This window comes from Glycine max, chromosome 11 (assembly GCF_000004515.6).
Source record: "Glycine max cultivar Williams 82 chromosome 11, Glycine_max_v4.0, whole genome shotgun sequence".
Taxonomy (NCBI): domain Eukaryota; kingdom Viridiplantae; phylum Streptophyta; class Magnoliopsida; order Fabales; family Fabaceae; genus Glycine; species Glycine max.
The window spans coordinates 37,545,515-37,598,639 of NC_038247.2; the positions used below are offsets into that span (position 1 = coordinate 37,545,515).

The 53,125-nt window shown below is 31.2% G+C and overlaps 5 protein-coding genes across 7 annotated transcripts; 4 read left to right on the forward strand and 1 right to left on the reverse strand.

The window, feature by feature from the left end:
* Positions 1-3,905: 3,905 nt before the first annotated feature.
* On the forward strand, positions 3,906-6,318 carry LOC100499715 (uncharacterized). Of its 3 annotated transcripts, NM_001248062.2 has the most exons (6): positions 3,906-3,921; positions 4,034-4,071; positions 4,205-4,424; positions 4,788-4,953; positions 5,331-5,536; positions 6,089-6,267. In NM_001248062.2, exons 2-6 carry the CDS (start codon positions 4,067-4,069, stop codon positions 6,140-6,142), a joined length of 651 nt encoding a protein of 216 aa, NP_001234991.1. In that variant the 5' UTR covers positions 3,906-3,921; positions 4,034-4,066; the 3' UTR covers positions 6,143-6,267. The 3 variants fall into 3 exon arrangements, with proteins under 3 accessions (NP_001234991.1, XP_014618962.1, XP_040862314.1); XM_014763476.2 differs by having other exon boundaries at positions 3,907-4,071; positions 6,089-6,318; XM_041006380.1 differs by having other exon boundaries at positions 3,907-3,921; positions 4,034-4,424; positions 6,089-6,318.
* Positions 6,319-8,693: 2,375 nt separating this feature from the next.
* LOC100802224 (clathrin heavy chain 1) lies at positions 8,694-20,827 on the forward strand. Its single transcript, XM_003538424.5, has 29 exons — positions 8,694-9,006; positions 9,358-9,562; positions 10,795-10,883; positions 10,980-11,058; positions 11,185-11,312; positions 11,695-11,793; positions 11,882-11,990; positions 12,631-12,710; positions 12,785-13,012; positions 13,098-13,163; positions 13,912-14,028; positions 14,221-14,418; positions 14,537-14,653; positions 14,852-14,911; positions 15,114-15,200; positions 15,420-15,638; positions 15,731-15,793; positions 15,880-15,984; positions 16,066-16,178; positions 16,295-16,547; positions 16,645-16,781; positions 16,862-17,140; positions 17,224-18,226; positions 18,481-18,966; positions 19,062-19,232; positions 19,315-19,500; positions 19,877-19,999; positions 20,117-20,227; positions 20,364-20,827. Exons 1-29 carry the CDS (start codon positions 8,962-8,964, stop codon positions 20,508-20,510), a joined length of 5,103 nt encoding a protein of 1,700 aa, XP_003538472.1. The 5' UTR covers positions 8,694-8,961; the 3' UTR covers positions 20,511-20,827.
* An 885-nt stretch (positions 20,828-21,712) lies between these two features.
* On the forward strand, positions 21,713-24,502 carry LOC100802755 (uncharacterized). The gene is made up of 2 exons (XM_003538425.4): positions 21,713-21,895; positions 23,487-24,502. The coding sequence occupies exons 1-2, from the start codon at positions 21,854-21,856 to the stop codon at positions 24,204-24,206; spliced, it is 762 nt and encodes a 253-aa protein (XP_003538473.1). The 5' UTR covers positions 21,713-21,853; the 3' UTR covers positions 24,207-24,502.
* Positions 24,503-28,363: 3,861 nt separating this feature from the next.
* On the forward strand, positions 28,364-29,695 carry LOC100305722 (uncharacterized). Its single transcript, NM_001248857.2, is given in 2 exon segments — positions 28,364-28,684; positions 29,204-29,695. Coding segments are annotated over 2 exon segments (798 nt in total). The 5' UTR covers positions 28,364-28,366; the 3' UTR covers positions 29,684-29,695.
* Positions 29,696-39,493: 9,798 nt separating this feature from the next.
* On the reverse strand, positions 39,494-40,807 carry LOC100803278 (RING-H2 finger protein ATL66). Its single transcript, XM_003538426.5, has one exon. It carries the CDS (start codon positions 40,182-40,184, stop codon positions 39,657-39,659), a length of 528 nt encoding a protein of 175 aa, XP_003538474.1. The 5' UTR covers positions 40,185-40,807; the 3' UTR covers positions 39,494-39,656.
* Positions 40,808-53,125: the final 12,318 nt, after the last annotated feature.

The following is a 53,125-nucleotide window of genomic DNA, read 5'->3' on the forward strand; positions in this document are numbered from 1 at the left end:
TGTCCCCTCTTCATATTAAGTAATGCTCCTCAAACCTTTATTACTTTCTTCCTCTTCATTTATTTATGAAAAAAAGTAATTCTATGGTCAAAAACTATACAATTGCTTTTTGTAATACCAATAAGCGTGTCTAATTTTATTTCGCACTTTGCTTTTTCATCACCTTTCATGCATATGTGGATTATTTCACTTTGCTGTCCCCAACCTAAGTTGTGCACCATCACTTTTTTGGCTCTGCTATTGGTCATCAAATTTGTACGTTAGATCTTAGGTAGTTAGGTTGGTGACCCACTACTACTACCATGGTTGCAAAAGTTTATAGTTTATTATTGTGTGCAACTTATGGATACAGAATTTTAACACTTAATAATTTTCCCATACTTGACTTTGTAGGAGTGAGGCTTGGAACAATGGCATAAAATGTGCTAAGGAGACCTACCAATTCTTAATATGCCAACAACATTACAAGTTGACACAGATCGTCGGCTTTTTGTGGTTGCCAACAATGTGACACAATCAATGAAGGTGGTGCTAGTCAACTTCCTTAACATCACAACCTTATCTGAATTCAGAAAAGATGTACATACCTCTATTTACACCATACATCAAGACAAAATGTTAACTCTAGAATAAGTTGACCCTACAACTTATGCAGATTGTATCCATTGATGTCTATTGGGTTACCTGATAGATGAAACAAATTTCTTTACACACATATCATTTCTCAATCTTGACGAACAAAGTATAAATATTTTTCACAAATTTTTTTTTTCTCTTTACTTCATCAATTTTCTTTTTACATTGATATACATTTTTCTCTTTTTACTTCAAAACATTTATTCTTTTCACTTCATTGTCTTAGCTTTAGTTAGTTTTGTCTCATGCCCTTGTAAGTTGTAAATTTTCATGAGACATTTCTTTTAGCTTTCTATTCTTGTAGATTGAGATCTAGGACTTGGGCCTTGCTTTTCAGTTTTACACCCCCGCCCCCTTTTGTTTCCTCTTGGTGTTTCTTTGTTAAGCCAATTTGGCTTGAGGTTGGAAGCACAACAAACAAATGAATTTTACAATGAATCCTTGAAGAGAAAATAAAGCAACTATACATTGTATGTGATTGGACTCTGGTACGTCAATATTTTTTATATAAATGTTTCATCTGTTTTATGATTCAAGTAAAGATATTTACATATTATGGTATCACACGAAAATAAAAATTGGAATATATCCAGCTAAACCACTCAAATAATATATGTCATCAATTCATCTTTTGAGGTATAAATTGTATCATTCTAAATTTAGTGTTATTCGGATCATAGCTACAACCTCTTATTTTGATCCGCTAAGAGTGTCTTTAATAAGTCATTCTAATAGCTTACAAATTACTTTCACTAGCTTATAAACTAGTTTGATTAATAGACTTTTTGGTTCAAAGGAGGGAAAAGATGAGAGAGATTTTAATGGAAAGAATGCGATGGGAAGAGGGGATATTTTGATTAGATATGATGTTTGGTTAAAAGGAAGAAAAGGTAGGAGAAGTAAACTTTTTCTTCTTTGGATCATAATGGGAGGGGAGGAATTTTAAAAATTAATTAGCTTTATACCTTATAATTTTTGGTTTCAAAATATAAGTAAGGTTATTTTAGTCAATACATTGAAAATGTTTTAAATCTCCTTCCCAGTTTCCTCTCCTCTAAATCCCCAAAGTTGCTTATAATGGATGACGTAACCTTTTGTGCAATTGCATTCACGTGATTGTTGTATCTACATGTGGTTGTGTATGAAAACGATAAACCCTACGTAGAAAGCTACTTAAGAGTTTAGACTAAAGGATGGCTCCTTAGCAAAAGGTGGTGGAACTACCTATAGTTTATGAAAATGTTTATATAAAAGATTTTCAAAGGAAAAAAGGAAATGTTTTCATGAAAGGGATTTGCTATAAAATAAAAGATACCACCTTAGAAATGATGGGGAAGAACCTCTTCGAGTTTGATCATGTCAAAATCCAATCATTCGGACCGAATGGGGGTATAAATATGAGGCCAAGCAAGAAGGATGTTTTTCACGACGAAAGTTTGATGAAATATATTAGAAAAGTCAATACAAGCCAAACAGAAAATAAAAATGAACTTCAAAAGAAGCTAAATAAATATAAGAACGTAACGTAATTAAAATATGATAAATATGTAAATAATTATTGTGTATTTTACTAATTATTATATGTTTTGAACTTAAAAATACTTGTATAATGATTTCTTAAAAATATAGCGTATCAAATGTGTTAACAGATGTTATAGTTTTTTTTTAAAAAAATTTAATGTGTGAATAGGTAAATATCTAATTCAACTAATTATTTGTTGATTGAATTAATAATTTAATAAGTGAATTTATAACCTAAATGATCACTCAGAAATTTCTTAAGTTATATGTTATTTCATTTAAGTCCTAACTGTACTTCCACTCCTCTTCTTGCTATTGTCATTAGTATTCACTTAGATATCATAACTGTGGAAGCAAAATGATCGTTGTGTAATTTTTTATTGTATATTAGATTATTAGGTTTATAATGTTGTTTTGTTATGTTATATATTTGAATGACTCGAGTTTATGTTTTTATTTTTAATGCTACGTTTGGATGATTTAAGAGTAAAATATTAATTTATTTATAGTAAATTTTTTAATTAATATTTTGTATTCATTGGTTGAATTTATAACAAGTAAAGTATGGATAAGATGTGCAATAATGAATATATAAATGCCTAATGGGAGAGATGAAGATTAAAGTTATTATATACATAAATATAAAATTGGAAATGAATATTTGTTTTAAATGGAGTATGAAGATCATACCCTATCCAGTATCTACTACCATCCCTAAACTCGACAAGGCACCTACACTACAATATAAATATAGTAAGGCTTCGAGTAACAGAACCTGCGACATATAATAAGCCATAAAAGGCTTCAACCCAAAGACCCTACGTTACGAGAAAAGAAGAAAACATTTGTTGAAGTGAACCACAACAACGCAATGGATATTATGTCAGAACTAAGGGACATGTTGTTGCCTAACAAAAAGGGTGTCCTCGTTGCTTCTCCTGCAGAAGACAAATAAGATTTTAAGGACTAAGTAATGCACTAGTGCTACAGCTCTGGTCATGAATTTTCGTTTGTGCCCTTATCCAGGATTATTTCATAATTCTGGATTTGGTAATCCGAAAACAACTTGTACTACAGATTACTTTATCCAAAATTATGTTTTCATAATATCGAAGAAGGTATTTCGTAAGGGTGAATTTTACTGTTGTATATTTCAGATTTGTTATTCCATAATGCTTTTGACATTGTTTCAGATTGTTTTTTCTTAAGCAAAAAAAAAGAGTATTCCAGGAAGATTATTATTCCACAATTCGTCATTTTTTTAGCATGATGGATCACCTAATCCGTAATGCTTCTATGACACCTACGGATCTGTGATCCGGAAAACTAAAACAAGGACTTGCAGATAACCCTATCCGGGACAAGGAGCTTGCAGATAAACCAATCAGAAACAACAACATTCATTTATGGAAAATCAATTTCATAGTATTTATTTCTTTGGCGGCTTTCATCTCCGGTCACAACCTCATAAAGTTAAGGCCCTCAAGAAAGCTTCTTCCTTTTTGAAAATGAACCGTTTGACCGAGGAAGAGAAGAGGAAGCTTGGCATCTGAAGCTGATGTCGGGGTAGTTTTGAGATTTTCTTTAAAAATTTTAATGTTCAGGGAGGTGTAGTTAGCAAAACATGGGTCCAAGAAGCAACGGCCGAAAGATAATTATACAAAACCCATTTCAATGGCCCGGACCGGCCCATCCCATTTCCTGCTATCCATGGTATATACTGATTCTTTCAGCCACATAACCTAACTAGGGTTTTCGCTTGAGGTATTTTTCCTACCCTGAACATCTGCCATTTGGGTTTTATCCCTCCCTTGTTCTGCACTGCGGCCGATAACAATTTTCTGTTTTGTGTGATTTTTTTGTTCTTTGTTTACAGCTCTGCGAGATCTTGAGTCGCCGATTTGAAAAGATGAGGTGCTTACATTACACTCTCTTCTTCTTCTTCTTCTTCTTCTTCTTCTTCCCTCTGTTCACAGTTTTTAGGCTCGTTTATGTTTTTCATTGATGAATATAGGGTTTACTTCTATGTGTGGTGTTTGTTGTGTAGTAAGCTTCAGAGTGATGCTTTGCGTGAAGCCATCTCAGGAATCATGGCCGATTCCAAGGAGAAGAATCGCAAATTTGTGGAGACCATCGAACTCCAAATCGGTTTGAAGAACTACGATCCACAGAAGGACAAGCGTTTCAGTGGCTCCGTCAAGTTGCCCCACATCCCTCGCCCCAAGATGAAAATTTGCATGCTTGGTGATGCTCAGCATGTTGAAGAGGTATCTAATTTGCCCTATTCATCGAAACTCTTTATGTTGCCATTTAATTAGGTGCTGTAGGGAACCCCCAAGTTTAAGAAATTAACCTCATTGTTATCTTTTTTTTAATAGCTATTTTATGATAATTAGCTCCTCGATGGTATGTTGATTTTGACTGTAAATCCATGTGTTTTTAGTAATGGCTTGATTATGTTGAAAGGTGAAATGACAATATATCTGTGATTTTGGAATTGCAATCCATGAGAGGAATGCCAGCCACGTGGGTTAAAATGTTTAATGATTCTGGTTTTTTATGCTGTGTGCTACATAGAGTTTTTTGAATCATGTTTGTTGTGTTATTGATGTTTTTACTCTGATCTGTAGGCAGAGAAGATAGGACTGGACTGGATGGATGTAGAAGCCTTGAAAAAGCTAAACAAAAATAAGAAGTTGGTGAAGAAGCTAGCTAAAAAATACCATGCTTTTTTAGCATCTGAAGCAGTCATTAAGCAGATTCCTCGTCTTTTGGGTCCTGGTCTCAACAAAGCAGGCATGTATTGCCGTAGTTATGTTTTTCTGGTTTAGGATTTTGATCTTTTTTGGACAAATGATGTTTTTTGGTGATTTGCTTTATTTTTTTTAATCATTATTACACGATGGCATTGCAGTCTTTTATTAATCCTTGGTCTCTTCTGTGATATATATATATATATATATATATATATATATATATATATATATATATATATATATATTTGTAAATATGATCTGCATTATGTTATCTGAAATTACTCCCATATCCTATGGTTCATGCTATATTCAATCCCTTCCCCTGCATATATTGGATTGCTTTGTTTGAAAGAATGTTTATGTTGTGTTTCTTTCTAATAACTTTTGTTGATATTGATATGTTGTGTAACCTTGCAGGAAAGTTCCCTACACTTGTTACTCACCAGGAAACTCTTGAGTCAAAGGTTAATGAGTCTAAGGCCATGGTTAAATTTCAACTTAAGAAAGTGCTCTGCATGGGAGTAGCTGTGGGCAATGTTAGTATGGAGGAAAAGCAAATCTTCCAAAATGTTCAACTGAGTGTTAACTTCCTTGTCTCTTTGTTGAAAAAGAACTGGCAAAATGTGAGTAGTAGTCCACACTCAATATTTCTTAAACTCATTGCCTCTGGTGCCTTCTTTTTTATTGTGCTTTTCTTGAAATTATATGTTCTTGTTGCTGTTTTATGCTTATCACGTATGATTTATGAATGGTTATTGGTGTTATATAAAAATCTCAGCTACTATAATAATAGTCTTCAATATCAGGCGGGCATGGATTGAATCCATGATTATCGCATAGGTTTTATCTTCTGATTATATGGTTATGTAGATGATGAAAAGATTCTTTATTGTCTCTTCTTTCTACAATATGCCTGTCCAATATGCTCTTAATGTGATTTCACATCAGTGAATGTGAAGTTTGGCCAATGCTGTTTTAGTTTGCGTCTTTGTTGAATTTGTTGCCTATTGACTCTGGCTGGCAGTGTTTGCTTTGCAATTTTTTCATTCTATTTTTATAGTCTCAATCCATTAATACCAATTTTTCTTTTTTCTTTTTGTTTCTTTCCTATCCATGCAATATTTCAATCTGGATAAGCCAGAAAGCCATCTAATATAATTTTTTGTTGATTTCAGGTTAGGTGCTTGTATCTGAAGAGTACAATGGGGAAATGTTACCGTGTCTTTTGAGGAATTTCTTTTTTTATTTCGGTGAAATTGTGATCGCGCATGATATGTTGATTAATCTTAATAGCTAGATACAAATTATCATCTTGTTACAGTTTTGTGGGATGGATTTTTATGTTAAAGTGTTTCGTTTTCATGTTCAAAAACATTTGATAATGATATGCGCTGTTTTTGGTGCTGCTTTTGTTTTTACTCAATTGCGTGTTCTATTTTGGCCTCAATTTTAGCTGAACATCCTGTGAACCATGATATAAATTATGTAGAAAAATAATTTTGAATTGTGAATTTAAAAAATGATAGTTAATTGTGCATAATTAACACTGAGCTTGACAATTATGGAAGAGAATTCTCAAATGAGAAATTTGTGATGCTAATTACCTTTAAATTAATACTATTCAAATTTAGCTGAACAGACTGAACAATGCATTTGATTTGAAGTTTCATATTTTCATTTTATTTAAGAGGTGTTTTTTAGAAGATATTGTTAACTGTGTGTAATTACCACTGGGCTCATTACGAGCATCTATAACTTGTAAAGAAAGTAATATTTTCACTTTGATTTGCTTAAAATTATATATATATATATATATATATATATATATATATATATATTGTTTATGAGTCCTTAATTTCCTTTTTTGAGTTAAGTAACTTATTAATTAAAATTTTTATTAAAGAGAAAATTAGGTAAGATTAAGATGACATAAATTGTGTTATTTATATATAGACTATAGAAGTTGCTCTAAGAGCTCCTCTTGAATTTGGAATTTGTGGTGCCAAAAGATAAAACCAACCGGCTTGTATGTCTAGAATCCTAGAATGTATTGTTCTTTTTATATATCATAATAATGGAGATTGGAGAATTTTGGTTCTTATACTTTGGCCTCTGTTGCAAAATAGTAGTCTTGCAAAATATAATATTAAATTTACTTAGGGATCATTTTATTTTATAAAAAATTAATTATTCCTTTTCTTTTTAAAAGAAATATTAAGTAAAACATTACTTAATGATAAAACTATGATTTTTAAAAAGATAGATTTCTAACTATTATTTTGGTAAAATATAAAAATATATTAATAGTATAGGTTTTTAAATTGAAAATATGTTTTTTTTTGTAAATGTGTTCTTACAAAGTTAAAGCAAAACAAGCCTTGGTGACGGAAATAGAATTGAAGTATAAAAATTGTAGAGCATCAAAATAAAACAAAGTAATAAAAATTGTATATATTATCTGTGAAGCCTTGTAATATAAGTATTTAACGTTATGTATGTGAAACTATCAATTTGTTATTTGTGTCAATAAATCGGGTTATGATCATCAAGATAAAAAAAGTTTTCTTTCTCTCTATACATAATTATAATATAATTTAATATAATATTTAGCCTGATACATAAAATATATGTACAATACTATTATTATGAAAAAAATATAAGATTTATATATAATAAATAATATATAGTAATATATTAATTTATATATAATATTATATTTTTCTAATAAGCGTATTATCATTTAAGTCTTATAGTAAATAATAAATTATAATAACTCTGACACATAAATTTAAATCATAAAATTATATTATTAATTAAAATAAAAATTTAAATAATTATTATTCAAACACTTAAAAAACATATTTGTGTAATATTATAATTTTAAAAAACTTATAAAATTTGTTTATAATTTTAACAAAACTAATTGCATAAATAAAATATAGGGTGAATATGTTTAAACTTTTAAAAAAATAAATTTAAAATAAGCGCTTCAATGTAAACGTTTTTTTTTTAGAAATAGATAATATTTGTTTATTAAAATAAATAAAAATCTACTTTTTAAGTAAATAAAAAATTGAAAGTTATTTATTTTTATTAAAATAAATATTTATTTCAACAAATAAATTTAAATAAACTGATCCATAATTTTGTATAATTTAGTTAAAATTATATTTTTTTTTATAATTTTTCATACTTCATATAAAATAAGCTAAAAGTTAATTTTTTTTGAAAATTATGTATTTTAATGAAACAATATTATTTTTATTTAAGCATAATTCTTATTATATCCTATCAGCTGGTTTGTTATACGATATGCATCAAACATTATACAAAATGATAGTTTATTATCATGCTATTATCTTGCTTTCATTATGGGTTGTTATAATTTTGTATAATTACTCAAGGAACATAAATTGAAAAAGAAAAAGAATTAGTTGGATCCTTACCCGACTCCGCTGTCCGTAAAATAAAGCTAAGCTGTTATGAAATCAGTTATGTTAATCATTGTCAGAAAAATAAAATAAAAATAAAACTGAAAATAATATTAAATGCTATACTTTTCCTAAAAATGTTATAATTTTAATATTTTTGCTAAAATATTTATTAATTTTTTTAAGACAATTATAATCGTTATCAAATTACTAACATCCCTGCCATACAAATTGCTACAGAACTTGCTAGCCTGTAAATATAATATAATTAGGACATTTGTTTTTGGTACGTAAATTTGCTAATTGTGCTTTATTAGCTCATAAAGACGAGAGACTTCTGTTCTGTTTCTGTGCCGTTTATTTTTTTTTCTTAGGAATTCAATTCTCTTTCTTTCTCTACTCATCTTCGTTGTCATTCTCACTCATCCCGCTTTATTAGTGTCAGAACTTTTTCTCACTTTTTTATTTCTCCCCCGTAGATCTCTCTCACCTTTTCTCTTTAGAGGGTCCAACTTGCTTCCAGATCTCGCATCGATTTGGATCACTCTTTTGACTCTTCTTCTTCTTCCAATTCAATCGACGCCGCAGATCTCACTCTCCAATCCCAGCCAGCCGTCATGGCGGCCGCCAACGCTCCGATCGCCATGAGAGAAACTCTCACCGTGAGTTCTCCGCACTCTTCCTTTTTCTCTCTTAATTCCTTAGCTCAATTCGCAACTTCACTTCGCTACTTGACTACAATAAATCCTGCTGCTATCTTGTGATGATAAGTATTAGTAATAATAACTATCGAAGTTTTGCAAGTTACTCTCATGCTTTACTATATTCTGTTTTTTCCGCGATAGATTCGATCGGTGCCGTTACGAAGTTCATTCACCGCACTACTTTACTTTCTTGCTTTTTCAGTTTGCATAGATCTAGATGTTTCTTGTGTTTTTTCCTAAACTGTAGAGTTAGCGTGTGTTGTGAATTGAGAGTGATGTGATATCGTGTTGCGTGATTTGCGATTGCAGTTGCCGACCATTGGCATTAATCCGCAGTTCATCACGTTCACGCATGTGACAATGGAGTCCGATAAGTATATTTGCGTTCGAGAAACGGCTCCGCAGAATAGTGTGGTTATCATTGATATGAACATGCCGAATCAGCCTTTGAGGAGGCCTATTACCGCAGATTCCGCTCTTATGAATCCGAATTCCAGAATCCTTGCTTTGAAAGGTTGGCTACTATTCCGTTGTATTCTTCTTATGAACTTGTGACTTGTGTTTGTGGCTAGTAATGATGATGTGGTATTGTGGATAATCTAACCACCGGCATTTTGGTATTGATTTGAATTTTTTACGTAATTGTATATATTGAGATTTATTGGAAGCTTAAATTCTTTAAATATTTACTTCTTTTGGAGAGATGAAGCTTACGTTCATTATGTTTTTGCTATTGAAGCAAGCATTTCCATCATTGTATAAAGCGAATTGCTTAATTTCAACTAGTTTGATTCGGAGTGGAATAACATATCCACTTCGTGCATGGTATTATGACTTGTTGAACAAGACTACGCAGTGGTGGATCTAGGACCCTAAGTCAGGGGGACAATTTATTTAAAAAATAAAATTAATAATTGTTATTGTGAAAGAAGTAAAAAATTAAGGACAGTGGTTCAAATATATAAAATTAGGGGGGGACAAAATATACACATTCAAGATATTTATGTGTAATTTTTTAAAAGTGAGGGGTGCAGGTGCACCCCTTCATTCATATGTGGATCAGCCACTGAGACTACGACCTGAGCTAATTTTGGTTTCCTGGTCCGTAGTTGGTTTTGAAACATTAGTTCTACTTCCTAGATTGTCAAATGTGTGTGTCTTTAAGCATCCTGATCATTAGGAGTACATAATTGTGAAACAGGGGTCTTTGTTTGATTCTTATTTATCAATTCAATCTTGACATCAAAAGATCATGTTCACAAGTGATATAATTACATTGAGAGAAGAAAACTATTGTACTTTTTTTTTCGTTCTCACATTAAGGTAATATGACTATTAGGGAAAGTCACCAATGGGCTATGACTTTATTCTTGTGAGGGTGAACTTCATTGCTTGTAATGCTATGAAGCTGTTAAGTATTTTTTTTTCCATGCTTATTGTTCAGATAATATATTTACCATTCACAATTCACATAAGGCCAATTAAACATTGTGATGATATATATTATTCACGTTACCATCATTTGACAACCATGAAAATGGTTACATTTTAAGGAAAAAAATGCCCTTAGCAAAAAGAAATTAGTCAGTGTTAAAATGGCTCAATGTTCATAGCATTTAAACCATTGGGACTTGGGAGAAAATCAAGGTTTTATTTGATTATGTCACAAGCTTCTGTTTATGTTGTACCTTAATTAGTATTACTTTTAGATTATATTCCCTTCTAAGTTATGTCCTTCTCTTGAAGCTCAACTCCAAGGAACAACTCAAGATCACCTACAAATTTTTAACATTGAAATGAAAGCAAAGATGAAATCTTATCAGATGCCTGAGCAGGTAACTGTTATGCTCGAGTGTACAAACACTATTAAGTGATGGTTGACAATGAAAACTCTATTAATCCTTGTGGAATGCTCTAATTTTCATGTGCAGGTGGTCTTTTGGAAGTGGATTACCCCCAAGTTGTTGGGTATTGTAACACAGACCTCTGTATACCATTGGTCAATTGAAGGTAAGACAATGATAAACTGCAATTCTGCTTAACTACATGGTTTTGTGCTGTTTTCCAGTTTATGCATTGCTGTTCAGTGTTATTTTGCTCATCAGTATATTTGTCTGTGCTATATGTAACTTGTAGGTGACTCTGAACCTGTAAAGATGTTTGAGAGAACAGCGAATTTGGCAAACAACCAAATAATTAATTATAGATGTGATCCTTCTGAAAAATGGTTGGTCTTGATTGGTATTGTTCCAGGTTCCCCTGAGGTATATTTCTAGTGCCTGTTATAGATAGTGAATAGGTTATCATGTTTCTTGATCCAGTTATTTAGGTTTACAATTGTTAAGATATTAAAACTGAAAACCTTAAGAAGTAAGCTATTGAACAATTTATCCTTGGCATGCTATTAGAGCCTTCTTGATCAAGTGATTTGGACTTTGGTCCTTGCCGTGCTTGTTCTTCTAAAAAGTTGAATTTCAAGCATAAAGGAATGATGAGCTTGTGCATTGTTTACACTTCAAGCTCAAACGATTTATCTAGCTTATGCCATTGGGATTGTTGGTCCTTGAAAACAATCATGGTCTTTTTTACTATAACTCCTATAAGTCTGATCTAGTTTCTTTTTTGTATGTTGTGTTGTCTATATAGAGGCCACAATTGGTTAAAGGAAACATGCAACTCTTCTCTGTGGAACAACAGCGGAGCCAGGCTCTTGAAGCACATGCTGCATCATTTGCTCAATTCAAAGTGTGTCTCTTTATGATTCTGTGTTTACTATACCATGTTACTATCATACTATGTATGTGCTAGAAAAATTGAAGTGTTTTCTGGACAGGTTCCTGGGAATGAAAATCCATCTACTTTGATTTCTTTTGCCACTAAAACACTTAATGCTGGTCAAATTATATCCAAGTTGCATGTTATTGAGCTGGGTGCACAGCCAGGTCTGTATATATTTTTTCTTTATCACATTTACCTCTACTGTATTAATTAAACTATGGACAATATTACTGTTTTACAAATCTTTCTCAAAATAACAGTTTTTAGTTCTCCCATACTGGAGTTTCCAAGATTATTTTTCCTGTTAATCAGAAATTTAAATTTAAATCGGTCACAAACTGTATTAAATAGAGGTGTGGGGGAAGAATGACCTTTCTTAAAGATATGCCTAGAGTGGCACCTTTGTCTTGCAATTCAAAATTCTTCAACTCAGAATAACTATTTCATAAACTTCAAATTATGGATGGATGAATTAAAGTGATAATGTATTGGATCAGCAGTATGGAGGAGTATAGTCATTATTGCTAATAGATTCAGTTAATAATAATGAAATATACTATTTTTTGGTAGGCAATTGGCCATGCTCCAGGGATTATTTTAAGTTTGAATGGGTTTTAAATTTAATGATAACTCAGTGAAGCTGCTGTAATGATTAATTTCACAAATAAAGGGGGCAGCATATCAGCGAGGACATTTGAAAATGGATAGATATATTGTATTATAACTAAACCATTTGTATAATTTTATCATCTTTGATTTGGTTAATCATCCTTCTGGAATTTATCTTTCCAAATTTCTTTTCAGGGAAGCCATCATTTTCCAAGAAACAAGCAGATCTTTTCTTTCCTCCAGATTTTGCTGATGATTTTCCAGTTGCCATGCAGGTACAGAAGTTGCTAGAATTGTTCATTTTACAAAATTGTGCAGATATTGGATTCATAGTTTTCTCTTTTGGCAGATATCCCACAAATACAGTTTGATTTATGTGATTACCAAACTTGGTCTCCTATTTGTCTACGATTTGGAGACAGCTACAGCTGTATATAGGAACAGAATTAGTCCAGATCCTATATTTTTGACATCAGAAGCTACGTCAGTTGGAGGCTTTTATGCCATTAATAGGAGAGGCCAGGTGTTATTGGCTACTGTTAATGAGCAAACAATCGTGAATTTTGTCAGTGGTCAGGTATGTTTCTGATCTTGTCAATTTTGTAATGTAAAGTGGGAAACAAAGTGACATTTCTACAAATTTTATTTGTTTATTATCACAGCTAAACAATTTGGAGCTAGCAGTTAATCTCGCCAAGAGAGGAAATCTTCCTGGTGCTGAGAAACTGGTATGTCAATTTTCATATTGAACTTGATATTTCTTCATTAGGATGTTGTCAGGACTTGGGATGGTCCCAAGAAATTTGATGTTACATGTTACCAATTTGGTGGGGTTTTATATAATTGCTAAATACTAACATGTGTAGTATTTGATATGGATGCTGTACAATGTGCAGTGTTTTAATATAGGGTCTAGCTAATGAGTGTCCTAGAGTTATTGGTTAAGGAATCGATAAATAAAAAGTTTTCATTGGAAATCACGGTGGGATTGCATTGGAAATCATGTGATGGAGTGCATTGATAACAATTTCCCATGAAAATTTTCCACTTTTGATTCCTTAGCCAGTTCCCTAAGGACATTTGTTAGCATTCTCCTTTAATGAATTCTTTTCAATCCTTCTCTTCAGCAGGTTTTTACATATCTGTTCAACAGAAATATCCTTTCCTTGCTGATATTTGCTATATCTGTTTAATGTAAAAGATAGATGAATGGGCAAAAGAAGGTTATGTGAGTAACCTGAATTCTGTATGCCCACAAACTTCTTTAGTCATTTATCTTTCTCTTTTTTTCCCTATTAATGGAATCTGCATGCTTGAATTTATTTTTTTATTTTTTAATATTTTGAATTTTTTTTGGTATTGATTGCTTGATTGGAGTGTGTAATAGCCTCATTTAAAATGGTTTCGTTTTTATGATTGCTTTGTTGTTGTTTTGTGTATTGTAGCCATTAACGTGCCTCCTTGTTGACATTACAGGTGGTAGAACGTTTCCATGAACTGTTTGCCCAAACCAAGTATAAAGAAGCAGCTGAGCTTGCTGCTGAGTCTCCACAAGGAATCCTTCGCACACCTGATACAGTTGCCAAATTTCAGGTTTTGTATATAAGATATAGCCATCAAATATTTTAGTTGTGCTCTTTCATCAACAAATTTAACCTAGACAATCATCTTTGTGGAGAATGATGGATAAAGGATAAAAGAGTTTGAAATGTTTTTAGGTTTGTTCTTTTTCTTGGTCAATTAGGCTGTCATGTTTAAAGTGTCACGATCTGTTTTATGTGGCAGAGTGTTCCTGTGCAAGCTGGGCAAACTCCTCCACTATTGCAGTATTTTGGAACACTTCTAACAAGAGGAAAGCTGAATGCCTTTGAGTCATTGGAATTGTCACGGCTGGTTGTGAACCAGAACAAGAAAAATCTTTTGGAGAATTGGTTGGCAGAGGACAAGCTTGAATGCAGTGAGGAGCTAGGAGATCTTGTAAAGGTTGGGTTGCATTTATAATTTTGCTTTTGTTTACCTAATAGTATACTACTGCTTGTTGAATTTGCTTATTATGAAATGGTATATTTGTGTTAATTTTTATTAATATGTTCCATTGTAGACTGTGGATAATGATCTTGCCTTAAAAATATACATCAAAGCCAGAGCTACTCCAAAAGTTGTTGCTGCTTTTGCTGAGAGAAGGGAGTTTGACAAGATTCTGATATACTCTAAGCAGGTAGAAGCTTGTTTATGTATCAAATAATACTGATTTTTGTTCATCTGATTCTTTTGTGCTTCTCTTGTTAAATTCTTTAATATTGTTATGACCTATAGAGGTTTTAATTGGCCTGTATAATTAACATTGCATATCTTGCCTTTGCATTTTACTGGAACAAATTGTGGCTGATCATTTTCATTACTTTTTCCGCTACAGGTTGGGTACACGCCTGACTATCTCTTCCTTTTGCAAACAATTCTCCGGACAGATCCTCAGGTATGAGAGAATCCTCTGTGGTTCATATTAACTATTTCTTTATATTTCTCCCATTGTCCGCCACACTGTTGGATAACTGATTATCAAATTATATATTTTCTGACATGGAAATTCTATAACTATTTTTTTTTCATCTCAATTTGCAGAAATTAATAGTTGTATAAACTAATTCAAGAACTTTCTTTTTCATTTTGGTTTCTAGGGTGCTGTTAATTTTGCATTAATGATGTCGCAAATGGAGGGAGGTTGCCCAGTTGATTACAACACCATAACTGATCTGTTTCTTCAGGTTGTTTATCTACTGTGATTAAGCCATTATGAAGATTAGTAATATAATATTCCTGCTTCATGATCATTATTGTTGACATATGAAATGTTTCTTTATGTGGCATCATGCCATCATGCTTATTATACATAAAAAGCACTTGCCCAGTCTTTCCTCTCCTTATTTGTACAGTAATTATTAGTGCTAGACAGTTCATTTTTTACCTTTTTTTGTCCTGTTCAGAGAAATCTGATCCGTGAGGCAACAGCTTTTCTGCTAGATGTTCTGAAACCAAATCTACCAGAACATGGGTACCTTCAAACTAAGGTGTTGGAGATAAATCTAGTTACTTTCCCAAATGTTGCTGATGCAATTTTGGCTAATGGAATGTTCAGCCATTATGACCGTCCTCGTATTGCTCAACTTTGTGAAAAAGCTGGTCTTTATGTGCGATCTTTGCAAGTAATGACTCACCAAATGTGTTTTATTCTTACTGGTTTTCTTATTTAACCCAAAGGCCTTCTCTTTTATTGATTACATTATTTTTGGTGCAGCATTACACAGAGTTGCCAGATATAAAACGTGTAATTGTAAATACACATGCAATTGAGCCACAGGTTTGTGTGTTCCATTGCTTTTATAATTTATCTATTGTAACATCATGCTAGTTTTAAAATACTTAGTCATTGTTCGGTTCTTGCAGTCACTCGTTGAATTTTTTGGTACTCTGTCACGAGAATGGGCATTAGAGTGCATGAAAGATCTATTGCTGGTCAATCTTAGAGGCAACCTACAGATTATTGTGCAGGTATGAAACTATCATCGTCTTCTATAACATGGAATTATTAATATTTGATTGATAACTGAAAACTTACTAACTAATATTTAGGTTGCTAAAGAATATTGTGAACAATTGGGCGTTGATGCTTGCATAAAGCTTTTTGAGCAGTTCAGGTCATATGAAGGGCTGTATTTTTTCCTGGGATCATATTTGAGCTCCAGGTAATTCCTTCATTTTTATAGAACTGTTTTGGCTGGTGGGCAAGTGATGCCATTTGTAAAGGGGATGTTGTCTGATATCATCAGCTAATATTTTTTTCCCCCTAAACTTGGGACAGTGAGGATCCTGACATTCACTTTAAGTACATTGAAGCAGCTGCAAAGACTGGACAAATCAAAGAGGTTGAGCGTGTGACTAGAGAATCAAGTTTCTATGATCCTGAGAAAACAAAGAACTTTCTAATGGAAGCTAAGCTTCCAGACGCACGACCTCTAATTAATGTTTGTGACCGGTTTGGATTTGTTCCGGATCTAACACACTATCTATACACAAGCAACATGCTTCGTTACATTGAAGGTTATGTTCAGAAGGTATTATAGTTTGCATTAATAATGCTGTAATCTTGCTTATTACACAAATACTATCTACTTTCTCTGCCCCACTCATAACATTGTGCCTTCTTTATAGGTGAACCCAGGGAATGCTCCTTTAGTCGTTGGGCAGCTTTTAGATGATGAATGCCCAGAAGATTTTATCAAAGGCTTGATTCTCTCTGTTCGTTCCTTACTGCCAGTGGAGCCTCTTGTGGAGGAGTGTGAAAAGAGGTAGTATCTGTTCTCTAATCCTTCATTACTTTTTGTGCTCACATTTCTGATTATTCTGTGGTACTTTTCTTGGTATGCAGGAATCGGCTTCGTTTGCTCACACAGTTTTTGGAACATCTTGTAAGTGAGGGAAGCCAGGATGTACATGTTCACAATGCACTGGGTAAAATCATCATTGATAGCAACAACAATCCAGAACATTTTCTCACTACCAACCCATACTATGATTCTCGAGTTGTGGGCAAATATTGTGAGAAACGTGATCCCACCTTGGCAGTTGTAGCTTATAGGCGGGGACAATGTGACGACGAACTTATCAATGTGACAAACAAAAATTCTTTGTTCAAACTACAAGCAAGGTTTGTGGTGTATATTTATATTTTTTTTTCTCTAAATGATTATCCTTGGATTCAATGCTTACATGCTCATATTGGGATTACAGATATGTTGTTGAGAGGATGGATGGTGATCTTTGGGAGAAAGTTCTTAACCCTGATAATACCTACAGAAGGCAACTTATTGATCAGGTTGTATCTACAGCTCTTCCTGAAAGCAAGAGCCCCGAACAAGTATCTGCAGCTGTTAAGGCTTTCATGACTGCTGATCTACCTCACGAATTGATTGAGCTTCTTGAGAAGATTGTGCTTCAGAATTCTGCATTCAGTGGGAACTTTAATCTGCAGAATCTGCTTATTTTAACGGCAATAAAGGCTGATCCGTCCAGAGTTATGGATTATATTAATAGACTAGATAATTTTGATGGGCCTGCAGTTGGAGAAATGGCTGTTGAGGCTCAGTTATATGAGGAAGCATTTGCAATTTTCAAGAAGTTCAACTTAAATGTCCAAGCAGTCAATGTCTTGCTAGATAATATTCATAGCATTGATAGAGCTGTGGAGTTTGCTTTCCGAGTTGAAGAAGATGCTGTTTGGAGTCAGGTGGCCAAGGCTCAACTAAGGGAAGGGCTAGTAAGTGATGCCATTGAGTCCTTTATACGAGCTGATGATGCCACACAATTTTTAGATGTTATCCGTGCTGCTGAAGATGGCAATGTTTACCATGACTTGGTGAGATACTTGCTGATGGTAAGGCAGAAGACAAAAGAACCCAAGGTGGACAGTGAGCTCATTTATGCATATGCAAAGATTGATAGGCTAAGTGACATTGAGGAGTTCATTCTTATGCCAAATGTAGCCAATCTTCAAAATGTTGGTGACCAATTGTATGATGAAGAACTATATGAGGCTGCCAAAATCATATTTGCCTTTATATCTAACTGGGCCAAGTTAGCAGTTACACTTGTGAAGTTGAAACAGTTCCAAGGTGCAGTTGATGCAGCAAGGAAAGCTAACAGTGCAAAAACATGGAAGGAAGTTTGCTTTGCATGTGTTGACGCAGAGGAGTTCCGTTTGGCCCAGATATGTGGGCTTAACATTATTATTCAGGTAATATGTTTGTTTGTTGCCAAGTCTTCAACTAAATTTTGAAATGAACTGGAATTTGTTTTTCTTTATTCAGCTATCATCTGATTTACAATTAGAAAGTTTGAATAAAATGTTCTTTCAAAATGTAATGGGGAAATCAGATGACGACTGAATAAGGAGAAAAAAATGCTGTGAGCATTACTTGAATCTGCAGTTTGTTTACCTTATAGTCTTTCCAATGCTTATTATGTCAATTTTCATTGTGAATTTGGTAGGTGGATGACTTGGAAGAGGTCAGTGAATATTACCAAAATAGAGGTTGCTTCAATGAGCTAATATCCCTCATGGAGAGTGGTTTAGGATTAGAACGGGCACATATGGGTATCTTTACAGAGTTAGGAGTTCTGTATGCTAGATATCGTTATGAGAAGCTCATGGAGCATATCAAACTATTTGCGACCCGACTCAATATTCCAAAACTCATAAGAGCTTGTGATGAACAACAACATTGGAAGGAGCTGACCTATTTGTACATCCAATATGATGAGTTTGATAATGCTGCAACAACCATCATGAACCATTCACCTGAAGCATGGGATCACATGCAATTCAAAGATGTTGTTGTCAAAGTTGCTAATGTAGAGTTGTATTACAAGGCTGTTCACTTCTATTTACAAGAGCATCCAGATCTTATCAATGATGTTTTGAATGTCCTTGCACTTCGTGTTGATCATGCACGTGTTGTTGACATCATGCGAAAGGTAGCATTAATACTGTCAACAATTTCATTTTAGTTTTTACTTTATAACCTGTTTTCCATTTCACTGATGAATATTTTCCCTGTGATGTATTATAGGCTGGTCATCTCCGTCTTGTCAAGCCTTACATGGTTGCAGTTCAGAGTAACAACGTGTCTGCTGTTAATGAAGCCCTGAATGAAATATATGTTGAGGAGGAAGACTATGATAGATTGCGCGAGTCAATTGATTTGCATGATAACTTTGACCAAATAGGCCTTGCACAGAAGGTTAGCTGCATTTATTCTTCATGTTGACTATTTTTCAGTTCAATTATAGGAAACCAGTGGATTATTATTATTTGGAATGCAGATTGAAAAGCATGAGCTTCTTGAGATGAGACGTGTCGCTGCTTATATTTACAAGAAGGCAGGTAGATGGAAACAGTCCATTGCCTTGTCAAAGAAAGATAACCTTTACAAAGATGCCATGGAGACAGCCTCACAATCTGGTGACCGTGAACTTGCTGAGGAGTTGCTTGTTTATTTCATTGATCAGGTACCAAATTCAATTTCAACGGCATATAATTCATTTTTTAGCAACATTGCCCAGCATTCTCATTTAACATGTTTTATTTGAAGACTAAGATGCTAAGCTATCACGGTTTGTTTATTGAATATTGTCACTTGTAGTACTCATCATGGCATATGCAATTCTAAGTTAGAAATTATTGGCAAATAGCATTTTTACTGTTTTATTTTTTGAGCTTATATTGACTATTTATTCTGCTAGTTTCATGTTAAGTTACTGAAGGGTTGTATTTTAATTTTCTTATCTTACAGTCCCATGTAGTTTAATTTTCTTATTTGTTAATGTGCATACTATTGACTAAGGTCAAATATATTCTAATGTTTCTTTCCACATGTTTATGCAGGGAAAGAAAGAATGCTTTGCCTCGTGTCTATTTGTTTGCTATGATTTGATCCGGGCAGACATTGCTCTTGAGTTGGCCTGGATGAACAATATGATTGACTTTGCCTTCCCATATCTCCTGCAGGTTTGTATTCCTTCTGTGCTGCTTACCTTTATTACTTAAACATACATCGACATGTATGTCTTTTTCATCATGTTATGTAGTGCGTTCTTTCACTATCTTCTTTTTTCGCTGTTGTAGTTTATCCGTGAGTACACTGGCAAAGTTGATGAACTGGTGAAGGATAAAATAGAAGCGCAGAACCAAGTGAAAGCTAAAGAGCAAGAAGAGAAGGAAGTAATTGCTCAACAGGTAATTAGTTTTGGCCATTTTGTTCCCTGCTCTAATAACTTAGTGAATAACTTCTATCTCCTTATCAAACACTCTTTTAACGGATTGAACTTTGTAATACCGAATACTGATTGAATATAATGTTTTCCTGTTGCAGAATATGTATGCTCAGTTGTTGCCTCTTGCTTTGCCTGCACCGCCAATGCCTGGAATGGGAGGAGGCTTTGCCCCTCCCCCTCCAATGGGTGGATTGGGGATGCCTCCAATGCCACCTTTTGGTATGCCACCCATGGGTAGTTACTGACAGATAAGTTCGGCAATGAACTCAAGTGTATACCGAGAGCAGTGTAGCAACTTGGGAGTTTTCAAACATTTTCTTTTGGTGTTTTAATGCAGTATTCTTTCCTTGCTTCTAATGGAAGAGGAGGTTCAGGTCAAAATAATTTCAAATTTCTGTTGGGGGGTTTGTGTCATATTTTTGTAATATTTTTTTATAGTTGAGGCATTTTTTTGGGCTGCTTGCACGAGCTAGCCGAGGATTTTCTGTATGTAACCATTTTTCTTGTATTAAATGATGGTCCAAAGTATTATAATACGAAATAGAACCCACTTTGACTCCAAGCCAATGTTTGTCATGGCCTAGATTTATTCCACTTTTCCTTGTGATGGAAACTACCTGATTAAAGCTTGTTGGCATGTTTTGTTTGTTATGTGCATCTTCTAAATACGTGGTTTATTGCCACCTGATTTCCGTTCATGGTACTATTACTGCTTCATCTCTTGCACCCGACAATTCTTTTTGTCATAATGATTGCAAGTCTTCATTTTAGTACTTAGTTTACGCTAGACGGGGATAGCGTCAGGATATATATATATATATATGGAATAAAATATGAATATAATATTTTGTTTATAATCTTATCATTTTTTTAAACTTATGATTGTTTTAAAATGAGGGGAAGCACTTGCACTCTCACTATAGTGCAAGTTCAGTACCCTGTAAACAAACAAACAAGTTTATAACTATGCATTTATTAAATGGTGTTTTAATTTACACTTTTAATATAACGATGTTTTCCTTTTTATCAAATACTTTATTATTTTCTAAATGAATAGTCTAAGACACTCATTAGCAATTTTCAATTTTTAAATGTCTTTACTCACTAATGAGTAATGGTCATTAACATTTATTAAACCATGTATATGACTCTTTAAAAAATCATATAATATTGTCACATATAGATGTATAAGAATCTTATTAAAAACTTTAAAATTATAAAGATAGTTTTAAAAATTAACAAAATATTGTTTAATCCAAATAGAATAATAAAATTTTCATTTTTATCCTTTATTTTTCTTTTTAAAAACTCAGTTAAGACAGGAAAAGCTTGTGTGTGTAAATTAAATATGATTGTGCAGAATAAGAAAAATAAAGAAATCGAGTGAAGTTTCATTGAATCTTTATTTAGATAAAACGAGTGTAATTTGCCATTTTTCTTTTGTTCCAAATAAAAAATAAATACGTGTAGTCACGCGCTATGTGGCGTGTGTCAACAGCAATTTCAACCATGAATAAACAATCTAGTGGTAAGAGGAAGACCGCTCTTTGTGGCTATCCATGGTTGGGCTTTGAAAGTCACTAAGAAGATGACCATATCTTTAAACCCCATCGTCAGCTTCAGCTCAACGGTACGTGCTTCTTCTTCTCATACTTCAACATTCACTCTGTTTCATTGGATCAATCATGGTTTTCTCAAATCAGAGATTTGTTTTTTGTTTCGACTTATCCGAGGATTGTTTGTAGCCCTTCTGGGCATCTTTGAATTTTATTTGTGACAACAGTTTCAACATTTGCGTTAAACTTAAGTGGGAGGACTCAGATTGATTAATGAAATTTTATTCATTTGGACTTCAGAGTTAAACAATTCTTGGTGCTGATGGGATTACATTAATATATAAAGTGCAGTGATGTGATAAACCAAGGAAAAAAATTTAATTGGCGAAATTTGTTAACTTTAAATATAGTATGTGCAATTTAAAGAATTATAGTTGCCAGCACTCAGTTAAGCAGCCTTGAGAAAAGTTTATGAATTTAAGCTAGGTAAGAAGTGGTTTTTTAGGAATGGAGAATGACTGGTGAAGATGGCTGTTAGAGGTAAAGGTCCAGAAAAAAATTCTGAAATTGAAGTATTCGATTGAAGAGATTCGAGGGAATGCATACTGAATTTTAGATGGTAGGAATTATTTGACTGGGTCTTTTATGGAGTCAAATAATAATAATAGTATTAGTAATAGTAATTTTTTTTCTGTAGAGTAAAAAAAAATCGTTTAGTGAACTTCTTATAATAGCTATTGTTCCAGTGTATTGCTTTATGCCACTATACTGAAGCATATACACTGTCAAATTTTCTTGCTGGTGGAGCTTTTGGTTGGTAGCTGTTTTGTCAGAGTGAAGACAGATTTATTAACTGTAGCTCTGCAGTTATGTTATGATTTGTTCTTAAGCTTATTTTTGGTTCAGAGAGCTGTTTGATAATAAAAATTGATGGTTTAGTTTACCATTTTAGCTATTGATCAAAATCCCTTGCATGTCTACTTTGAGATATTAGGTGATTGCTTTGGTACCCCTTTGTCTCATAGGGTTTTATTGCCCTTTTTCACTTAACCAATGAAATTATGACCTGTGTGTCCTCATTTACTCAAATATAATGGTAATGATGTAACATTCATATTTCCAGCACTTCAACTAGAGTTTGATTCTCTGGTATGATATTTCTTAGAATGTTGCATCACAAAATCTATTGGCAATAGAACACAAATATGGATCAATAACATGTAAATTAAAAAAAAAAAATGTAAATTTTACCTTGGGATTTAAGTACAACTTAAAAAATATTAAGGTCACTTAATGAACTGGATCTGATATGGAAACAAGGCACACTAATTATAATTTCATTGGAGTAAAAAGGGCAGAAGCTCTTTGAAACAAAGGGGCACCAAAGCCATCACCTTGAGATTGTTCTTGAGAAGATAAAGGCCGGACTTACATACATGTAATGAATTACTAACGATTATTGTGTTTACCCTTGTAATGAAGTAACATTTTTAAAAGTGGAACCACTAGGGTCGGCCTAATGGTGGGGGTTGGAATAATATGCATGAGGTCACAAGTTCAAACCTTAGTACGACCATTGTATACTAAAAAAAAGTATGATTTAATTATGTTATTATTGACTGTCATTTTTCTGATCACTTACACAAATCTTTCATTCTCCATTAGAAGTTGGAAACAAAGTATCAGGATGCATCAAGATATTCTGTTGGAGCTTCTTTACCAAAGGCAACCCAGTTTACACCTTTGTTGATAGTGTCTAGATCGAGAAAGCTTGTCAAGGAAAGAAGATTTGGTCCTTGTTTTTCAGTGGCAGATAGTGATCAGCTTGCAGCAGACAACAGTAGTAGCAAGGATTTTGACAATGCTGAAAATTCGGCAACCAATGATCAGTCAGCATCCGTGAATTCCCCAGATGAAAACTTCCAATTGCAAACCGAAGTAAATGCGGAGTCAGGATCTCCAACATTAGAGGCTTCCATTTCCAATGGTTCAATTAACCAAGAGCAAAGGTCAGAAGCATCTCCTAAGTCACAATCTGCAACCAAACGAGCTTCCCTGACTGCAAGAGAGAGGTTAAAGGCAGCTCGATCCATCAACCGATACGCGCAATCAAAAGCATCTAAGCCAGACATGAGCAGCAGGGTGTTGGAGGCTTCAAAACAAAGTGACAAAGGGTCAGGGAAGAAAAAATCTGGACTTCCAGAGGCCCCTACTAATTTGTTTGATGATAGCAAACGAGGGTTGTCAACAGGCTTCACTTTCCAATTTCCTGGAGGTTCTGATCTCTTTTTCATTATCTTCTCATTTGTTTTTATCAGCACAGTGATGTTTGCAACAACTTACATTGTGTGGAAAGTTGGTGCAATCCATTTCAATGAGTACTGAGGTGTGGTGTTAAGAATTCACCATAAAAAAAACAGATAGTTGATTTATTATATATATGTAGACAAGCTTCGGCTGCTTCAAACTTCATGAACTGATGATGTTGATGATCAGTTTTTCACATTTTAGGTGCTTAGATCTTCTATTTTTTCAAGTTAATTATTGTTATCATTATTATTTTATAAGCAAGAAGAGATATTTAGTTCAGGGTGGATGTAGAATACAATATATAATGCTCAACAGTCAACATTGTACCTGTCCTTTTATTTTCTTTTTAAAGTGTTTTTGATTGATTATGATTTTTCTTCTCAATTCTCATAGTACAGTATTGCGAGTGAGAATTGAAATTTTAGGATGACATGCAGGTGAGTATGCGAGTTAGCTATTTCTCTTTTCTTTCTTTGTTGCTATTCTCACTCAAAAATTATGTCTTTTATACTTTAATCTAACTCCTCTCTTCTTCTTTTTTTTATCAACAAATATATGTATATTATATTAATAGGTAGTCATAAGTAATACCCACTTAAAAGTAACAAAGTTTCATTCAGGCCTCAAATAGTAACCCACAAAATAGCAAGCTCAAAAAAAAAAAGACTTGGAACATTTGGACTTTTCTCCATAAGGAAGAGAGACCAAAATCTTACAAAAAAACAATCATACTCGAACTAATTAAGATCATTATGACCAAAACTGTCTTTTAATATTTAATTTCTTTGCTTAATTTAGTTTTTTAATAACATTAGATGCATTTTTTAAGTCAATGAACACATGACATGAGGGTCATTTTTCCATTATTCGAGATCTTGGGAGAACCTTGAGTTCAGAAAATTGTTTTGGTACTTATAAGCACATTCATTATTTGCACAAGTAAAAGTACTCGTGTACACACACAAAACTCATCACACATAATGGTTTATACAACTTCATTATGGTGATTGCATAATTGTATGATACCACTTCACCAACCGATAGTATTTTAGATTTGTCCTTTTAATTGTAAATTATAGACATGTTTCCTTTTAAGTGTTCTTTAATGTGAATTATAATTATTAACTAAAAATTGAATGGTTGAAATTATGATTAAATACATACGGGTATAATTAATTATTATATAACTGTTTAAGAGTCAGTTATTTTTTCATGAAAAAAATAAGTTATTTACTTTTATAGCATGCATTATTACTTTTTCTGTAAAGTGTATGAAGTTGAGCACACAAAAATTTAGCTTTTATCACTATAAGATGTCGGCGTACCGATACATTGCAACCTCAATGGATCAAGTTTTAAGTGATGACCCGTGCATGCATCCAAGAACTACTGTTTGCTGAATTGGGTTGTTTTCGTGATGTGTAACGATGGTGGGTATACAGTAGAAACAGTGCAGCACGATGAAAATGTTTATTTGATAGAGAATAATACTTTTCTAAAATGTTTTTTATTATTCACTAAAACTTATAAAATTAGAAGTAGGACAAAGTAGTGAGACTTAAATTATTTTGTGAATTTGAATAAGTTTTTGCTAATAACAAAATTGTTTTGGAAAAAATATATTACACATGCTTTTTGTTATTAGATGTTGTTTAGTTGTTAAATATTTTACGTGATTTTTATACATTGTCAGTTAACATGTTAAAAATTGTGAATTTAATTAGAATATAATCATAATATAAAAAATTTATATTGTAATTCAATCATATATTACCATATAGTAAGATTATTAATTTTTGTAATGATTACTTTAAAAATAATATTCAGGGTAATTTCTAATTGATTCATGGTGAAAAAAAGTTCACTGACAATGTATAAAAATTAAACTCAAAATTTAATTAATAAGAGAAATAAAAAGCATGAGAGAAAATAAAAATATATATATAGATAGTAATTATATTTCTTAACATATACAACTAAATTATAACTTTATAAACATAAAGAAACTGAAATGATTTTAATATAAATAATACTATGAACTTTGTTAAAACTTTTGAATATCTTTTTTTTTTTTTTGTACAATAGTCACACTGAAATTCAAATCAATGAGCTCATACATTTTACTATCTTAACCATTCACCACTAGTGGATTACTACGCTTCATTTATTTGAAGATTCTTTACAACCCTTATTCCTTAGTGGATAAACAACAAACAAGGAGGGGAACATTGGATCCAATCCGACATTATCTTCTTCTCATTAATTTGAAGTTTTCAATCCAAAGAGACAAGAGGGCAGGTACATTGGCTTCTAACATAAGCTACTTAAATACTACAGTACATGCTCCATTTCTTGACATATTACAATTTCAAGAAACGTGTCAATGTTCACTTTGATCATTTTGGTTTCCCATATTTTTATCGTGACACTTCACTTGCCGACGGGGTGTGTGTGAGTGAGTGTGATTAATGTAAGATACTACTGCAGATATGTTTTGAGATTATGGGACCCAAAAAGCATTTGATGAGACAAATAGAGAAGGGAAAAAAATGATGAAAAAGAAGTGAAAGAAGAAAATACGGAACCATACGAAACCTCACACACAAGTTGTGTTGTGTGAGAGATAATAGATGGAGGCTAACAAAGTGAGTGGTTCATCAGAAGTCGTGTCTTTCTTAAAGATGCTCTTTATTATGAGTTGCAATTGTAGTGTGCATGGGCCCTACGTAGTAGTGACCCGGCTCTCTTTGTAATTGAGCCTCTTCTTTGTTTGCTAGCTTCTGCTGCAGACACACTAAGCAACCTTTCCAATCATAGTGGCATCCAAGTATATACTTACATATTATTGATTCCAGTAAAATTAACTTAAATATTCAAATTTTATAGCAATGAAAAAAATTATTAAGATAAGAGATATCACTAAACATATAATCAGTTGAGTTTTTTAATAAAGATTAATTCTCAATAAAATTATTGAATATTTTGTACCAATAACATTAGGTTTAGGTTTCTTTCAGTGAGTCTTATGCTTTGAACTAGCAGCTTTCAATCAAGATACGTGAAGGAAACCAAAATCTTGTCTTAGGATGGATACACAGCTGGACTAGTCCTGTTACTTCCATAGCTTACGCTGAAAATGGGTCCACCAAGTGTCTTCAACTTAAAGGGGTTACATCATTGGTTTGTCCAATTGATGATTGAGCAAATCTTGGGCTTTTTTTACTTTGTGATCCTATGTGTGTGTTTATTTTCTTTCTGTAACCTTTTTCATCCTGCCTATCATGACAAAGACTAAAACTTTGGTTGGAATAATTGTACAGGGACATGGGTGAAAGCATGAAAGCTTAATTTCACCAAATCGATAATTCAATGTGGAAGATCTTGAAGTATCTTGGATGAATGGGATCCACCACCACAACCCTAGCTATAGCACTTTCGTGTAAGCTTCAGCGCCTACTTTTTACTTTATCAAACGATTAATTAACCAATCAAAAAACTATTTAAACAACTGATGAAGGTTGATGTATGACTTTTTCGTTAGTACAATGGTGACTGACTTTATTTCAGGTAACATCTAGGCAAATGTTATGAAAATACCAATGCTTCTATTGTTTTAAGTACATATCCACTGCTATTTTATATGAAAGAGAATTAATCTATGACACAAAAGTTTCAAGATAAGTAAAACGACATGAGTTCTTATTAGGTAGTATCTATTATGCTATGCATCAAGAGAGACCAAAATGGATATAATTATCACAAGATCACATAAAACACTCTGTGGTCCAATAAAAATATGACAATGAGTCACTGATCATCATCCACTACATCAACAACGTGCTAATTAAAGTTACAACTGTGTGTCCTAAGTCTATATGTCAGGTACTACTCATACATACCATTTTATTTTCTCATTCGAATTCTTACTCAGCACGGATACTAAATATTAATAATACTACTAGCTTATTAAATCATGTCACCTCAATCTTATTCTTTTACTCTTCATATTTTTCCTCATAAAGTCCAAGTTCGTTAGATTTAGTGGAGGGAAAAAATTTCTCTGTGAAGTGACTGACAGGTACAACCAAAATCGATTTTCTTTTGGCCAATGAAAGGGTATTGGTTATCACACCAGTCACCATCAAGATAAGAAGATCAACCATTATTAGTGCAACAAATAGTAACTAGGGATGATGGGAGATAAAAGGCTCAGAAATCATGGAAGAAACTTTAGAATGGTTTCCATTGTGACTATGGAAAATTACTATGATTCTGGCTGGCACATGGGCACCAGCAACTGGGCTCAATGCAGTGATCATTCTTCTTCTTCTTCCTTTGCAGTGCCTACACAACAAATACTCCCTCATCATGTCACTGACGCTGCCTCTCTTCAATTTGGTGAGTTTCACTCATGGTCACTTCCCATTGAAGGGGCTGCAGAAGAGAGAGCAATAAGTGCTTCCAAGAGTCACAGGCAAGCTGAGAAAAGGCGCAGAGACAGGATCAATGCACAGCTTGCAACTCTTAGAAAACTTATTCCCAAGTCTGATAAGGTAAACCAATTTTTAATGGATGAGTCTCTTTTTCAGTTTTCTTGAGTTGCATATATACATAGTGCATGTTTATTTTATTGTTGCAAATGGACTTTTGGGGTAAAATAAGATTTACAAAAAGCATTCAGACCCTTCTTTTTACAAAACGGAATTTGTAGATCATTATATTTATCTTGAAATTTCGTGTACTGCATTTTGAACGGACATCCAAACATGCTCATATAATAGTACTATCAAATATGAACAATATTGGAATGAATAACTTGGATTTTGTTCCTGGTATCATCACGCTACGTAATGAATGGAATATGAAAGTGATGTGACATGTATGCTTAGCAAAAGTTATATAAGGATTTCAATTCCAATTCCTCATGTCAAAGAGAGAATATAGGACAAAGCTTGTTTATAGTGGGAAACATATAGCATGTTTGAAAACTCGTTGTGAAAAGTAAGAAATCATGAAAATCATATGCGATGTGGAACCAAACATGTTAATATTAACATTTTGTGTACTTGCAGATGGACAAGGCAGCTTTACTAGGGAGTGTGATAGACCAAGTGAAAGATCTAAAGCGAAAAGCCATGGATGTTAGCAGAGCCTTCACAGTTCCAACTGAAATCGATGAAGTATCAATTCATCATGACCATGTTCTTCAAGATGAAAGCTGCACTGAAAAAGTGAACAAATTGAAGGACAATATTGTGATCAAGGCTTCTGTTTGCTGCGATGATCGACCAGAACTTTTCCCTGAACTCATCCAAGTCCTCAAAGGCTTGAGACTCACAGCAGTTAAAGCTGACATAGCCAGTGTTGGTGGCAGAATCAAAAGCATATTGGTGCTTTGTTCTAAGGATAGTGAAAGTGTTTGCCTTGCCACTCTCAAACAGTCCCTCAAATCTGCTATCACCAAAATTGCTTCATCATCATCCATGGCTTCTAGTTGTCCCTCTAGAAGTAAGAGGCAGAGATTCTTCTTGCCTTCTCACTGCCTACAGTAATTTATTTATTGCAAAAATATCTTCTTTTCCCCGCTATTCATTTCAGTGTGGGGAAATTATTTGCTTTATTTTTCAATATTTATATACCTATAAGATATATAGTTTCTCCATTAGGAAGACAAAATCATGAAATGTTAGTTTTGTGCCACCAATTAAGGCAAAATTAAAGAGTGGGAAATTAATTGAAAGGAAGGGAAGCAAAGCAAAATATTTGTAAAAGGTTAAGTAAAGACATGGTTTTAAATAAGAAATCAAGTGTATGTATGACCTTTTGCTGCTTCAAAAATAGAAAAGTTGCAAAGTGATTTTTTACCCATGATCCAATCGAAGGTTCACTGGGAGAGTAAAAAAGTGAAGAACGTAGCAGGAGAAAAAGAAACGAAGAGAGCAGTGGAAAAGCAATTGATCATTGCGTTGCTCGTTAATTATTAGCAGACAGATGTTAGTGTTAAATCACATCACGTTGGACTTTAAGAATAAGAAGTGATCAATGGATTCAGCAAATATTGGCACGTCCACTCAAGTTGTTTTCATCTCCTGGTGATAACACCAGATATTTCCTTTATTAATTAACGAGGCAAATGCTGAAAAAATATATAATTGTTATATAAAAAAATTAATATTTATTTTTTAAAATAATTTAAAATATCTAATATGATTTGTTAAATATTTCTTAACTACTTGTAAACAATATTCTTTCGGTAAATCGAAACTGCTTGGATTTTTTACATGATATAGCAGCCAGTGGAACCCATTATGGTCCACGTTCTGATAATTACTACTAAAACAAAGGCAACTTAAAGAAAAGTCGTCCATAAAAATGAATTTTTTGGGGGTGGATATCAAAATCTTGATAAGAGATGGAAGTCCCATTGGCTGAAGATCGTAGATCTCTAAAACTATAAAAAAAAAATAAAAAAAAAAATAAAAAAAACAACTCCTTATATTAATGATTGACAAAGGATATATACAAAATGAGAGAGTTTGAGCTCTATTTATAGAACTTATTAAAAGGGTAATTAACCTAATAAGTATTCTTAACAATCTAATTAACTAACCAATTTTCAATTAACTAATATCCTGTTAACACAAGGGAATGAAAATAGAAATAATTCATGGACATTTTATGCTACTATAGTAGATGTTTAATTTGATGGTAGCTATATTAGAATGTTTATATGTTATTTTTTGAATAAAATATTACACAATCAAGGATGTGATTATGATATGATATTAATTACTCTTTTGATTATGATATATTTTAATCATTCAATCAACTATTTGATGTTATTGTAATTATTGTCAAATATTGTAATTAACTTAAATAAGAATACCTACTTAATATAGGAAAGATAGTTGCCTAGTTTTTAGAGATTTAGCTTATTTCTCTTCTAATTTCTAGAGATTTAGTTTATTTTTCTCCTAATGCTATGTGACACTGTATTCACTTGTATATATATTTTGCCTCTCGATCAATGAAATATAGAAGCCAGAGGTCTACTCTCGTAAAAAAATGTGAAAATGTTTAATTTTTTTCCTCTTTCTAATTTTGTTATATTTCAGCACCCTTTCTAAAAACAGCTATTTTTTTAATCAGCAAGCAAGTTTCGCGTCCACCATCCTACAAATTACTAGAAAATATTAAATGTATATATTTTTGTTAATCTTGATTTTCTCACTTGATTTCTCTTATACTCCGATCCGTTCGTTTAAAAAAATCTCTTAATTTACACAATGCTTCCTCTATTTTTGTCAAATGATTTGACATTTTACATGAGTGTAACAGTGCACGTAACAAGAGTACAAGAAAAAAACTAGATTTGTGGACCAGTGCAGAAGCACGAGGAAAAGTAAAGAAAGCCATAGCCATCAGGTGTGCGTTCATCTGGAGAGTAAAAGAATGAAAAAAGAAGAAAAAAAATTATGTAAGACTCATATTTATACACTTTATCTTAATTTAAAACTTTTATCTCAATGTATTTATTTTTCATTTTTTTTACTGTATCGAACGGATCCTTGAAAAGCAATGCTATTCAAACTGTAAAAAATGGGTAATAACTTGACAGCAAAGTAGGCAGTAAAAAACACTTGACAGCAAAGTAGCAAACGCAGCCCACGTTAAACAGCCGAAAAGTAAGAAAATATAGACACACACAACTGAGTGAGAGAAAAAGACTGAAATTGCTTTTACCACCAAATGAAGCATGGACAAGTGTTGGATATTTTATTTCCATTGTGTACTGTTGTAGGTAACGTAAATTTAATGAGTACAAGAATCGAATCTTATAATCAATTTACGGTAACTATGATCTCGACTCTCGATGCATGCCAAGCTGTAACTTTTCATTTTATTATCTCTCTTGGTCATGTCATCTACTGTTCTCCATGTCAAACTGGAACTAGAGAAATATTAGAAACAAATTCTTTAATATAATTTTTTAACATTTTTTTATTAATTAAAACTTAAGAAAAATTATAAAATTTTATAAGTCTTACTTATTTATTGAATCTCTTTTATGATTTTAACTAATAGTAGTAAGTTAGGAAATGTATGTTAACATTTTTACTGTATATTGTTCAATACGTATAGATTAAAAAAAAAACATTAATTCGTACTGAATTTGCAGTTACAAGACCTCTTTTTGCTCCTTAAAATTCATTGCATAAAGCCATAAACTAGCTAGCTTGCCTGGCCACATCAAGATTATGAAAATATGTATGCAACAAATACGATCAAAGAAACTCAGACAGATGTTTACTTACTAGACACTGTACACTCTTTCCTGACTTGCCCCACAAGGCACAAAAGCTTAAACAATTTTTTTATAAAAAAAAAAATCCACTAAAGGTCGAGCTTCATTCAGAAGCTGTAATTTTAATTAAGGAACACTAGTTTACATATCTTGTGACAAAAAAAAAACTAGATGAAAAATAAATAAATTTATGAACTCAAATTGAAGTTCCGAATGCACCAAGCCATTATTATGAGGTTTAATTATACTTTTAATCCTTATATGGACATCAACCTTTCATTTTAGTTCTTATAGCTTAAAATATTTTTTTTTATTCCTATAGTTACAATTTGTTAATCCTCGTTTCCTTATAATCCTTTTAAAACATTTTAAATTTATCTAACATTGTGCTTTAAAACTGCAATAAAATTGAAAAATCGAAATAAAGAATTAGAACATTTTTTTAAACCTTGTTCGGATGCAGTTATAAAATTGAAAAATGATGCAGTTATCTAACATCGAGCTACGTTTCAGGAATTTATAGCGAACCAAAACCCTAGCAAATGACAAGCATTGGGCTTCAATTGTAAACCAGTGGCCCGTGGGTTTCCAACATTTCAACTTCAAAACACATCAGGATGATCCCGCCCATTACGTTTTACATGAGGCCTAATTCGTGGCAACGGTTATTTGCTTTAATGTAATTTTGGGATCAGGATTGGATTAAGATTTTAAATGATTTTAAAATATATTTTTTATTTAAAAATGTCTTTGTGATATTTAATTAAAATTTTTTAATGAAATAAATAAGTCTTGGGCTATTTAATTAAGATTTTTTAAGGAGTATAATAAAATCAAATGATATTTAATTAAGATTTTTTATAACTTAAAAAAGTCTTTTGGTATTAAAAAATACACAAATTTCGATGAATATTTTTTAAAATATATTTCATCTAGTATAAAACATATATCGAACAATCTCACTTAAAACCTTAAGAGTCTGGTAATTTTTTTTTTATATTGCTTAATGGACTTTCTTTTCTCTCATCACAAAAAATGATATTCACTTAATCGCGAGAGAGGTATCAAACAACTGTCAAAAAATAATATTATTCAAGATGTGTGTCAAATGCTTCTCTTATTCTTTTGGAACAAAAAATGTCAAATATATTCATCTCCTTTGTACTTTTTCTTTTTTCTTTTTAAATTAAATTAATATTTGTCTTTCATGTCAATGCTAATCATGTTTTTCTTATATTAATTACACTCATCGCTTGCTCATGATTGTCACATTTAATTTTGTTTTTCTTATAACTCAGTAATTCTCCTATAAATTTTCGATCTTCATCACTCCCTTCTAGTATAGGCTTATTATTACACTCCATTTTGACATGTCATTAGATTTATCATGAAATAATTGTAGTAATATAATTTTTGTTGGATTCAATTTAGCCCTCTAATTTTCAAAACTGATTCATTTTTTTTTTGTTTAGAAATATGCATTTCGTGATGGTTTAAAATCACTTCTTGACAGTTTTGAACTATCACCAAGTATGATTTGTTACACTTTAAATTGAAAAACCAAATTGAATTGATTTAAAAGATTAGAGAACCAAATTGAAAAAAAATCTAAAGAATCAAATTGAATCTAAAAAATAAATTAAAAGACTAAAAAATTAATTTAACCTATACTTTAACATAACATGCATATATATATATAAAAAAAAACAAAACTTTAGATGAGTTAGATTCCAAATACTCACTAAAGTTAAAATGAGTTTCAATGCTCAAATAATGTTTTTAAGTTATGTTTGGTTGGGATGAGCAAGATATAATAAATGAAAATATAAGAGATATAATTTGAAAAAGATTAAATAAAATAGAAACAAAGTAGAACGTTGGATTATTTGGTTTATATATGAGAAATAGAATAGAAATAATATTATTAAAGTAGATTGTTTTGAGTGAATTGTGAAGAGAGAGAACTTAAATAAGTTTTATAAAGACTTTTGTATCTTTGTAGCTATTCGACGAGTGAGCTTATACAAATGATTAAATTAAATACACTATAATCGATTATACAGTTGCATTTAACTGATTATAGCCGTGCAATAATCGATTTTAGAAGGAACCAACAAGATTAAAAAAGGCATGTTAAAAAAGATAAGGGTAGGAGGAACCAATCAGCCAGGGGGCGATGCGATACTACTGCAGTGTTGGTTCGAGCTCAAGAATGGTGTTGTCATGTTTACAGTCATTCTTGGAGGTTTTTGCGTTTGAAAGTCTGGGTTGATCATGGAGACATAAAGATGGGGTGAATTAGTCTTTTTGTTGTTAACGTTCATTATCTCCATGGAAATAACTAACATGGGTCTCACTAATTCAAAATTAATTCTCTTCTGCATCTGTTAAAAGTTAAAACAAACCGACACATGTTATTCTTGTTCGCACATACTTGTTTCGGTTGTCAAAATTAAAACAGTGTTAAAGTACTTGCAAATAATTTATATCAATAGCAGGATTTAAATACACATCCTTTACTAAACATGGGCCTAAATAACAATACTAGCTAAGTGAACTAACATTTGTTGGCATATGAAAATATTTTTCATCCATATGAAAGTTAGTCTATAGTCAATATAATTACACTTGTTGCAATTGGCCCACTATGTTCGATCGGTTGACTAACTGCATGAAACGCACGTCTATTTTGGGGTAAACTGAAACTGAAAGGTCCATTTTTTAGGCTAACACACGACATCATAAACATGAGTTTTTCGTAGCTTGAAGACATGCGGGGACTTGTATCTTTTGCATCACATGATTTGGGAACTCAAACATCATTGTGCTACATATATGATATATGTCGATTGTTTCACAACCCTTGTTTAATAAACCATAATAACAAAAGGATAATTGTGTAGTTTTTTTTTTTACTGAACTGTGAAGTGTAGGCAATTGAGTATATAGATAAATCCTTTTAAAAAAAGAAGTATAGAGATAAATTGTAAGGAATTAACAGAGTAGAGTAAAATAAAATCTCACATTGTCTTAAAAATAATCTCATATAACAAGTTACATGTTTAAGCCTCCACTTACACAATTAGAGTGAGAAAAATATAAATCATATACTCCAAAAATTAGAAATATTAACTTAAAAAAAAACCTCTATCATAAATTGAGATACATTAAAAAAAATTGTTTTAATTACTCATTTGATCCCTATAATTTCATCATTTGTACATTTTAGTCCTTATAGTTTTAAAGTGAATTTTTTAGTCCTTATAATTTATATTTTAATTCTCTTTTAGTTCATGTAATTTGAAAGTGACTTTTTTAGTCCTTATAATTTGTATTTTAATTTCCTTTTAGTCCATATAATTTGAAAGTGATTTTTTTAGTCCATATAATTTACATTTTAATTTTCTTTTAATCCTTACCATTAAAATATGAGTAATATTATCAATTGCAATTAACTACAAAAATATTAACAAATAATTTGTAACTAATTTATCGTAAGATAATTTATAATAAAAAAATTCTTCATAATTTATAACTAATTATTTTTTTATATATTTTTACATTAAAAAATAATTAAAATATAAATTATAAAGAATAAAAAAAATTAAAATACAAACTATAAGGACATTGGTGTGGAGTATCCAACCATTTGTTGATAATTAATCTTCATTAAAAAAACCTAACCAACCATCTTTAATCAGATTTATTTTTCAATCACATTTTTTCATTCATAAAATTCTAAAATTAAAATATTACTTAAGAGGACTGATTAACATCAAAACTTATTATTCATTCAAAAAATATTTACAGCTAGACAAAGGCAAGAGTTAAATCCGCTCTACTGTGATATATTAATTTACTAAATAATTTCAAAAACGAACAATTTGCTTTAAATGGTTGTAATCCAAAAAAGGAACAGGAAACTTTTTCTACAAAATTAAAGCAGTTGCTTTTTGTCTTGATTCAATTGGATAATGTCTTACTTTCGGTTTACAATCAATGTGCACGCTACAAAGCACAAGTCAAATATGTCTTTTAAAAATTTGTCAAATTTCTTTTAACACCTTTCCTTTTTCTATCTTTTATAATATTTTTTAATTATTTAAAAAATACCATACAGTGTAATCGTTCAAAAACAGGGAACTATGTGCAGCATAAAAAGTTTCAGAATGTTAGTGTAATTAATTATAATTCTTTTTGAAAAAATATATTCTTAGTTCACATATTTTCGGTCAAATATTATTAAGGTCTTTATATTTAGATAATTTTTATCTTCATACTTTAAAAAATATATAAATTTCGTCTTTTGTTTTAAAAATATTATTATGTTTTTCAAGATTAAAAAAAAGATTAAATTCATATATTTTTAAAATTTGAAGACTAAATTTATTAATAAGAAAATATGCATTTAACCACATATAATCAAAATTATAAAAACTAAAACCATAAATTATCCATAATCTTTTGAAAAAAAGTATACCAAGCAGATCAGGTGAACAATCGAGTTGCTTCACGCAACTATCACATGATGCACGAGCCCATAACTTATATCAAGATAGTCACTAGTCATGTCACTAGTCAATCATTCAGTTTGCATGTGAGGTTCCGTATTTTTATAAGGAAAAAAAGGATGCTCACCAAACCCTAGATGGAGAAAAATAATACTAGAGATATAGATTGGTTTACATGATATAAAAACACTTATATATTATTATTTTATAATATATAACAAAGTTTAAATATATTTAATATCATGATAAATGAATGGATTTTATATTAAACTTTTAATACTTTTTTTGTTATTTTAAGTTTATTGTATTAAAAAAATTTGTTGTGTAGTGATAACATTACAATTATAAATAATATTAAAAAAATTAATGTATAAAATGACACAATAACAAAATCTCAAAACAAAGTTTTAATATATCAAAGATTAAAAATAATAATTTTTTTATTTAAAAACACATAATAAAATTTGATCATTATCAAAGACATTAAACATATTTAAATCTAAAAAACATTTACATGTACTGAGGGGTGAGAATAGGCCAGTCTAGACCAGATTTTAAAAGGTCTGAGTCTAGCGTACGATGAATTTTTTAGGCCTGAGTCTACGATGAATTTTTTAGGTCTAAGCCTGGCCTGTAACCTATCAAAAGTTTTTATTTTGGCTCAGCCTGACCTTTTTAAAAGCCTAGTCTGACCTAATAGTCTTTTTAAAAGCATTCTTCACATTAAATTAATATTCCTTTAATCTAGAGTAGGAACGTAATAGGAAAGTTAAAGGAAATTGTAATTAAAGTCTTGATTATAGGAATGTAAGTTATGGAGCAGTAATGTGTAATTAAAGTCTGCTAGTTTTAAAAAAAATTAATTATACCCAAAAAATAATATAAGTATATATACATATTTAGGTCGACCTATCAGACTTATAAGGCTTTCTAATAAGCCTAAGCCTGGTATATTTAATTTAATAGACTTTTAAAAAAATTTGAACTTAACCTTTTAATTAAATAGGTCAATACAAACCAGACTTTATGTAGGTCAGATCGTAGATCCCTGTAAGCTGGCCTGACCTATTCCCACCATCGGTCCGTATATGATTCAAGTTTCCGCATGTTGCTGGTTTATCTAAGGAACAACATGTAAGTTGGCAGATTAATTTACTTGCAGGACATACTTGTTCATATAGCTAGGTTCCATTGCTTTCCAACAGAAAATAGGTACAAGAAACCAACGTCAAACTTAGCAGATAAGGAGGGATAAATAAAGAGACGAGGTGTCGCCGGATTTAATTTTAGTAGTCCACATTGCTCAACTGATTAGAAAATTATAGACGCACATAATTTCAAAATAAAAAAATATACACTTTAATCATAATATGGAACTAGGTATGACAATGAGATCTGGAGTAGTGTGTTTTGTCTCGAATTTGTCTTGATTTTAACAGAAAAAAAATTCAGTTAATTAAGATTGAAGTTGGGTTTAAATTTTTCCCAACAATCAAAGTCGTGTTGAAAGTCAGCATGAGATTATTAATATTCGTTTCATTGATAATGAATTTACAAAAATATCTCTGTATATATATAACACACTAAAATCTATAATTATTATATATGCATATATATAACACACTAAAATCTATAAAATTTATAATTATCATATATAATTTTATGTTACTATTAGATTGAATTTTATATTATTATATATTATCTAAAAATACGTTATATTATGGCTGTTATTTATAATTATAATGAAAAATTATATTTTTTTATAAAATTTTATAAACATGACAGGAAGAAGGATAAATCTACAAGTTCGAGAGTAGGATTGGAATAAGCAAAATCGAATATTGATCCGCCCGATTTTCAATGTGAAACTCCATAATCATATTCTTATTTTATACCAAAAAAAGAAGCTGATTGGGCAGTACCTAAGGCCACGAGCAAGCAGCTCCGTAACTTAAGAGCACCCATTTTCTTGAATAATCTTTTTGGGGTCTCAATCTCAAATAAAAAAATCTTGATTAAATCCAATTATAGAGTAGAACCTAAGAAGCAGGACCACATATCCAATTAGTAGACCAAACACTGGGATGACTCAGAAGAGCAACGTCTTTGAGGACTTTTATCCAACAAGTGGCGTTGAGCAAAATTATATGACCTTTCCGAACCCCTGGTCGTCTATCATCCAACGTGGGAACATATCATAATTTAACACTATCACAGACAAACTCCACATTCTCTTCCCCTCTCGCATGTGCTACCGTCTAAAATATTCTCCACGACAACCCATAAAAAATACAAAATTGTATATATCCATTATTAGCAGACATCTGGCACGAGTTTTTTTTACAACAATTTATGAAACACACGAAATGAAAGATATAAAATTGATCTAAAGACTAAAAAATAATAAAAGAAAAAGAAAAGAGCGAAAGATGACGAGTTCAAATTCCTTCGCATGACATTTTAATAAAATTAACCTTTATTGATACGCAAAACAAATAAAAAATGGTATTTTTCATCAATATTGGAAAATAAGATTAAGACCAAAATAAAAAGAAACAAACTTCGTTTCAGATTAATCATTTGTTTCAAATTCCAATTCTGCATGTATATTTGCATTAAATACAAGAGTTTTTCTGCCCTTAATAATCTCAATGGACTCAAATAAATACGATCGTCTCTTGTAAAAAAAAAAAAAAGAAGAAGAAGAAGCTAGAACTGGAAGTCAATTCTAAGGGGTGGTTCCTGAATCAAAATCTTAGGGAAGGAAGATTCAACCTTGAGAGAAGCTCTGCAGAGAGGGCAACTAGAGTGATGAGTGAGCCACTTATCAACACAATCACAGTGAAAATAATGGTCACACGCCGGCAAAACCTTAACTTTCTCACCGTCTCTGAACTCGCCGAGACAGATGCAGCACTCCGTTTCGTCCCACGCGCTTTCGTCGCGGTCTGCAGGCGCGTGGTGGAGGATTATGGGAAGTTTCTTAATGGAGGCGGGGTCCAGTCCCTGAGGCGGCGCTAGCGGCGGCGCGTGGACGGCTGCGGCGGAGAACGCGGTGGTGGGGAGTCGTCCCTGGTAGCGGCAAACCCAGCGCGTGTAGATGAAGAGAACGGTGACAAGAAGAATAATGGAGAAGAGTACGATGACGAAAAACAGTGTCCTACCTCGGATCTCTAGGTCTCTGTCATCGAGTTCCGTGTAGTGCCAATTGAATGATCGAGTGTCTGGGTTCGACATCGTGATTTGATTCCAAGGTATGAGAAGGGAGAGCTAAGACGGCGGCGGGTGGCGGCGGAGGAAGGCTGCGACGTTGGGGCATCAGAAACAAAAACAGTATCATGAGACACTGTTTGGTTCTGTTGCTATTAGTAGGCACTGGCAAAATGAGGAGTGAGAAATGACACGAGTGGCTAACGGTATTTATATTAAGTTTGGTGATTAGGTGCAGACGCAAACTGAGCGCGTGGATAGGGTAATAGTAACTGTTTGTTTGCTTTTTCTTTTTTCTTTTTTGCTTTCTAATTAAGATTTGCTCTGAGTTTTATTTTTAAAGAATGAAAAAAAAGGAAAAGAAGAAGAAGAGTAAATGGTTGGATTGGGAGCAGTAGACATCAACGTTATCTTACATATAGCTGAATATGGAGCAGTGTAGCGGGTTCGCCGACACGTCCTTTTTCCTTGGAGACATCATGGCTATATTGGATACGATTATGTGTCCAGTGTATACTAGAAGGGATTCCTATGGAAATCCAACTCTTTACCATTGGTTTTCATACCCAATAGTAAAGACCTTTTGGTATGCTCTTTGTAATTAAACCCTTTTGGATTCCAGGTTAAGTATATAATTTGAATCTCAATTATTATGAATCGAGTTAGCAATCACTTAAACCTTTTTTTTAGTACACTTAACAGTTAACACAACAATTAGAGCAAGAGCATGAGATAAGCGTGAAACATGTGGCTAAAATGATCGTTGGTTCACACTTAGTATAATAATGCTTAATTTTTTTTATCAGCAAATATTAATTATTAATATCATTAATTTTTGTTAATAAATAATTTAAATCTGTGATATTTTCTCTCTTTACCCTTAAACCAATCTTATGTCTCTAATAACTCGTTAATTTAGTGATATTCATTTGTATAAAAACTTACTTATACTGAAAAAAAAATATTCAATATATTTTGGATGTTGATGTGTTAGTTGGGACCCACTTCATCCCAAGAGTTCAACGCTAATAGGAGCAATAGTGTTTTTTTTTTATATATTCTTTCTCAGTTTGTTAATTAATTGAAAGTCTGATTTTCAATTATTAAGTGTGTTTATTACTTAATTTATCAATCAAAGTAACTATTGGACAATAAATAATTATCCGGCTCAGAACTATCACATTAGCTATGGTTAAAATCAGTAATTATGCAACATGTAGACTTGTAAAGATATTTACTTGTTACGGATAAAGGAAAATCTGAAACTTAAAAAAAATTAATCAATTTAACCGCAAATTGCGTAAATCACGTTAATTTAATCAAATAGTAAACTATTAATTTCCAAGAATAATCGCTGATCATTTACAAAAATCTGGTCACATGGGCTGAAAGAACACCCTCTGCCATTGCTGCATAACTTGAGTTCAGGTTCTTCTATTTAAGAATATGCTTTATCTTATTGGCAATAATTTGACTATATTCTCATCAACCATTGCAGCAATGGCAGAAGATTAGCACAAGATCGATTAACAATGTCCATGGTAGAGCAGATTTGTGGTGTGTTTTATGGCAGTAAACAATTTTACTGTTATACAAGATCTTAACTTTCAACCATAATTCGGACCTAAAAAAAAACTTACAACCATAATTTGAAATGAGATTAGCACAAGATTTACAATGGCAGAAGTTTTGCGGTGTGTTACATGTTAGTAAACGATTTGACTAGTACATGTGAAACCATAATTTGACTATATTTTCGTTAACATCACAGCAATGGCAGAAGGCAGTATGTTTCCGGGGTTGTGGAAGAATAGAGTAAAGAATCAGCAATTATTTTTAGAAATTGATTGGTCATGATAATGTGATTTGGCCGACCATAAAAAAATGTAATTTGCATGATTTACGGTTAAATTGAGTAATTAATTTTTAAAATTTTAAATTTTCCTTTATTCCTTATTAGTGAGGATCTTTATTGGTCCATATGTTACACAATTATTTGAGACCACGACATATGTGATTGTCTTGAACCTAGTAATAATTTCTTAACAAATTTTAATCCACAAAATATGAAAGAGAAAATACATTGAATCTATGTTTAATAAAATAATAACGTGTGTTACAAAATATTTTAATTTTTTTTATATTTTAACTCTTCAGTTCATTAGTGAAATTAGATATTGACTAATTCAGAGTTCTTGAAGGTAAATAAAGTCTGACAAATAAGTATTTTTGTCAAAAATCAAACTCGAATAGTACTCCAACGATTCAACCTTAACTTCTTAGATTTAGTGTTTTGTTATTTGCATTGTTTTTACATTTGTGTTGAGAGTAATTTTTGCACTTATTTTCGTCAACAAATATAATCTCATAGAAATTTAAGGAAGGAGACAAATCTTTCTTTGGAGGCCTTGTATCCTCTGAATAGGTCTTTTACTACGGGTCAATGTGTTAAATATTTAATGTTCAATTCGATTTAAAATATATGATTGCAAGTATAAATAACAAATTAATAATACACATTAAATAAAAGAGGATGTTATGGAAAGAAGAAAGGAACATCGAAAGAGGAAGGAGATATCGAAAGAAGAAAATGTCATTGAAAGAATTTACTCTATTAAAGAAAAAAGAAATGATTGAGAACATTGCACTGACTTGTCGGTCCGTGAGAATTTAGGATATAAAGATGTTTACAAGTTTCAACTTTTATTACATAATACAAGTTTTATACTTATAGAGTATAAGTTCTAACCACCCAAAGTATAAATTATAACTATCCGTAACTGTCATAAACTTCCCCTAAACTTCATTGTTGATTACTTTAGTATTCGATATCTACAATTAATAATTTTCTTTTCAATATTTACCGTCAATGGCTTTAGTCTTGGATCTCTATCATTGATAACTTTCTCTTTAATCTTCATCGTCGATGACTTTGATCTTCGATCTTTACCATTGATGTCCGATCTACATCTTTTGATAATTAAAATATCGAAAAACTAGTCTTTGATACAATCAAAAAATAATAGTGTTAACAATTTGGCTAATATGGAATTATAAAGTTGACTTTATGGTTTAAGGAAGAAAGATGAATGGGGAGATAAGTTTAAATCTCACAAACTAACAAAAACTAACGAACTTAGTATGCGTTCTGTTTCAAGTTATAAAATTGTATTTCTGGAAATGTTATGCTAGAGAATATTATTCTCATGAATATGTTTGATTGTGACCAGGAATTTTAGAAAAAAAATATTTAATTAAAAAAATAAAATTAAAAGGTAAAATAAGAAATATGAAAGAAAGATGTGAAAATGAGTAGTTATTATCAAGATTAACTTTCATTTCCATGGGAATCAAGATACGTACATCTTAGGATGGAAATAAGGAGCATTTATTTCACGATTTTTTTATTCATTCCTAAAAATATAACATATAACATGAGAATAGAATTCTTGTGTATCTTTTTCAAAAGATATGTTTTATTACATTTTAATATTCCTATGAATATATTTTAGAATTCAAAATAATTTATATAAAAAAATACATAAAAAAAGAAATTAATGGCATTTTAGGAAATAATTCTCCTTATTCTTTCCATGGAAATATCTCATTCTCATCCCTCCTTGTGGGAATAATAGTATAAGTAGGAAAATATGATAAAAATGAAAGTTATTACAATCCTAGAATCAACAATAGGGGAAAATATTTTTTCAAAACTTGTAACAAACATGAGTATTTAATATTCCCATATTACATTTTCGGAAATGGATTTTTATTCCATGAAACAAACACACTCTAAGAAGTAACGAAACAATACTATTTCACATTCATAAGAATCAAGCATTTTGATGAATATGCAATAGACATGAGAATGTGATATTTCTAAGTTCACATTCTCAAAAGTTTTTCTTGATAACTTAAAATAAATGTATGGTTAATATCTAATATTGACCATTAAAATAATATTTGACTAGTTTTTTTTTTTCTAGAGATTATATGTATCTTTTATTGAAATTATTTTAGAAAACAAAATTTTTATGAGTATTTAATAAATTTGCATACTTATTATTTAAATTTAAGAATCAATATCACTAATTAAGTTAGAACAATCACAAGCTGATTGATTCAAGTATTTAGTGATATATATATGCTTAGTGTAAAAGTATTGCAGAATATTTTTTTAAATTTTTTTTACTAATTATGGTATTGATAACAAATGCCTCCCATTAAAATAGAAGACTATAAACACATATAATGTGAATATTTTTTTTAATACGGATTATTTTATATCCAAAGTTAAGATTAGAACATATCCAAAGTTAAGATTTGAAGATTTGATCATTTGATTAAGGAGCATAAGTCACTGGTACTTGTGTTAATTGCTGTTGATATTTTTTTGTTATTTATTATCATGGTTTTGTGGTTTGAATTAAAAAAGAAACTTTTTTATTATGACGGATAGCATAAAATATTATGTTGAAGATTAATGAAAAGTATTATGTTTTGTTTTTTTTCCAACTATGTAATGTGTTTAAGTTGGAGGAGTTTGTGTAAATAGACAAATAGTTATTGTTGGATAAGAAATTAACGTGTCAGATTAAAAAAATGATTACTTTGAAGATCTGATTGCCAGATCTAACTTGTTTTGTTTTTATATTAAGATAAGATATCTTTATTTACATATATTCTTTAACTCTAATCTTCCGGACTGAAAATATCAATTAGCTAAACAAATTTAAATATTTAAATTTCTGAAAAATATAAGTATGATAAATTAATAAAAATATATATACTCTTATATTATAAATTAAAATATAGAATTTAGAGTAAGATTCTTATTTTTCTCTCTCTCAATTACACATTTTTTTTATATTTCTTCTTTTTTTAAATCTTTTAGGGGGAACATTTCAAACACTGATGTTATAGATAGTAAAGAAAATTGTATCTCTCAAATCTCAACCAAATCAAATTGCTCTTTTTTATTTGTATTTATTTGATCTTCTTAACTCCATCTCTTTTAATTTACCTTGTTTTATTGTACGTTATCACTAAATTAAATTTTAATAGTTTTATTTACGTGTTATTTGAACCCAAAAACTTTTCCTACCTCAGACTGTAGTGCCATCACCTCACCCTAATTTTTCTATATCCAAAAAAGAAGCCTAAAATGTTCCTAAAGTTAAAAAACCTACTAAAATAAAGAATACTAAACATATTTTCTCCAAGCTTAAAACTCACAATATCCTCTGTACTAATAGAAAAAAAATTCAAACATTTTACAATTGTTTTAGTATATATAGTTTTTTGTTTGAGAAAAAAATTGCCAGTATAAATATTATGCAATATTATTTTCGTAGTGTATTAATATTTAATTTTTTGATAATTCACATTAACTATCAACGAAATTGTCTATCAATCACGATGTATCATACGGTTAGTATAAATTTGTAATGTTTATATCAACAATTTAATTTCTATTGGTATATTCCATTATTTCTTTTTTTTTGGTATAGCCCGTGGTGGATTAAAGGGAATTGTTTAAATCCTTTCGAACTTACTGAATTAATTAAGACGTGAGACATTATAACTCTGTCATTGCAATCTTTTGTACTGCTTTCTGTATTTTTCTCGATCACTTCTTTCTTTACTCGATCGCCTTGTAACTTGTAAGGCCATATTGTTTTGTTAGCCTTTCATAGGAAAGAAACAAAAAAGGTGAAACCTGCATACGAATAATAACCACTGCAAAACGACATATTAATTTATTGTCTTTTGTTTCTGTCTGGTTACATAAATCAGAATCATTATCAAAGAATTAATGCGTGAATGCAAACATATGAAACAAATATCAAAGCGTGATTAGGGTGTGGGTCTGATTTTTTGTGGGCATAGGTGGCATGAAGCTTCACGCCTGAGTTGGACGAGGAGAAGGCATGTATGATTTTCCTCTTTTATTTTCTAATAATTATTTTTATCGTTGTTTTCTTCTTGGTCAATAAGAAAGGAATGTCTTAAAGGACTCTTTCTTTTTCTTCTTTTTTATGAGAATGTCAAGGTTGGCTTGGCTATGACTGTGACTCTAACTTTCCAACACGGATATGGGCCCATTGGAAGCCCAAATTCAATGAAATTTAGGCTAACTTACCTATCGCTCAAAAAAATTATAACGAGGCAGAAAATAAAAAGGGGTCATGCAACTGATTTGGGAGAGACGTTGCTATTAGTGGCACATATGGAAGTGACTCGAAAAACAACTAAACCACCCAAAAACACAAATTATACCAAAAACATGGTAAGGCCCACAATATCTACTATCGGTTTTGGCACGGTTCCTTCTCTCATGAGTCATAATATCACTTATCGCCTTTCTTTTATTAAAGAGTGATCTAACAAGAGAACCAATTATGCTTCACCTCCTCTGACCATACTGAATATATCTAGTCATCTAACAAGATAATTATTATATTATTTTATAACATGATATAAAATATGATTTTTATCGATTTAACTATTAAATTATATTTATATATTATTAAAATTATTTGTGTGAAATTGTGTTAAAATAAAACAATAATAAAAAAGTATTTAAACAATACATATTTAAGTATATTTTAAAAAAAATTAAATTACATCAATTTTAATATGTATAAATGAGGTAATAAATAATGTTGGATTAATATGAAATTTGTATATATGATTTAAGTGAAAGAAACTTTCAATCCAACTGTGTGTTATAAGAAAACATTATTTAATTGAAAATTATTAAACGATGTAATAGTGGGTATAAATTATATCGATCTAATTTGATTTTTTCTTATATATATATATATATATATGAAATGAACTTGCAATCTAATGAGTTTTAAAAAAATATTATCTAATTAAAATTTATAAAATAATGTAATAGTTGTCAAAGTTACACTGATATAATTTGGTTCTTTCTCAATAATTATTAATTGAATAATATTTTATTAAAATTTATTGTTGGATTGAAAGTTATTTTCACATAGATCATATATACAATATTTCTTATTAATTTTAAATTATTTTTTATCTTATTCATATAGATTAAAATTGATGTAATATAAACTTTTAAAAACATATTGATATATGAATCATTTAATTACCTATTTATCGATACTTAATTTTAATAAAATTTGACACAAATAATCTTAATAATATATAAATATAATATAATGGTTGAATCAATAAAAGTCATATTTTATATAAGTTATTAAATGGGTGTAGTTGTTTAAGTTACCCTTAGTAAAAAAAGTTTTAACAACCTCAATCTATTAGTTATAATTGTTATTGTTTTTTTCTCCTTCTTAAAATAGCCTTGAAGTTTCTCTAAGAAAATGCTATCCTATTCGTAGATTACAGTTAAGTAATATCCTTGCTCTCAAAGAATCATTTATCTGGCGTTACTCACCATTCTCTAAACAATGGATAAAGCAATAGCACATGACCAGCATATGAGACAGGATCTTGGGTCGTATAGGGAGAAAAGTGAACACAAAGCAACCCAACTATAGCCGACTTCGCTCTCTTCTTTACTGAGATTCCAACAAAACCATGCATTCCAATTTCCACACATGGCAGAAACCATTGAAAATTAAACCATTGACACCTAATACTTCGTAATTATAAATTTATAACGCAGTGGGTGAACACAAAAACGTGGGATATATAGAAAAAGGATGATATTTTTTAAGTTGTGCATTTTCTCTCTTAATAAATGGTACCTAGTGATACCATTGTCTTAGAACATTTATATGTCAATAGTTTATTTACCGTGAGATATTTATTTATCATGTTGAAATTTTTTAATCTTTTTATGTTATAGAACCATAATTTGTACTCAATATTTATTTGATGCTATTTTTCTCTTAATAAATCATACCTAGTATATATACTTCATTTACTTTTCTTATATTTATTATTTTTAATTTCTTTATTTATTTTTTCTAAAATTCTCCTTCATAGATTCGGTCAATACCGTAGTATATATAAAAAGGGAAGTCAAACCAATCATTTTCCTTTATACAATATAATCTGTAAAAGCTTAAGATAAAAATACCAAAAACAACATAAATAAGTGGTTTATAAACAATTTATCATTCTACTAAGTGACAGTTCGATCTGTTTCTTCTGAAAAAAAAAAATTCATAGTCCTGTTGTGCTAAAATGACCCTACTCATACCTCTATCTCCAGAAAAAAATAAAAAAATAAAAAAAATATGCATAGCAACTTAACAAGGCAAATTAAACGAATTGATAATCAAACTTTTGTTTTTGGTTGAGTGTGCCCGTATACCTCCATCTTTAATTATTTATTGGAGTTTCAACAAGTTTTGTCATTCCTCTAATTAAAAAACAAGTTTTGTCATTAAATCCCATCACTTGTCGTGTGATTTTTCCAATGAAAAAAAAAAAGCACTACGCCTGATTACATGTAACAAATCAAATGAAACAATTATCCGAATGTTCAACTTCTAATATTCTCAAAATAACCACACAAAATTCAACATTCACAGACAAAAAAAAGGTGTCAATTAATCATCTAACCTCATCTCCAAGGTCAATATCATACCAAATAGCAATAAGACAATAAAACCAAATATTAATTCATTCATATAATATAAAATTGTACTCAATATATAACAAGTTTTAGGCCTATATATTTAAACTGTTTTGCCAGGATTTTTTTTCTTTTCAAAACGATATTCTTCTAAAGAGAGAATCCCTTCTGTGGTTTCATTCAAAATTTCTGAACTCAGTATAGTTTTGTAACTTTTGTTTCTTCACTATCACGGATAACTAATTTAGGGTTCAATGAAAAAGTATTTTTTGATAGACAATATCTAGTGTCCCCAAAGCATAAATGCTTAATTAGTTAAACATCAAGCCGATCGTAAGAAATTCTAAAATATCTATAGCACTAATTAATTAATCATGAATAATTGTATAGGTAAAACTCAATTACTGTAAATGACAAGCTAATAGGAGTATTAATTTCTTGCACTGCAATTTATTTACCAAATACACTGCAATTAATCACGATCCACCTATTGTTGACAAGTTTCAAAATTAAAACCATGATTTCAGAAATGATACACATTTCAAATTAAATAATCCAATATGCATTTATAGGAGTATTAATTTCTTGCACTAATTCCAATTGTAGAAAAAAGGCTGAATAAAATCTTATCACTGGAATATTAAAAAAATAGGAAATATCAGTTATAAATCCCCAATTATGAAATTGTCAAATTGGAAACGCGGTATGAAAGTTTTGAAAGAACATGTTCTGGATCAATTTAAGGATGTGCTTGGTTTAAAGGAAATAAATAAAGTAGATAAAAAAATAAGATAACTTAAAAAATATATATATTATGTTATTTGGTTTAAGAAAAATACTTGAGAAATAATATTTTTTAGACAAAGAAAATTGATTTTTTTGTCTAGAAAATCAATTTTTCCCTAAAAATTAAAGGAAATTGATTCTGCATGTTGGTCCAAAAAATTGGTTTTTTTTTTAACCTTAAAAATCAATTAGGAAAGAGAGAAATTTTAAACTTTAGACCCGCCACTTGTAACTTTACTCTCTTATACCAAAATCCACCACTTCATTTCCATCTTCTTCGATCTTTTATTTCTATCCGCCCAACTGAACACAGCCTAATAAAAACATTGGTATATGAAAATGAAAAATGTTTCTTCAAGTCTTGGCTATGAAAATGAATTCTTTTGGGCAACCTTTTCTTCAAGTCCTGACCATGACAATATTGAGCTTCCATCAGTCACGGAAACCCTAGACATTCATTCATTGCTCGGAGGCAACCTCGATCATTATATGTTAACTAAAACTTGATAATCATCAAGGCAAACGATTGTACCTCGAAGTCTCGAACTTTTCTGTTTGACATTACCACAGAATTGAAAAAGATGATGAGACATATAGCAGGCTGCATTATATTGTTGATTACTTGCCAAAGAAACACCAAACTGCATTAATCTGCTAAATTATCCCCCAATCACGACCCCCCACAGGTGATCAATTTCATTCTTGTTCTTTAATCTGGATCATTCCACCCAAATTATATATGCAGTGAGCGATATCTTGGAAGAAGAAGCAGGTAACTAAATCAAGCCACCCACACAACATGGTTAAAAATCAAAGAAGAAATTAAGGATCGTTATAATCCCACAAACTTATGTGTATTATGAAGAATTTGACTTCTCTATTATCTTTTTCTGTACTGTCCGTTAAAATTATACAGTTTTTATGATTTTTTAAAATTAAATATCATCATTAAATATTAACGTGCATTTTTATTTTAATGAGACAACAAAAGAATAGTATGAAATAGAACAGCTGAAAAGTGAGATCCATACAACAATAGGTGTGGTCAAAGTCAACGAAGATGACAATTTTGACCCCCCAACTACATAAGAATTCACATGTTCGTACATACAACTCTGGTGCTGCTGCTCATTCTCCACAACATGATGTCGGTGATGATGACGAGATTCGTTGGTCTGGCTGGATCCAGTGCGAGCAATCCCATTCGCATTTGCTGCACTCGCATCATTTCTAAAGAATGATGATGGTTGTGTTGTGCTATAGTGTTATTATTAATAAAAGGTAATTAATTAGAGAAGGGGTGGGGTATTGTTATTCTTAGAAGGCACTAATGCTGACGTGGCGGTAGTGTAATTTGTAAGTGTTGTTGACTTGGAGTTATTTATTTATATCGGAATTGAAGTTTCATTTCGATAGTATATTTGTAGTTTTCCCACATTGATGAGTCCCACAACATGACCATGCATGATGCATCATTCTATCTCATTATTCAATGAGCAAAAATGATTTCATTTGATATTAAAATTAGGACATTACCCATTTAATATACCTTACCATCAAATTTTCCAAGATATAACACACAGTTGTGCCACAAACTAGTGAAATATAAGAAAGTTAAAAAATTCCCTTGATTGATAGATTGATTCATCTTGTTTTGATATTTTCAGTATTTATATAAACTAAAAAGAATAATATTACGACAATGAAAATCGTCAAGACAATAGTCTAAAATGAAATGAACGATGGATTTTTTGCAAATAACATAATTTTTTACATTGAAAAAGACATTGTTAGTCTTTAGTGTCTATTGAAACGTTAGCCCATTTGAGTTTCTACACAGTGCCCAGGCCCAGTTTACATATCATTCGGGCTCTTCTTAATCTGTCCACTTTCTTGGCGCGTGCTTCTTTTACGCGCGACATCATAAACGACATCGACTGTAGAGTCGTTCCTGCTGAAACACTTCCATGTGAAGTATTTCTTCTTCTTCTTAAATGAAATTTAAAATAATTGAGAACATTGGCAGATATGAAAAGTTTGACGATATTTCACTTCATACGCTCTAGTTTGTGGAAGGGCTTTTATTCTTCTAAGTATACTCAAATGCTGTGCACTTGCAATTTGTAGAGTTGCCTTCAAGCTCTTGAGAAGAGATTTTGCTATTTTTTTATGGCCAATTAATTGCATTGAGTATTTGAATTGCACAGTTTTTATTTTGTTTATGAATTTTACAAGTGATGGAATTTGCCACGTTAATCTTGGTACAGAATTGTTGGGTTCTATGTAGTACTTGTTTGGCTTTATACTCATGCCAACCAATTCTATGAATTTTCTCAGCTACTCAATTGATTTCTTCATGAAAATTGATTTCAGAGGAAGTTGTCTTGGTAAGGTGAATCTAGAGGAAGTTGTCTTGGTAGGGTGAATCTAGTTGTAGTGCGTGTTTAGGCTAGCTTTTTAATTTGTTTTTTAAAACTTTTTTTTTAATTCTTTTCACCATTTCCCCTTTTTTTTAAAAAAAAAAACAACTTATAATTAAAAGCTTATTGAGAGTGATTTTGATTATTATGTTTGGTTGGATGGAAAGAAAGTGAGAGAAGCCAAATATATTACTAAATTGAATAGAAGAATATAGAAAATGAAAGAAAATTTTTGGATTTTTATTTTGAATTAAAGTCGACTTTTTTCTCTTTTTACTTTTTCTTTAATTTTTTTAAAAATAGTTATTTATATTTATATTTTATTTTCTTTCTTCTCTTTCAAACATACCATTAATTATTTCTTTTCCTTGCGAAATAAGCAATTATTTCTCAAAAAACAATTTCAACCAAACATGCACTTGATCTTATCAAAACATGTTATAGTTTTTCGTGCCAAAGAGAAAGGATGAAGGTAGGAGATCAACTGATCATGCATGCTCCTATTTTTTTGTGTTTACCTGTTTTGTTTAATAATGACAGGATACCTGAGATAGAATATGCATATGGCAGAGCCTCATATTGTGTATTTAATTATTTGGTGGCAATGTGCAAATCTTAGGTTGTTACCTTTGGAATGCTACTGCATATTGATGCAGCATTATATTTACTGTGCAATGTCATGTCAACACTATTTTTACTAAAGACTCATGTACAATATAACGGCGCAGTACATTAGTTATGCTTTTTGCTGAGCAAGCCAGTATATAATGGTGGTATCCATGATGTCAGGGCCCTGCATGATTTTCTTCCTTTATTCTTTTTCTTTTTGGGATTTGGTGTTCCTTCAAACGAAGGGAAAATCACTGTTTGAGAGTTTGATCTTTTTTGTTGAACGTTCTCTTTTATAATTTTTTTTTTTTTACTGTGTTCTCCACTTTGTTGGACTGGACCTTGTTATCATATTATGTCATATCAGAGCTCAAGTTAATGATGCATCACATTGGCATTGACTCGTGTACCTTGTCCCTCAACATTTATAATAATCATGTACGAACCAACTGTTTATATGGCAAGCTTTGAGTTCAACCACGAGTTTGTGTAATATATGTTCCAGTTTCAATTGGTCTGCATAATCATTCAGATCTAACATCATTCCTCATGTTGTAATAAATTGCTAAAAATTT

Excerpts from the sequence above, each read along its gene's own strand:
- LOC100802224 (XM_003538424.5), top strand. The coding sequence starts at position 8,962 with ATGGCGGCCGCCAACGCTCCGATCGCCATGAGAGAAACTCTCACC. Across the intron at positions 19,501-19,876 it reads TTGTTTATTTCATTGATCAG|GGAAAGAAAGAATGCTTTGC; the intron begins GTACCAAATTCA and ends ATGTTTATGCAG. Across the intron at positions 20,228-20,363 it reads AGGAAGTAATTGCTCAACAG|AATATGTATGCTCAGTTGTT; the intron begins GTAATTAGTTTT and ends TTCCTGTTGCAG.
- LOC100803278 (XM_003538426.5), bottom strand. The coding sequence starts at position 40,184 with ATGTCGAACCCAGACACTCGATCATTCAATTGGCACTACACGGAACTC.
- LOC100802755 (XM_003538425.4), top strand. The coding sequence starts at position 21,854 with ATGACCATATCTTTAAACCCCATCGTCAGCTTCAGCTCAACG. Across the intron at positions 21,896-23,486 it reads TCGTCAGCTTCAGCTCAACG|AAGTTGGAAACAAAGTATCA; the intron begins GTACGTGCTTCT and ends ATTCTCCATTAG.
- LOC100499715 (XM_041006380.1), top strand. The coding sequence starts at position 4,149 with ATGTTTTTCATTGATGAATATAGGGTTTACTTCTATGTGTGGTGTTTG. Across the intron at positions 4,425-4,787 it reads ATGCTCAGCATGTTGAAGAG|GCAGAGAAGATAGGACTGGA; the intron begins GTATCTAATTTG and ends TCTGATCTGTAG. Across the intron at positions 4,954-5,330 it reads TCCTGGTCTCAACAAAGCAG|GAAAGTTCCCTACACTTGTT; the intron begins GCATGTATTGCC and ends GTAACCTTGCAG.